The sequence below is a fragment of the Acomys russatus genome, chromosome 17, assembly GCF_903995435.1.
Source record: "Acomys russatus chromosome 17, mAcoRus1.1, whole genome shotgun sequence".
NCBI classification, from domain to species: Eukaryota; Metazoa; Chordata; class Mammalia; order Rodentia; family Muridae; genus Acomys; species Acomys russatus.
This window is the reverse complement of record NC_067153.1, coordinates 44,538,424-44,602,222: the sequence shown is the minus strand read 5'-3', so window position 1 is coordinate 44,602,222 and position 63,799 is coordinate 44,538,424. Positions and strand designations below refer to the sequence as shown.

The 63,799-nt window shown below is 50.3% G+C and overlaps 1 protein-coding gene across 1 annotated transcript; it reads right to left on the bottom strand.

Annotated features, from left to right (window-relative positions):
• Positions 1-9,554: 9,554 nt before the first annotated feature.
• Positions 9,555-56,070, bottom strand: Zc3h7b (zinc finger CCCH-type containing 7B). Its single transcript, XM_051160044.1, has 23 exons — positions 55,793-56,070; positions 35,327-35,385; positions 34,337-34,370; positions 34,021-34,218; positions 32,168-32,326; positions 30,237-30,317; positions 29,418-29,474; positions 26,992-27,034; positions 26,350-26,543; positions 25,732-26,053; positions 24,949-25,007; positions 24,179-24,278; positions 23,708-23,869; positions 22,169-22,374; positions 19,996-20,096; positions 18,982-19,163; positions 16,401-16,486; positions 11,251-11,384; positions 10,977-11,082; positions 10,762-10,870; positions 10,411-10,544; positions 10,142-10,305; positions 9,555-9,849 (listed from the first exon to the last, which is right to left on the bottom strand). The coding sequence occupies exons 2-23, from the start codon at positions 35,377-35,379 to the stop codon at positions 9,570-9,572; spliced, it is 2,964 nt and encodes a 987-aa protein (XP_051016001.1). The 5' UTR covers positions 35,380-35,385; positions 55,793-56,070; the 3' UTR covers positions 9,555-9,569.
• Between the last annotated feature and the right edge of the window lie 7,729 nt (positions 56,071-63,799).

The window sequence follows — 63,799 nt, the reverse complement described above, 5'->3', positions numbered from 1 at the left end:
CATCCCCAAAGTTTAAGTGGCTGTTGGCTACCTGCCATAGGCCCTTCCTTTTCCTACAGTTACATTGGGATCCCCAGGACATTGACTGTGTATGGGTGAATTCAGGGATTTTCAATGCCCTCATCCTTCCAAAAGTGATGCCAGAGAGGTCAGACGTAGGCACAGGTGTCAGGCTGTGGAGTCTAGAGTGAGCCAGAAAGTGATTCTAGGGCTCAGCTCCAAAACCTAACACAGTAACCTCGATCATGCCTGCTTCTGCAGTTCCAACACCCTGGGGAGGATGCTGTGCCTGAACTCCACAGAGGTCCATGGCTGCTTTCCCAAAGTCACATCTTTATTTATTTATTTATTTATTTTTAAAGATTTATCTATTATTTATGCAGCATGTGTGCCTGTACGCCAGAAGAGGGCACCAGATCTCATTATAGATGGTTGTGAACCACCATGTGGTTGCTGGGAATTGAACTCAGGACCTTTGGAAGAGCAGACAGTGTTCTTAATTGCTGAGCCGTCTCTCCAGCCCCCAAAGTCACATCTTATACAGAGTTGGAAATGTTCCCTGTGCCTCTTCTGGCTTCTCCTGCCCCAAGTCTTTAGCATATTCTTAATTTTATTTTATTTTATTTTCCGAGACAAGGTTTCTCTATGTAGTTATCATGGACTCGATTTGTCAACCAGGCTGACCTGGAACTGCCTCTGCCTCCTGAGTGATGGGATTAAAGGCATGTGTCACCACACCCGGCTTACACATTATATAACCTACAACTCCAGAAGTCACTCTGTAACCCTGTAGGCACTGAACTTGTGATCATTCTGCCTTGGCCTTTCAAGTAGCTAGGATTAGGTTTGTGCCACCAGGCCAGGGCCAGGCTTCCTTTTTTGTTTTTCTTCCAGTACTAGGGATGGAACTGAGGGTCTTGTGCATGCTGGGCAAGCTCTCTAACCCCTCATGTAAATTCCTTCACAGTTTCATACACATATACACAATATGCTTTGAGCGCATCCTTCCCTTTCATCCATTATCCACGCCCATCCTCCACTGCCTCTTGATTTTTTGTTGTTGTTGAGTTTTTTTGTTTTGTTTTGTTTTGTTTTTGTTTGTTTGTTTGTTTGTTTTTTTGAGACAGGGTTTCTCTGTGTAGCCTTGGCTATCCTGGACCAGGCAGGCCTCAAACTCAGTGATCTGCCTGCCTCTGCCTCTGCCTCTGCCTCTGCCTCTGCCTCTGCCTCCTGAGTGCTGGGATGAAAGGTGTGCAGCACCATACCCGGCTTGGGTATGTGACGTTGTTTTAATCCCAGCTGTAGGATATGGGGCTGCTTCTCATTGTCCACAGCAGCGATGATTTGCCTCATGCTCTGGCAAGGATATGATTTTTGCCAGCTGAAGATAGTTTATGTTTGAAATTCTGGGGATTCTGCAGAGGGTATATTGATGTCAGAGCCCCAAGAAGGGGGGTGGCTGCTGTTCTCTCTGACGCTGTTGCTGTTTTCTGGAATGCTGCTTAAAGATAACCTGACAGTGAAGATCAAACTTTCCTCAAGCCCCACGGAGCTCGATGCCCGTCATCAGGAGGTACACTAATGAGAGTGGTGCTCTCTTAACCCTCTGTCCTTCTTTCTCTCCCACCTAGTGTTGAGAAATTGGAAGGGAGTGGGGTGGAGAAGGGTGGTAGGAAAAAGAGCCCAGTAAAGAAGCCAAGAGCCCAGCTACAAGTCCCAAAAATGGAACTAAAGTTGTCCAGCTGGGCAGCAAGTGCCTTTACCCCAAGCCAGATCACCAGCTATAGTCTTGAACTTTGATCCTCCTCCTATGGCCTCCTGAGTGATGGGATTACAGGTGTGCATTATCATGTCTGGCTACTCCTTTTGTTTGTTTGTTTTTGTTTTTGTATGCATTGGTGTTTTGCCTGCATGTATCTGTGTGAGGGTGTCAGACCCCCTGGAACTGGAGTCACAGACATTTGTCAGTTGCCATGTGGGTGCTGGGAATTGAACCCTGGTCCTCTGGAAGAGCAGCCAGTGCTCTTTACCACTGAGCTGTCTCTCCAGCCCCACCTGGCTACTTCTATTTATAATTTTTATACATGTATTTGTGTGCGTGTGTGCATGTGTGTGTGTTTGTATGGGCACTCACATGCCATGGTGCACATGTACAAGTCAGAAGACAGAACTGTGGGAGTTGGTCCTCTCCTTGCGCCATGTATATTCCAAGGCTCAAACTGAGGCTGGCTGGTTAGCTGTCAGTGCCTTAGCCTGCTGAGCTCTCTTGTCTGCCCTATTTTTTTTTTTTTTTCCTTTCCAGACAGGGTTTCTCTGTGTAGCCCTGGCTGTCCTGGAACTCACTCTGTAGACCAGGCTGGCCTTGAACTCAGAGATCTGCCTGCCTCTGCCTCCCAAGTGCTGGGACTAAAGGCGTGCGCCATCACCATCTGGCTGGCTACCCTAGTTGTAATTTATGTATAGAAACCTCGGTACATGGATTAAAGCTCAAAACCTTGGAAAAGCTACACTTTAAAATCAGCTTCTTTATTTTCATTTTTGTGTATCTGTGCATGTGGCAGAAGAAGGTGTTGGATCCACTGGAGCTTTAGTTACAGGCAGCTGTGAGCTGCCCCATATAGGTGCTGCAAACTGAACGTGGGTCCTCTGCAAGAGCAGTGTATTAGAGTTTTCTGGAGAAACAGAACTTACAGAACAAAATATATACGGGACTTACTAGGCTTACAGGCTGAGATCTGGGTAGCTCAGCAGTCTCAGGCTGTCTCACGACAGAAAAGCCAAGGATCTGATAGTTGTTGAGTCCTGAGAGACTGGATGTCGTGGCAGTTGGTTGAAGGAAGTTCTAGTACCAATGAAGGGATGCCTCAGCAACAAGGTGGATGAGCTTGCCAGCACAAGCAAGGGTTAGGCGCACACCTTTAATCCCAGCACTCAGGAGGCAGAGGCAGGCGGATCGCTGTGAGTTCGAGGCCAGCCTGGTCTACAGAGTGAGTCCAGGATGGCCAAGGCTACACAGAGAAACCCTGTGTCGAAAAACAAACAAACAAACAAAAAGCAAGGGCAAGCAGGCAACAAGCCACCAGAAGGTGTGGCCCAGATTTAGGATGAGCCTTCCCATTTCAAATGATCCAGTCAATAAAACCTCCCACAGATGTGCCCACCTGCTTGCATTTTAGTTAATTCCAGATGTAGTCAAATTGACAGCCAAGATACCCATCCCTCCAGTTCCTGGAGTCATACTTCAGAGTGTTGTTTCTATCCCTGATCTTCTCCCTCCTCCTCCTCCTCATAATAAATTTAGTTTCTTATGTAACCTTCCAGAGAGGTTTCTTCTGCAAATGTGTACTTGTAAAATTTCAGTTACTTTTTTTTCCCCCCAAGACAGGGTTTCTGTGTGTGTAGCTTTGGCTGTCCTGAACTCGCTTTGTAGACCAGGCTGTCCTTGAACTTACAGAGATCCTCCTGCCTCTGCTTCCTGAGTGGTGGGATCAAAGGCGTGCGCCACCACGCCTGGCTTACATTATTATCTTTTTTAACAGTTGTATGTTTCAGTCAGCAGAGGCTATCTGATAAGCACAAAGGGAACTCTCCTGCTCTTTTTGCCAGCAGGAGCCCTGGCCAGTCCCTTTTGCTCTACCTGAGGTGAGAGTGAAATGGGGGCTGGCGTTCAGGCTTGAGTCTCACTAGGACTGCTGACAGGGGCTAACTCAGGCTGGGCTGGTGCACTAACTGCTGGAAAACTGGCTTAACACAGAGATAGAGGCCAGGCATGGTGGGTGGTGTGTATTCTAAATCTCAGCACTGGGAAGCAGAGACCAGCCTGGTCCATGCAGCGAGTGAGTTCCAAGACAGCCAGGGTTACATAGAAAGACCCTATCTTTCTCCCCACCGCACTTCCATACCAAGATAGTTTCTCTGTGCTGGCTGTTCTGGACTTGTTCTGTACACCAGACTGGCCTCGAACTCACAGAGATCCCCCTCCCTCTGCTTCTGGAGTGCTGGGATCAAAAGTGTGCCTGGTCACCACGCCCAGCTGAGAGACCTTATCTTAAACAGGGAGAGGAAGATGGATTTGCACTATCAAGCTTGTACTGCCTCCTTTGCTGTGTAGATTCAGCAATGGGCCCTCATCAGATGATGCTGACCCAGGTCATGCTTCTTGAACTTGTGCCTTCAGAACTGAACTGTGGGGCAAGTAAGCTTCTAGTCTTTACAAGTTATCTGGTCCTAGGCACCCTGCACACGATAGGAGACAGATCAAGGCACCATGTATGTGGCACCAGACTAGACCTTGTGAACAATTCAAAGCTAAATAGCAGGCGTACTGAAGCCTTATCCTTAGAGAATTATGCTGCTAGCACGAAGTCCATGCTGACACTGTCTCCTTGTTCTCCAGAGGTTCAGCTGGCAATGTCCCCAGTGATCAGGCAGTATGGCTGAGGGTGGCAGCAGTTGGGAGAATTTTACTGAACATGTACCTGGAGATGTTTGGAGAGGCTGTGGGCAGGGGTTTGGATTGCCACATGCTCTGTGTCTCTGGACTTAGAGGTCCAAAGCCCTCTGCAGATGGTCTAGGTCTGTTAGTTTTTTAATCCATGTCCTGACTCCATCTCTGTACTTTACCCCTCGTTTTTTCACTGGCTGTATTTGTTCGAGTTCCCTAGCAAGATGTTTTCTGTGACACCAGCTGGAGGTCCTTCTAAGAACTTGGTTAAGAACTTTGATGGTGCTCTCTTCTCTCTGCATCTTTCATCCTCCTCCTCCTCCTCCTCCTCCTCCCCATTCCCTTCCCCTGCATGGCCACTGAGAGCTGCTTCCAATAAACTTGCCTTTATATACTTAAAAAAAGAAAAGAACAGACCAAAACTTTGATGGTCTTTTGTTCTCTCCTTGTCCAGCAGGGACTGTTTCCAGGCGCCCATGTCAGAAGGGCCAGCTGTTGGGAGTCATCTTTTGGTGCACTGTGTAAAGACTGTAGCATTCAAATGCTGGTTTCTACATGGGGCGGAGGCTTGATGACAAGCCAGACTTTGCTATTCTTCGGCTACATCATATTTTGTCAACAGTCCCTTCAACGCCTTTTGATCAGTTTATTAAAGAGCTGACTGGCCAATAGCAAAGGCAGGAGAGGAAGGCAGGACTTCCAGGCAGAGATAGGAACTCTGGGAAAAATCAGGCACTGGAAGCCAGCCAGACTTCAAGGAAGAAACAGAGCTGGGACTGAGAGAGTGGGGAAAGGTAACAAGCCACGAGGCAGAATATGGATTAGTATAAATGGGGCAATTTAAGGTAAGAGCTAGTTGGGGAATAAGCCTAAGCTAAGGTCAAGCTTTAATAATAAATATAAAAGGTTGCTGTGTCATTACTGGAGTTGGTGGTCCAAGAAAGTCCAGTTATAATTGACACCCAAACAGTTATAGTAGCAGATACAAACTTACTGCTCACTAATCAGGTCCAGTGCTCAGGCTATGCCCTGAGGCCTGGGTGTTTCCCCAGCAGGCTGCACAGGCTCCCCATGGTTGAGGACCATTAGGTATTTTGGCAGAACCCTCAAAGGTCTTCTCTGGAGAAGCATAAGGCTGCCCCAAGGTCCTTGGCAGGCCCTCCACCTGCCCCAAGGAGCAACCAGAGAATGCAGGAGCTGGTGCCGTGGTGTAGTATCATGCAGTGAGAAACAGACCTGTGTTCCATCAGGGTCATCATCACGCGTGACTATCCGATACTCTGAACATACAGTTTCATGGCACATAGAACTGCAGGTGTGAAATAAAATGAAAGGGGAAAATGCAGGAGAGTACGTGCCTACTGATAATGATGTAAAGTCAGACTGCAGACTCAAAGGAAGCTAGTCTCTTCTGTGTGGGGTGGGTATGCAATTGGCTAATGATTCAGTTTTCTTAACTGAGGCCAAGTGAGAGCAGAAGAGAATAAAGAGAATTTAAGATTGGGTTAATTCAACTCCTGAGGCTTACTGAAGTCTTATTTGCTCACTTTTAAATTTCCTGGGTTTAAGGAATGTCCCACTGCAAGCTCATGGGTGTGTCTCCAGCCCAAGCACAGGCTTGTGGTTTTTATGTTTTCTTTCTCCAGGCAGGGTTTCTCTGTGTAGCCCTGGCTGTTCTGAATTCACTCTGTAGACCAGGCTGGCCTGGCACTCAGAGATCTGCCTGCCTCTGCCTCTTGAGTGCTGGAATTAAGTCTTCCTTTTTTTAACACCACCATTTGTTTGTTTGAGTTCCTCCTAAATACCTAGTCCAAATGACTCCTGTCTTCAGGGAAGTTGTAGGTCTGGGACCTTTGTTCCCACTCCACGTTTTCCTGCAGCTTAAAGCTAACTGGCAAATCAGGTACAGTGGGGTAGGTACACGTATAATCTCAGCACTCTGCAGACAGAGACATTGATGATCCATGCAGGTTTGCGTCTAGCCTGGTCTACAAAGTGAATTCTAGGACAGCCAGGGCTATACAGAAAAAACAAACAAACAAACAAAAAAAAACAAAAAAAAAAAAAACCAAAAAACAGACCAGCCAGGGCTTTATAGTAAGACTGGACTGTCTGACAAGCACTCACTGTAGACTGGGCACACTTCAGGAAATTTGGAACCCCCCCCCCAGCCCTGCCCCCACCATGAGATCAGAGAGACGCCCAGTCTTCTTTGAGGGTAGAGGCAAATGTTGGGTGTGGTAACACAGGTCTATAACCCCAGCATTCAAGAAAACAAAAGCAAGGACAAATGCCCAAGGCTGGCACCACCCACTGCTGTATATTAAGACCGTATTAAAGTTAAAAAAAAAAAAAAAAAAAAAAAAAGCCAACAAAACTTTCTGATATAACCTTGAGTCTTCCTCAGCCTCTGAGGATCAAGGTTAAGCCTGGCATGACCCCTTACCTTCCTGGACAGGCTGCACCCAAAACGGGCACAGGATCCAGAATGGCACATGATGGTAAAAGCAAGAGGCACGGGCTCAGTCCCACAGGAAGGCCTGTGAGCAGGCAGACTGGCAGAGGGTGGCCCCTATGACCACTTGTACGAACACAGCTTGTCCTTGGTACTGAGGCGCTGCCTGAGCTGGTCAGCTGGGTCTCCTTGTGTACACAGGGACACTGCCCCTCACCCCTTGGAATGTCTGCCTCAGGCATAGCCAGCTGGGGCCAGCTCTGGCCCAGGAGTCCTAGGCAGCCCTGGCCCCTGGAGGACATGCAGTAGTTGGGGAGGAACAGGAGCGACACCTGGGGGACAAGAGTCAAAGTGCACACACATTTTCTAGAACAAAGGCTAAAAAGAAGCAAGTTTCTCTCTCGTTTTATTTTAAGAAGAAAAAAAATTGTTATTAAAACATCTACATTATTATCAAGATACTAGACCTTATGATATTTAATATTAAAGTGTGGTATTCTTAAAAGTTTAATACAGACATTTTTAAAGGACCATTAGATTGATTACTGCCCAGCTGAGAAATGCAGCACCCCTTCCAGCCCCTGCCCCACTCCATGTCTACTGGCAAGTCTTGTTCTTGATTGAGCCTTCCAGCCAGAGGCCCTAGAGGGGTCACATCTGATTAACTGTAGTAACCATACAAAATGTTTTGTTGTCTCCCACCCCAGGCCATCCTTGTCTCCGTTCTCTTCCTCAGATCTCAGAGACCCCTGACAGATGAACATCAGGAGAACTCAGGCTTACCCTCCTCGGGGGAACAATCAAAACCACTTCCTCTTCCTGAGCTCTGGGACTCCTTTCTAGACATGGGTCTGTGGGAAACTAGCAGAGCAGGGCCCAGGTGTGAGCTACGGCTCCAATTCTGGTTCCCTAAATAGCCAGATGACCCCACAAAAACTTCAAAACTCACAAGGATGTCTGCATTTTTTTTTTTGCCAAATTCTTTTATCTTTAGCCCTCATTAAAAGAGATTCCTTTGATACCACACACATATATAATATTATATAGAGCGATATATTTAATACCTGTGTATATATGCATCACAGGGGCGACATATATACACACTAAAAACAAGGCTGGTGACGACAGACTGCAACACCACAGGTCAGGAGAACAAGTATCATCCACACTCATGGCCATGGCCCCCACCTTGGTCTCACTTGCCCTCCAGCCACGCTGCTGGGGGCAGGGAAAGGGGGCAGGGGAGAGGAAAAGGTGCATGCCATGGTTATTGGGAGAAGGCTGGGCAGTGGCAACATGAGAAATGGGTCCTTTGTGCCCCAGGTGCCTATTAAAATACTCTCGAGCACTAGCAACCTTGGCTGGAGGAAAAATAGGAGTGTCTGTTCATTCTCTCACTCTTCCATAGCCTTAGTTTCTGGTTCCTTCTGGGGAGCCCCACTTTTGTGCCAATGGTGTGGAGCAATTCTGGAATGTCTTGGGGAGCCAGAGGAGGCTATGTCTACCCATGGGGAGCAGGATGACAGGTATATGCAGACTTCAGACCATGAAGAGGCCGTGGTAGGTAGGCGCATGGGCTGGGCGTCAGCAAGGGTCCTAGGCGACTGGCAGGGTTGGGCATAGGGTGGGGCTGGGATAGGTGCTCGTAACAGTATATTTAGGTCTTTTGGAGAAGACTACAAAGGATCCCTAGGAAAGAGAGGCTGTGGCCCATGGAACCCAGGGAACCTCCCTGCTCTTTGTATCACTAGGACCCTCTGAATGCTTTGTACCTTGGACAGAACCTGAACTCACAGTGTCCTGAATTCTATCATTTCTCTATGAAAGCTCTTGGGGATAAAAACTGCTGCGTGCTCCAACAACATCCCCCCTCAGGGTGCTAACAAGAACAGCTCCTGTCTTAGCAGCCCTTCCCCAGGCCCCAGGGATGTTGCATGGGGCTGAGGAACCCAGGGGCTCCAGTTGCTAACAGGTGGGGTCTTTTGACCAATGTTTACATCCCAGATGTGCACCAATCAGAGGGCTAGAGACCCTGGGCAAATCACTCCTCCTGCTGGACCTCAGTTTCCATTTCTGCAAAATAGGGTTTAGGCTTCTGTTGACTCCAAGGCTGAGGTACAGGCTATAATCATGGCTCACAAAGGAGAGGGCTGGTTGTTAGGAACACTTGGACTCTTTAGTCTAACTTCAGATATCATCTGCCTTAGCCCTCACCCCTTTCACAGAGCAGGAAACTGAGGCCCCAGATGTTAAGTGACCAGCACAGTGTTCCCAATTCCATCTCACGGCTATTAAGCTAATCAGGGCCTCCTGCCCTCTGCTGTGTCCTGCTTTGTCCCCAGGGAATGGGAGAAGGGGAAGGTAGAGAGGGAAAAGAATCTTCCTGCTGCAGATTCAAGTGGGGACCCCAGGCTCCCCAGCCCTGAGCTTTGGATCCCCCTTAGGAGCAGACAGAATTTAAAGCTGTAGGCTGAAGCTGGCCATGCCCCTCCCCCCCCAACCAGGAGAGCTAGAATTGGGGAGGGGCTGCAGTACATGACCTGGATACACACACCTGGGGTGTCGGGGGTGGAACGGTTGGACAGGAGTCTGGGGGCTGCCTGATTGGGTGACCCCCTGCTCCCAACCCACCCCCGACCCCAGGACTTTGCTCACAGCTGAGACCTGGCCTTACTCCCCAGTGGTGGTGGTGGTGGTGGTGGTGGTGGCAGCAGTAGCAGTTGCAGCAATGGGGGCTTCTGGGGTGGCACCGGTGGTGCCCCCATCCTCTTGCAGCAGGAAGTTGTATTTGCCGAAGTCATCATCCCGTGGACACAGAAGCATGTCCTTGCGGGCCTTGGCAAGCTTTTGCTTCAGCACCTCACGCCGGTCTAGCCACTCGTTGAGTTCCGCTTGTCCATGGGCACAGCGACACTTGTCCCCATCTGGGCAGGCCTGGCCCTTCTGGAGCCTGTGGGTGGCAGAAGGCTCACTGCATGATCTCTATGCCTTTCCACCTAGGGCCATTCAACCTTCCTAAAATGGGCCTCTCCCCAGTCAGCTCTGTGAAGGAAGGCTAGGGACTGGTGTGAGCCCGCCCCCTCCATCCCGCCCACCACCAGCACTGAACTCATCTCTAAGATACAGCAACTCCCGGAGCTGGAGCTGGTCACAACACTCCTGTCCTCAGGCCCACCTGCTACTTTCCGGGGCCCCACCCCCACCCCCACCCCTGCGTGCTCCCATCACGCTGCCCTCAGCACCTGTCACAGAGTCGGAACTCGCCCATAGGGAAGCGGTAGGCCCAGCCACTGGCGTCACTGTCGGAGGTGAAGACCTTCTCCTTGTGCTTCTCAGACTGGATGTGCTGCTGCCACTGCTTCTTGCTGTTGCTGTTCTTGCCGCAGAGCCAGCAGTGGTAGCCCATCTGGGGGCACAGGCCTGTGGGTGACTGATGCCACCCCTCTCCCCCCACTGCCCCTCCAGGCCACGCTCCCAGCTGGCCCTGGCTCTGCACGCAAGCAGGGCTTACCATGATGTCAGCATAGTCCGTGGGCATCTGGATCTGCTTCTCCCCCTCCCGAGAGCTAATGGGCGTCCCTTCTCCCGGCTTCCCTGGGGTGTGTTTCTTCAGCCACATGTCATAGGTCTGCTGCATATCCAGGACTGGGTGGGGGACAGAGGACAGAGGGCTTGGTGAGGAGGCTTCCCCATCCATCCTACCCATGATCCCTGCTGGACTTGGGGGCTAAACCGTCTTAGGCTCTGCTGCTAGGCCTGAGGGGCTCATCACTCACAGGAAGCCCAGAGTCTGGGGGAGCACCCCAGGAGCTATTCAGGAGGTGTTAGCAATGAGGTGATACAGGACAAGGCTGCCACTCACTCTTGTTCTCCTTCATGAAGGTCCACATGTCCCTCTCCTCCGGGCTATGTGCAAAGGAGCAGTTCCCCACATACTGGCATTTGCGGCCATTCTGGGCATGGATGCAAAGCTGTGGGTGGGCAAAAGAAAGCCTGCTGAGTCCCACAGGGCTGTATTATCAGTGTGTTGGCCAGTTCAAAGCCTTTTGGGGCCTCCCCTCCCCAATAAGTGCTCACGTCATATTGCTGTGGGAAGTTTCGAATGGATGGCAGGGGCCTCACCGACACCCATTTCCTCTTGGCCTTGGACATCACCAGAAGGACCCGCCTCTCCTTGGTCCAGCTGTAGGTCAGAGACGGGAGTCATTGGAGAGAGACAGAGAGGAAGCCTCGGGGGTTTGAGACCTTCTTTCCTCCCTCAGAGCGCAGGTCTCCCAAGTCTTGGCCCCCCTCCCTTACGGTGCTCTGCACTGCCCCATCTTGCCCATGCATCTGCCCCGGGCCTGCTCACCAATGCCGGGCCTTGGCACTGCAGTACTTGAGGTCCTTGTCGGGCTCCACCACCTGCCCATTCCTCCAGCACTGACCACACACAAACTTCATCTGCAAGTCAAAGGTGCTGGGTCCATGTGTCCTTGGGGTGCCCTATTGGAAGATGGGGTGGGTTGGTGAAGCAGCCACGAGGTCTTAGGCCTCTGGGAGTCCTATGACCTCTAAGTCTTAAATCAGCTAGTCGTCTGCACAGTTCTACTGGCAGGCAGTGACCTCTCAGCTGTGTGCCCTATGACTTACTCGGGGAGCCAGATATGGAGAGGGGATCCTGAACCGTCCTTCTGCCCTCTCCATCTGGTCCTCACTTATCCTCACTCTGTTAGGGGCCTGGTTTATGCAACTGCTGTATAGAATAGCTTCTCTTTTTAAAATTTTACCTTATTTTGTTTTATTTTATTATTATTTTTGTTTGTTTTGATTTTTTCAAGACAGAGTTTCTCTGTGTAGCCTTGGCTATCCTGGACTCACTTTGTAGACCAGGCTGACCTCAAACTCATAGCAATCCGCCTGCCTCTGCCTCCTGAGTGCTGGGATTAAAGGCATACGCCACCATACCCAGCTAAAGATTTATTTATTCATTTATTTTTAAAATATTTTATTTAATTTTTAACTTATGTGCATTGGTGTGAGGGTGTCAGATCTTAGAATTACAGACAGTTGTGAGCTGCCATGTGGGTGCTGGGAATTGAACCCGGGTCCTTTGCAAGAGCAGGCAGTACTCTTAACCACTGAGCTATCTCTCCAGCCCTAAAGATTTATTTTTTTATTTTTTTTAAAAAAGATTTATCGGGCTGGAGAGATGGCTCAGCGGTTAAGAGCACCGTCTGCTCTTCCAGAGATCCTGAGTTCAATTCCCAGCAACTACATGGTGGCTCATAACCATCTATCATGAGATCTGGTGCCCTCTTCTGGTGTGCAGGTGTACAAGCAGGCAGAACACTGTATATGTAATAAATAAATCTTAAAAAAAATTTTTTTATTTATTATTATGTATACAGTGCTCTGCCTACATATATACCCGCAGACCAGAAGAGGGCACCAGATCTCATTATAGATGGTTGTGAGCCACCATGCAGTTGCTGGGAATTGAACTCCGGACCTCGGGAGGGCAGGTGGTGCCCTTAACCTCTGAGCCATCTCTCCAGCTCCTGTTGTTGATTTTTCAATACAAGGTTTCTCTGTGTAGCTTTGCCTGTCTTGGAACTCGCTCTGTAAACCAGGCTGGCCTCAAACTCAGAGATTCACTGCCTCTATCTTGTGAGTGCTAGGACTCAAGGCATGTGCCACTACACCTGGCTCAGCAGGTGCTCTTAATGGCCAGGTCATTTGAGTTTCCAGCCCTCATTTGTGATTTTTAAGAATTATTAAGTGAATTTGGTGTGGGGTTAATATTGCATTTCCAACACAGTTCTGGACATATTTCTGCCATTTTGTACTTTCTACATCTTGTAGTTTCAACTATTCAGCCAAAACTTAATTCTTAATCTCATTTATCTCACTAACATTCTCTTTCAGTTTAATAAACAATAAAAATTATACATATACCAAAGAATTTTTTAAAAAATTTCTTTATGACCGATCACTAGCAGATGTTTGATTTATAGCCAGGTGTGGTAGCTGATAATCCTATCACTTAGCAAGGTGAGGCAGGAGGATTGCTACAAGAGACCAGCACGGGCTACAAAGTGCGTCTTAGGAAATCTTGGGCTACATAATGAGAACCTATCTCCAAACAACAAAAATGTTGATTTATATACCCATCTTACCTACCTACATACCTGTGCCGCATAAAAACTACCCAGGTGAAAACGAGCCTAAAGTGCAGAAAGTGCAACAGGCTGTCCTAGGGCACATCATGCTGTTCTCTACCGGGAATGCCCTGCCTCTAGTCTTCCTGTAATTCAGCTCAAGGGCTGGAGAGCTGGCTCAGCAGGCACAGCGCTTGCTGCTTAAGCACGGAGACCACATTGTGGATACCAGCACAGATGTAAAATGTGGGTGTCTGCACTTCGTGAGGCAGACACAGGAATTTTCTGGGACTAGCCTAGCCAGAAAGTGCAAGAGACTTCCCATCCAAAGGAGAAAAGGCAGAGTGATGGAGGATACCTGGTACCTCCTATGGCCTTCAATTATAGGTGTGCTCACTTGCACATGTGTGTGTGCGTATGACACACACACACTCAGCTCAGGCTGCAGTGGCCCTCCTGGAGCTCTCCTGTGACAAAGCTGCCACCCTCAGTGGTTAAACTACCTGTGTAACCAACCAGTTTGGAGGGCTCCATCTGTAGAGAGCAGGAGTTCAAAGGTGAAAAGTTGGCCTTGGCCAGCAAGCCAGCCAGCCTTGGCTACGAGACCCTCCCCCAGGGCGCTGCTCAGCTAGTCTCTTGGGCTCCTTTCCCACACACCATTCTTATCTTTGGCCTTTATTTTGTAGGCAGGAGAGCTGCTCTTCTGTGCCCAGGACAGAGAGGGGGAGTGGGAGGTGACCTTGGCTAACTTGCGGCTGTCTTCCTCCCCATCTGCCCATGGGCGTTGGGTGTGGCACTGCTTGTCTCGGAAGCTCTTGGTTCCTCCTGGCTACCAGGTGCGTGTGTCTCCTGCTAACCCCCTCCCTGCCAACAGTGACTAGCACTGCCCAGTGCAGGGATCCTTCCCATCTGACTTAGAGACAGCTGGGAGCAGTTCCTCACTCTCTCACAGGAAGAGCTTTAGTACTTCAAGGGACAGCATGGGAAGCCAGAGGCGCTGGGCCCAAGCAGCATCTGCCCTGGCAGGCCCTGGCTTCACTGACTTTACTCTCTAGGTGGTAAACAGGCAGAAGTCCCACGCCTGGGCCAGTCGAGCCTGGCACAGGTGTCCTGTTCCTGAGCCAGGCCTGGGTGGGAAGGGGTTGGGGTCTTGGCCCTGGGTGTCCCTGGGAAGACCACTGGTCAGGAGGAGGAGCATGTGGGAGGTGATGGAGGGGACCAGGACTCAGTGCTCTTTTTAGAAGATTACTGACAGGGACCCACCTGAGCCCCTTACAGCATCCCTGCTGGGGTCCCGGCCAGAAGCAAAAAGAATGAGAGGGAAGCAGAGAGACAGGAAGAGAAAGAAAAACGGGCAGCTGAGTATAGTACTGCATGTCTGTAGGCTCCACACTTGAGGCTGAGGCTACTGGGTCCTGAGTTCAAGGCCAACTCAGACTGTGTAGCAAGACCCATCTCAAAGAAATGAAAATGAGAACGAGGGAGAGATGGGGCGGGGGGGGGGGGGGAGAACAAGGCTAGAAAGGGAAGGCCCTGGGAGCAAGTAACCCTAATGGCTCCTCTCCTCAGCTTGGATCCTCCCTCAACTCCTACTCCATCTGGCCCCATAAGGAGTCCAGAAGCCCAGGTTTCCCTCAAGTTGGCCTGGTCTGGCCTGGGAGACAGGGTTGTCCCTCATGAGCATGCTACACAGTAGTTTACTCACTGGCTCCTCTTGTACTTAAGACAGTGTCTCCTTGTCATCTACAGTTAGTGATCTTGAAGCCCAAGGTGGTGTGGGCAGGGTCTAACACACAGTAGGGCCTCAGCATGCAGATGCTGGGGCCTCCTGTAAACCTCACACCCACGGTGGAATGGTGGGCAGGGTTTTATGATGAGTCTAAGGGAGCCTGGGTGGTAGGAATGGCATAGGTGCAGCACACACTCAGTACCATGTCAGAGGCAAATCTCCAACACTACGGCTTATAGAGTCAGACCACAGTGATGAGCAGGAGAGAGGCGACAACATAATCCGTGGCTACCACTCTAAGCCTACAAAGACATTCACATAGACTCAAGCCATCTCCCTGGAGGCTTTTTTTGAGGGGCGAGGTGGCAGGTGAGATAGTTTGACATATAGCTCAAGCTAGCTTCGAACTCATTAAGCAGTGTAGGCTGGCCTTCAATTCCCAATCCTCCTGCCTCACTTTCCAAGTGCTGGGATGATAGGCATGTGCCATCACACCCTGTCGGTCCAGGAAGGCCTTATTAATTACATAGAGGAAAAAAGAACGTTCTAGTGCAGGAACTTTACAGTAGAAGTACCTCAGTCATGCTGTCACGGTCACCACTAATGGGATAACGTGCCTCTTTATGTGTAAGCTCAGCCCATGGCTTTGCCTCTATAGCAGGAGGAAACAGGCACGGTAAACCCACCAGTAGGGATTATCTGTAAAACCAGAGGCTTCAAAAATGTTAGACACAAAAACCTATGAAGGAGCCATTTTAAATTAAAAGGGATGAAAGAGACATGCCAATGGAACCACGTGTCACCTAGAATTTAGAGGACAAGTCACAGAATGTGAATGGTAGTGTTCTATTAATTTTCCAGTGTTAACGTGGGTACTGTGGCTATATAAAAGTACCCTCATTACAAAAAAAAAAAAAGGATTTTTTTTTGTTTTTTTAATATTTATTTATTATTTGTACAGTAAGTATTCTGCCCGCATGTGTGCCTGCATGTCAGAAGAGGGCACCAGATCTCACTATAGATGGTTGTGAGCCACCATGTGGCTGTTGGGAATAGAACTCAGGACCTTTAGAAGAACAGACAATGTTCTTAACCTCTGAGCCATCTCTCCAGCCCAAAAAGGATTGTTTTGTTGTGAATGGGTGTTTTGTCTGTGTGCCATGTGTGTAGTACCCACAGAGGCCAGAAGAGGGTACTAGATTCCCCAGGATTAGAGTTAGAGACATTGTGAGCAACCATGTGGGTGCTGGTAATCAAACGTTGGTCCTTTGGAAGAGCAGCCACTGCTCTTAACTGCTGAACGATCTCTCTAGCCCAAGAGTGCCCTTTAAAAAGTAGTCAAAGGGGAGGAGATAGCTGTCTGCAGCTCACTCCCATATAGTTCAAAACAGAACACTCCAAAAATACTGTGCATATTTATGTATAAATATGTATGTGAAAACATACAGCTGCACATAGGAAAAGACATGTACACATACCCACACCCACACACTGATAATGAAGCAAGTAGTAAAATGTGAACTGTAGGAATACAGCAAAGAGTGCAACTTGCTGGATCATATGTCTCAGTAAAAGGAAACGGACAGTTCTTGTGGTGCCCACCCTCACCCCCGTGCCAATCCCAGGCCTTACCAAGCTGCTGCTAGCCTTCCCTGCATGGGCTTCCATCTGTTGCCAGTATTTCTTGGATTCCTGAACGATGTCTTCGTGGGTCATGCCTGCGGAGCGTGGAAGAAAATATGGGGCTTGGCAAAGGATGAGACACAGTACCCATGGGATGCTGGGATGAGGCCCAAGCTGAGGAGTCCCACTCGGGACTCAGGACACTCGGAATGTCCTTGTCCTCTCTGGGCCTGTTTGTCCCTCTGTAACACAGGAAGAAAGCTCCCTGACTCCCAAGCCAGAGTTCCATCTCTACAGCTCCTGCCTTTCTCCTGCTGGGCAGCCCCAAGGCCACTGGTCTTTAGGGTTCACCAAGGTCTGGGTACATGGGTCTTCACTGCCAGCACCCAAAGGGCAAATGTCCCAGCACAATAACCCCAAAGTACCAATCAGACCCTTACTGCCTTCCAGGTCCAGCTAGCAGTCTTCCTGCAGCCTCCCTGCCTGCAGCTCTTCTCTTTCTACTGCCTCCTGTAACCTGCTGTCTGGTTGGTCTGTGGCTGTTGCTCTGCTGTGGTCACTCTCCATTCATTGCTTACTGAGGCCACAGACCGCACCTGACATTAGATTTTTTTTTTGTTTTGGTTTGGTTTTTGGTTTTTTGAGACAAGGTTTCTCTGTGTAGCCTTGGCTGTCCTGGACTAACTTTGTAGACCAGGCTGGCCTCGAACTTACAACGATTCGCCTGCCTCTGCCTCTCAAGTGCTGGGATTAAAGGCGTGCACCATCACCGCCCGGCTGACATCACATTCTTGAGGGTATCCCCAAATGCAGATCCACAGCCCACATCTCCTGCCACATTTGGCGGCCCACTCAACATCTCTACTTGAAGTTCAAGAGACAGTTTAGAACCCACATCCCACACAGAACCCTGATATCAGCCCCCCAAACATGCTCGTCCTCCACACCCTCTTCTCATGGAACCCTATTCTACTAGGCACCCTGACCTCAGCCTTGACCTTGAGCAAACAAACCTTGTGTTTGATACTTTACATGTGGCCCATCGGTAAGTCCTGCCACCTCTACTACCAGCACCTGGTGTGAGCTACATTGTCCCCAGGGCCTTGTTCCTGTGTCCACCCAGCAGCCAGCACGGCTGGGAAACTGCTGATTAGACTCTGAAACTCCATTTCACCTAAAGCTCCTCCTGGCATCACACAGCAGATGCAGAATAAGGCCAACTGCAGCACACGTCATAACTATTGTTCTGAGATGCACAGGATTTTAAGATGCTGCCAACAGAGGGATAACGTTGCTGCCAGCATCACAGGGCGGGCTTTCAAAAATGATTTTCTCACTGTGTTTGCTTATTTTGTGTATATGTGGCACAGGCAGGTGTGTGGAAGTCAGAGAACAACTCGGAGGAGTTCGTTTTCTTTCTCTACCATGTGGGCTCCGGGGACTGCACTCAGGTCACACCTGGTGGCAAGAACCTTTATCTTCCGAGTCATTCCTTGGCTACACAGTCAGCATTTTAATTTTTTTTTAACTTAAAATAGGAATATGCACTAACAGTACAGGTACAGTGTAGAAATCCAGGGACAAGCAGCAGAGCTCTTCCACTTATTATTATTAATTCATTGCACACTTCAGCCACATTCTAATATCATTAGATGACTGTTCTTTGGCCCATGACTGACTAAAACATCACTATGCGGCAAGGGATGATTTTTTCTACTTAAGGCCAAGAGACTCTCACACCCTGGGAGCCCTGACGACTCCACCACTGCTTTACCCTCAGAAATAATGTGCCTCAAGTCCTTCGCTGCCTGGACCATTCCCTGCCCCTCCCTAGACAGCCCAGTTCTCCCCACCTGGCTGGCAATGTCCTTCTGGGTCCCTCTCCCATTGCTGTGCTTTCACACACCAGGGATGCACAACGAACGTTAAAATACTGTTGACTCTGAGTGGACACTGACTGCCATATGTTCGGTATCTTACCCTGGCACCAAATAATGCTGATAAAATTACCATAGGCAGCAGAGAAGAGTACGCATCCCAGGTCAGATGGGACCTAGGATTTACTTCTTGCTTGTGTACTGCCTGACTTGCTCCACTAAGTCCTCAAGAGCGAGGGCCTTGCTGAGTTCAAGGCTGGATGCCTTGACCCAGAGAGGATGCTCAGGGAAGCAGTGGATGGATGACTGTGTGACTAGCTGCAAATCCACTTGCTGAGCAGGAGGCAGCTCATGGAAAGACACCTTATTGGCCATTACCCAGACAGCAGGTGGAGTTGCTAGGGCAGGGTTAGGGCTCGGGCCTGAGTCTACCAGGCTGAGCCTCTCTCAGTCTTGCTTTCCCATTTTTATCTTGGCGTGGTCCCTAAGCAGGGTCTGAACACGGAGAGACCCAGATTCTGGACCTAACAGCACCCTGTGAGCAGAGATCTGTCTCCTCTGTGACATCCATGGTCACAAACTCCTCCAGGAAGCTCCCAGGAGCCACCTGTTTCTGACCTCACCTGAGATGGCGTTCGTTGGTCTTCAGGCCCTGGCCTGTTTCACTCCCAGCCAATTCCAAGCCTACCTCGCCTGTTCTGCCTGCCCCTCACCTGAGTACTGCTGCAGCAGCCAGACCTTGAGCTCAATGAAACTATGGGCGAAGTGGCAGCTGTCCTCGCGCAGGCAACCATAGCGCACCTCGTGGCGGCACACGTCAAACTGGAAGTGCTCCTGGAACTGACGGATCTTGGAGTACTTGAGAGAGGTGGAGCGGACGATGTGCACCAGGCACCTGGTGGGCATATGGGGCATGCGTGACATTGACAGTCCCCACCACCCTCTGCCCTCCATCTTTGCAGTGGAGCCACCTTTCCAGGGCCAAGCAAGTCTGAGGGGAGAGCCTTCTCCTGAACACTTCCTGTCCTGTTAGCCCGTCTCAGAATGTGGACGGCAGAGGCAGTAAGGCACCCTACACTCAAGACCTCAGTCCCAGCTCTGTTTTACTTGTGACCCATCACAGACCTCTGGGGCCAGCTCAGTTGACAACTATCCACAGTGACTGGTGTCAGAGCCGACCCATGGCCAGGTTGGGAGAAGGGAGGGCCCGTGACTAGAAGGGACAATTCCAGCTCAGTGCCCCGAGCAGGCCTTATACATGGGGTGGGGCTCAGGGTTTGGGGTTTGGGCGGGCATGGGTCACTACTATCGGAGAGGCTGCATTGGCTAGTGCGCCAACCTACAATCGGCCCTAGCTAGGCTAGGATATCGACCCAGGGCTGTGTAACTCTAGGACCTGACTCCGACACTAAGGATGGGGCAGAACAGAGAACTAGAATGGTCCAAGGCGATGGTGTCCTCCTGGCCCAGCACCTCCCATGAAACCATGACAACAGAAGGTGCTGGTACAAGGGAAACTATAACTCCTTCCCCAGAGGGCTGCTGAGACCACTAAATACCCAAGACAATAACCGGAAGACAGTAAGTGTTCAACAAAAGTGGTCCCTGTCCTTCATAGGTGGATGTCTCACCGTTCTTGGTCCCTTTTTGGCCTTTCTTCATCTGACAAGCTGCCCTAAGGGACCTCTCCACCCTTGTCTAGCCCACCGCCCAGCTGCAGGGCTCACTTGTTGTTGTAGAAGCTGTGCTTGGCAGCCAGGTTGGAGCAGACAGACGGAGAGTCCTTGGTGCCTTTGCTGATGATCCGGGGCTTACTGTCGAAGCAGATCTGTCCAGAGAGGAGATGGGCTGGGACCTTCACAAGGCCACCTGGGCAGGGATGGGCTAGAACCCCACATGGCCACCTGGGGAAGGGACAGGCTAGAACCTCACATGGCCACCTGGGGGGGATGGGCCAGAACCCCACATGGCCACCTGGGGGGACAGGCTAGAACCCCACAAGGCCACCTGGGAAAAGCCCTGCCCTAGGTAGAGGGGGTGTGGAAGAGAACCTGGGCTCTGAATACCATGTCTCTGGCCCATAGATGACCCGTGCCTTAGCTTTCCCTTCCTCATCTCTCTGATCACAGAACTCCAGTGCCTGTGGCAGGAGTTACTCCATGCCCCCGGGCCTTCTTTTTCTCAACTGTAAACTGTGGACACTTAACCTGGTTTATCCCACAGGTCTGGTGCTCGGGTCAAAACAGAGATGAGTGAGCTTAAGAGGCCCTGTCTTATGGCATTAGCCACGATTGCCAAGCCAGCACACTTGGCAAGGGAGGGCAGCACAAGTTCATCTACTCTAATTTTTTAAAAACATTTTTATTTAATTTTAATTTACGTGCGTTGGTGTGAGGGTATCAGATCTTGGAGTTATAGACAGTTGTGAGCTGCCATGTGGGTGCTGGGAATTGAACCCAGGTCCTTTGGAAGAACAGGCAGTGCTCTTAACCACTGAGCCATCTCTCCAGCCCAGTTCATCTACTCTAAAGGTCAGCAGATTGGGGTGGGGCTGGGCCCCAGAAAACCCCCAGCCCTTTTTCCTCAAAGACTAACATGACACTCTTCCCACCTTCAAAAAGCTACCGGGCCACATGTACTCTCAAGAATGGGTAAGGCAGAGGCAGGTGAATCTCTATGAGTTCAAGGCCAGCCTCGTTACAGGACAGCCAGAGCTACACAGAGAAACCCTGTCTAAAAATAAAAAAAGCTAGTGATCACAGCAGTGTATACCTTTAATCCCAGTGCTCTGAAGCAAAGACAGGTGAACTCTCTGAATTCAATGCCAACCTAGTCTACATAGCAAATTTCAGGCCAGCCAGTACTAAATAGTGAGACCCTCCCTGTCTTAACACCTTCTCAAAAAACGGGGCTGGAGAGATGGCTCAGAGGTTAAGAGCTCTCTGGAAAAAAGAAAAAAGAAAAAAGAAAAAAGAAAAAAGAAAAAAGAAAAAAAAAGAGCTCTGGCTGCTCTTCCAAAGGTCCTGAGTTCAATTCCCAGCAACCACATGGTGGCTCACAACCATCTGTAATAAGATCTGGTGCCCTCTTCTGGTGAGCAGGTGCACATGCAGGCAGAACATCATATACATAATAAATCTTTAACAAAACAAACAAACAAACAAAACAACCCAACACTGTGGAAGCTCAACGGAGCTGCTAGAATCACAACTAGCCTAGAAAAAAAGGAAAGAAACTTGGAAGGACACTGTGGGATGGCATAGCTGGGCCACAGGCAGGAAGCGGAGCAGGCACAGCCAGGCTAGGACAGAAGATGTGAAAAAGCTGGCCATAGACACCTTACTCTAGACAGCTGAGTTGGGCTAAATTCACCATACTCATGATACAGGGTTGGGGGACAACACTGGACAAAAGTCTAGGTGTGCCTGTGCCCAGGAAGCTTGCCCCTAAGGAGCACCCATAGTGACTGGTACTGAGAGGTAGGCCTGGGTTTTGGGGCTTGGAGCTCAGGTTGACGTGGCCATATGGCCCCAGGCTCTGCTTCACCTCAACGCCCAGCACCTCCAGTGAACTGTGTGCTGCAGCCACCCAGAAAGTATGGATAAGGATCTGAATCCTGGCACATTATGGGTTCCCAGGGAAGAACAGATGGGTGCTTACTGTTTGCTCCTGGCCTCGGTTTTCACCTTTGTAAAATAGAAGCCAGACAGGAGCCGGGCTCCAAAGGATCCCCAGGACCTAACTTCCTGACTCTGCTTGGAGCTAGTGATTCCCAGGCCACACCTCACACACACCCACAGCTTCCAGGGCCCCCAGCTCCCACAGCGGCCAGTGCGGAAGGGCAGCCCCAGCACGCCCGGGACTGTGGAAAACTGGTAAAATGGTTGGGCAGGAGGGTACCTCACAGAGGAAGGTGAAGATGCCCTGGTGCTCCTTGAGGAGCTTGGCAATGGTGAGGCTGCCACGCTTGACACCCCCTAGAGGGTCGAAGAGCAGGTCCCGGTTGAGGGTGCCTTTCCGTTCCTCTGTCCACACGTCGATTTCCTCCTGATGGTAGGCAAAGGTGCAGCTGTCCCCGTACTTACAGTCTTGCTTGTTAATCATGTCTGCAAAGAGCAACCGTATACACGTTCTGCAGCTGGGGAAGGCAGCCCACGGCACCCCACGAACTCACTGCGGGCAACAGGACTCTTACCTACCAGGACAGTGCACTGGTGGCTGCTGATCTCCCAGAGGGATGCTTTCCCAAACACCAGGCCCTGGTATGGAAGGCTCAACACCTTCCAGCGCCACCCCCATTCCTAGCCCGGTCCCCAGGGTCTGTGCAGGTAAAGCAAGACAAACTGTTCAAAGGCCTTTCTTTGTAGAATACACAGATCTGGATAAAGAGGAGTGGTTTTTTAGGATCATTCCCCCAAGAGGGAATAACCGCATGATTAGGATCAGGAACGTGGGCCACAGATCTGGAGACTCAGGTTACATCCTCAGTTGCAGAGGGGTAGGGAAGTGGCTTCCATGGCGGGGGCTGGGGGTGAGGGTACACATGGAGGACAGTGATTGTGCTTGAGGACCGGTTAGGGTCGGGATGTGCATGTGGACATGCACTGGCCTTTATCCCACCAGCTATGGGCAGGGCTTCAGGGAGGAGCCTGATGGTCTGGAAGGCCTGTGTATGAGGTCGCCCGCCATGAGCTGGGTGAGAGAACAGGGGCAGAGAAAGGCAGGCTCTGAGGTGGATGCTTGTTTGCTGTGGGATACAAAAGGGCTGTATGGACATGTTTTTTGGGGTCAGTGTAGGAAAGAGCTGAAGTACAGATGTGTTTAAGCTCATGACTGTTTGGGAAAACTGAAGAAAGCCAATGAAGCCCGCTTGATACTGACCAAATTCCTACGAGCCAGAGTGAGAACAAGGAAAATAATGTAATCATTAACAACAGCTGGTACCTACGAGCCTTTCTTTCTTCTGTGCTCTCTGCGGACTCTTCCCATCCCTTTTGGAATCCTACAGGCTATGAGCCTGGCTGTTGATGGGCTGTGGGACTCTTACACACGATGGTACAGGCCACCACATGGCTCCAGCTGAACAGAATATCCTGAATGACCTCTGTCTTTGGACAAGGTCAAGAGGGGAGATGCATGCATTCATGTGGGACTCAGCTTTGTTTGTTTGTTTTGCTTTGCTTTTGTTTTTTGAGACAAGGTTTCTCTGTGTAGTCTTGGCTATCCTGGACTCTCTTTGTAGACCAGGCTGGCCTCAAACTCACACTGACCCACCTGCCTCTGCCTTCCAAGTGCTGGGATTAAAGGCGTGTGCCACCACACCTGGCTGGGACTCACTCAGCTTTATTTGAGGTCTCTCACCTCGCCTATGGTCACTCTCCTGTAGGCCTGGAAGGAACTAGACGTGGCTGGACACCAGCCCCACTATGGTCCACCCACCTTTGCACAGGTAGTAGGAACCCACAAAGCTGGTTTTGGTGGGCCGGGGCCGGATGCGCTTCCAGATCTGATCCTCAGAGCTCCGGAGTCGGCCGAGGAGAACATCTCTTTTGCACTTGTGTTCAAGGCCCTCACGGTAGGTATAGTCACCAGCCCTGGGGCCTGTGGGCAGGGCACACAGGGATGCAATTCCAGGGAAACCCACATGCCCTCACCTGGGTCTCGCAGCCCTCGTTGTGCCTCCCCAGGGATGCGCTCTCTGGGGAAGAGAGGATTCGGGAAGCCCTCCAAGGAACCCACCACAGCCCATCTCAGTGTCTGTAGCGTGGCGAAGACAGCACTTTGCCGAGGACAGGTCCCAGTCAGGGCCCACCCTTCCTTATCTTCCTTTGTGAATCTCCCATTGATACACTCCTGAGATCCCCAGAGTCTCCAGGGCTGAGGGGTGCCTCCGTATACATATGTGGTTACCTGTTTTGGGGTAGCACAGCTGGCAGGCCTGCTTGAACTCATGGGTAGCTGCCAGAGGGTTCTTGATGAGCAAGGCCGTGTTGGGCATGGAGGGCTCCGGCTATAATGGGAGGATGTTGGCCATATGGGCCCCGAGTGGTACCTGGGACCGCCAGGGCCACATATGCAGTGGGAATAGGTATGGTTTTTGACCCCCTCCTCCAATCTGCCTACCCCATATCAGAACAATAGCCTAGGACCCCAAAACACCAGGACCAGCCCTAGAAGCCCCTGTGCTAACGGGGCATAATGAGTAGAAGCCGTCACGGCTTCTGACTGAATTAAAGGTCACCATTAAAGTAAGAGACATGGCAGTAGGTCTGCTTAAGGGTTCTGCCTATGCTCTCTCTGCAGTGTCACAGACATCAACAGACAGGAGAAAAGACCCAGGGAGAGCCAATGACTTCCTAGGGCCCACACAGCTAGCATGTAAGTTGAAGTCAGCATGTGCGCTGCTCACTCAAGGGCCAGTGCTCTTTTGAACCTGGAGCAGGCTGAGATGAGCCAGAGACATAGCATTGCTTTCGGCTGCTGAGCTGTACCCTGTGTGCTCTCCAGCACAGGGCAATGGAACCAGGCTGGAGATCATCTGGGGCTAGTCCATTCTGAGGGTGCCCCCTTGAACAATGCAGCATTTCACCAAGGCAAAGCTCACCTTACCCCCAATGTGGAGCTCATAACCCCAGGATGAGTAAGAGGTCTGGTCTGAGAGCCCCACTTGAGGTACTCACCGAGGGGGCTGGCTTCTGAGTACTGCTTGGGGGACGATGGTCCTGTGAGCTGGTCTCTTCTAGGAAAGGAGACGGCACGAGAGTCAGGAGCCCTTGCACAGAGGGCACCAGGGGCCTTTCTGGGATGCCCCTGTAATCTCCACCTCAGAGACGCTCTATGGGTCTACCCTCCTACTTTCATGGTCATAACCCTGTAGCAAAAAGGCTCCAACATGTCCACCCTTGCTTATGCCTTCTGAGGCTTCCTGCTGCCCATGGGAGAAAGTCCAAATGTGTCGCTTGGCTCACAGTGAGACCATGCCTCACCCACATTCCCCTAGGAGCCCCTGCTCTGGCTACCGGGCAGACCCTGATCCTCTGCCATACAGATGCTATGCTTGGCTCCTCTTTATCCTTGTCATCCCATGGGTCTGGAGTGTCTTAGACAATCTCTGGCCTCCAAAAGCCAACCTTATCAAGGCCTGGTCAATTTCCAGTGCCCCTGGCCCCAGCCCAGAAAAGGGAGCTTCGCACTCTGTCCTTGCATCAGGATCATCTCCATAGGACTGCAGTCTAGAGGGCTGGGCAGAGCACCAGACGGAACCACTAACATAGCTCTACTGTTTGATCTGGAATGAGACACTCAGCCCAGGGCTCAGGCTCCAGCGGTGCTGAACACAGCAGAGATAAGACAGTATGTGCTACACTGGGCTGTGACAGGGACAAGGACATGTGCTGTGAGGATCAGAGACAGAGCAGCACTGTCAAGGGAGCAGGGGGACAGTGTACCCACCACGTTCTTACCTGTGAAGGGGTCAGGCTTGTCCAGGGAGCCGCACGCTGACCCAAAGCTGTCAAGGGCATCTAGCCGGGCCTCAGAGTACGGTAACAGATCCAGGGGGTCCAGCGTGGGCCCTGGAGAGTCAAGGGCGTCCAGCACAGAAGCAGGCAGCTTCCTGCAGGGGTCCATGACAAGGCCAAAGGAGGCAGGAGGCAGTGGGCTGGACACAGGGACGGAGCCACCCACCACAGGTGGCAACAGTGGGGTCCCACCAGGAAACACAGGGATCAGCTGAGGCAGCTCACTAGGCATACCACTGCCAGGCAGGCCACCCTGGACCAGAGACTGCAAAGTGGGGACAGAGCCAGGGGTCAGAAGAGAACGTGACCATCCGACCCCGTGGGTGTGGCACTCCAGGAACCGCTTACTCCTCCACAGCCTGGCCTTAAGTCCTCCTGAAGAGGAACCTCGGCTCTGCTCAATCCCCCCTGGGGTCTGTTCTGAAGACTCCGGAAGACCCGCCCAAAGCCCTCTATTTCCCTAACTGTGGTGTGAAGGTGGGGTCCCTCCCCACCCCTCTTCATGGGACTGTGGGGTTCTAGGTGAAAGGCACAAGAAGTCGGCAGGGCAGCATGGCTCACCAGAGAGTCCAGGAGGGTGTCCAGCTCTGGACCAAACACATCCCCATCTGAGAAGTCATCCAGGCCCTCGGTGCCAGGAAGCGTACTGCTGCTGCCATCCAGGGGGGCCAGTAGGTCCAGAACATGAGGGAAGAGGGGCATTGTGGGAGTGGAGGGGAGCAGAGCCGGGGAGCCTCGCGGGTCCACGTAGCAGTCTGTGGAGGGGATGCGCTCAGTGGCTGTGGTGGGAGTGCTGCCCAATCACTAAGCCAACACCTCCCCTTTTCCCCTGCTCCTCGGGGACCTAGTTTTTCTGTTTTCTGCCCCACTGGTGGTGGCTCAGAGGTAGTCCAGGAAGAAAGGCAGGCTGGAGCTGGGGGTTCCTGACTGCCCTGACTGTGCTCAAATATCCACTAATGTCCCCTGTCCCTGGGGCGAGCAGAGCCTTCTTCAAGCACTTACTACATTTAACCTGGAAGCCTACGAACAGAGGAGAGGAAGTGAGGGCTCTGAAGCATGGTGCCCAGCAGGGCGCGCATGGGTGAAGGGCAGGGACAAGCTGAGGAAACGTTTGACCTGCTTCTAAAGAGAGGGCAAGTGTACTTCCTGTCCTGCCTCAAGGGAGCCCCTCAGGTGTCCCACTCTCCACAGCTGTGACAGTACCTGTTTCGATGTCATCTATAGATCCCAATCCGTTAGAAGTTCCCTGTGGAGAGGAAGGTCAGGTGAAAGGAGTAGGATGGAAATGGCCTCAGAGCCCAGCACATCTCCACATGGCTAAGCGGACGGCCACTCACTGGGGAATGAACACTTAATCACCCACGGAGGTTGGTTTTTCAGCCAGGGTCTGGACAGCTATGTGCTGGGGGAGCTGTAGGGTAAACTAGCCAAGCAGGTGCACTTGAGGGGAGCAACAGTCCCAGGGATGGAGTACACTCTGAGTCTTGGTTTCCTCACTTGGAAAAGGGTTGAGTCCCATCCACACCATGAGGCAAAGGTTTTGGACTATTTTGGTTTTGAGACAGGGTCTCACTGTGTAGCCCGGGCCATCCTGAAACTCACTATGTAGATGAGGCTGGCCTTGAACTCAGAGATCCACCTGCCTCTGCTTCCCAATTGCTGGGATTAAAGGTTGTGACAGAATTTTTTTTTTTTTTTTTTTTTAACCAAGCCCTCAGTGTGCCCTCCCCCAGGCTCAGCCCCAAGCCTCACAGGATGCCTCCCTCCCTCCAAGGAGAATGTCACCTGAGGTGGGATCCAATCCCCACTGCACGGATGGAAGAGAATTCACAGTTCAGGCAGCAGCCTCCTCAGAGCTTTCTGGAGAGTACAACCTTTGCAGCTGCTTGAGCTGGGGTCAGATTCTGGGAGAACCCTGGGCTCAGGGAAAGGCTGGAGCTTGGTCTCCAAGCCGTCACCCTATCTGTTCCTGTTTCCTTGTTTGTAAAGTAAGGATGCACAGCCACACTGCCTGGAACTGTTACAGTGACAAAGCACCTCAGAGGAGTACCTGGCACACTCTGTACTTGTGTGAATAACACAGGCTGCCAGGAGGTCACTCCTAAAGTTAGCTTCCCAGCCTCTTGGTCCCCAGTGACCTCCTCCGCCTTGTTTCAGGCTTAAGGGGCACAAGCCAATCCCCCACCCTGAATACACACACTCCCTCTTTTCCCTGATGTCTTTACTGTCCTTGTGAGGCTTAGGATGGCCTTGTGTCCTTCATGTGCCTGTGGTGGGTGAAGGCCCAGACACTCACCATTAGCCGCCCTCTCTAAGGTCAGTAAGTAGCAATAACCACAGCACAATCCATCCAGACCTGCCTCTGTGAGATGTCCCCACAGCCCAAATAATGGTAAAGGCAGCCACTGTGGGGGCAGAGTAGGGCTGTGTGACTAAGGCCTGGCCTGTCTCAGTCTGTTCTGTCTGCTCCTTAGCGCCAGGCACTCTTCCAGTCCCAGATCCACAGATCACACAGTGAATACGTGCACACCTGTTCCTAGGGTTCTTTCTGTATCTTGGATAAGCTGCATAGACCAAGGCCACTGTGCTGATCGCTGGAAACCGTTTTTCTCACTGTGTATAGAAAGGAGGGGAGGGCCCCCCACCCGACCCCAGACAGATATGCTGCGCACCTTTAATCCCAGAACTTGGAAGGTAGAGGCAGGTGAATCTAGGTCAGCCTGGTCTTACAGAGTGAGTTCCAAGACAGGCAGTGCTACACAGAGAAACCACGCCCTGGGGGCGGCGGGGGGGGGGGGGGGTGCTTCTAAGGAGAGCGGTGATTTTCTCACCAGTGTTGCCAACTGTCCGTCCAGGCTTCTCTCTGCCTGCCCTTTTGCACAGAACCACTTATCAATAAAGGTCAAAGAAAACCAAAGCCCTGGGGGAAAGGGTAGAGTGGCCACCTCAGAGAAAGGGCGCTCTGAGGGCCTAAGCCCCAACACAGGCAGCTGCAGAGCTCACGCTCCTGAGCCCGAGGAGGAACTAAACCAGTGCTCTAAGGAATGCCCCTTCCTCTCTCGTTTGCCCACCGGCCTCAGCTCAGGTTGCTCCACGGCCCGTGAATCCTGCGCCCTCTCTACTCAGTTGTAGACACACATGTGGAGTGACCTACTGGCCAGAAAAAAACAAAACAAAACAAAACAAACAAAAAAAAAAACCCCAAAAAACAACTCCTGTGCTGGAGAAGACTGCAGGGGATGCAGCAACCGAACCTCGAGTGTGACTGTGCGTCATCTACACTGTACCATCTATCCTGGACACCAGTGGCCTGGCCTGGACACCACCTGGTGCTTGCTTAGCCATTCTCAGGCGTTTCCCGCACCGAGGCAGGCCTGCCTCCTCCACTCTGCTTGTGCTTCTCACAGACCGCCATAACTGTGACCAGGCCTGACCTTGGTGGCCTGAACCAATAAGGAGGCAGGGGTTGGTGAAAAAGATGGTAGGGGCTGGGAGCCTCGTGCCACACATGGTAGTATTCGTGGTCCACTGCCTAGTGTCACCCCAATGGGTGAATTCAGAGCGCTGGAGTATGGATGAAGAGAGACAGGTTTGTGGGGAAACAATTGGGGTCCTGGGCCCCATCCTACCTGATCTATCATGCCAGCCGGGCTGCCATTACTAAGCAGAGAAAACGTTTCCAATTCCTGCCAGAGATTGGGGAGACGTGGACAGATTAAGACTGTGGAAACAGGCAAAGCATCCCACCAGCCAGGACAGCACAGAGACCCCGGCCCCAGCTCTGGAGTCATCAGTGCTCCCTAGCCCAGGACCACCGCTGCCACCTGCCCTTGGGTTACATTGGGAGTTGTTTGTTTGTTTGTTTGTTTGTTTGTTTTTGTTTCCCAATGGTGACCTAGACAGAGGATCTAAACACACACATTCCTGTGACGTGCCAGGCACCGTGCCACGTGTCATCTCATGTAGTCCCTCGTTTTAGTTCTCTCATGAACCTATTAAGGAGGGCGTAATTATCTGTCTTCCAGATGCGGAAACTGGTGGAAACACGCCAACGTGTTCAAGGTTGGGCCAGAGATACTTCAGATATTGGTTCCGCGGCATGCAGCTTCCAGACACAGGGTAGGTGACAATTTGTAGATGTGAAGGCATTCAATAAATGCTAATAGTCAGACAGCCACCGTGAGAACACAAAACTGAAGGACGGCAGTGTCAGTTTGGGCCAGCTTCGCCGCCAGGGCAGCGGAGGGAGCGTGTTTTTAACAGCTGGTGTCTATGGAGAGCTAGGAGCTTTGGCTGTTCTCCTCCAGGGCTTTCAGCCAACGGGGAGGAAGGTCACCTGCTGTCATTCCCTCTGTCCTTACCAGGCTCTGGCTGCCTTACTCAGGGTCCCTCCAGGCCCAGGCCCTCCCTCACCCCTCTTCCTCATGCCTACCCCAGACCCCACTTACCTGGGGCCTCTTATATGCCTTCCGCACCCGCAGCCCGAGCTTCTGAGCCAGCTCCTGACCCAGCTGAGTGACGTTCTCGTCCTGTGGAAGGCAGGGCACGGGCTTACCTACAACTGCTAGGTCGCCTGGTGCACAGAGCTGTGCTCCTGGACATCACCCTGGGACGTGACACTGGCTTTCTAAATCACATACTGGGAACAGAAAGGCTGTTTGTTTTTCCTTTTATTTCGGGAGAGGCAAATGAATACATTTTTTTTTTTTTAATCTTTTTCCATCTTATCTCTAAGACAGGGACTCCCTCTGTTGCTCAGGCTGGCCTTGAGCTCCTGGGTTATGAGTACACCACACTGTACCAGGCTGTTTCTAATTTTTTTTTATTTTTCTAGTGCTGCTAGGGCTCAAACTATGTTGTTTTCCGTTTTAATAATGACAAGGTATTTGTCACCCTAGTTGTTCTAGAACTTTCTTTACAGACCAGGGTAGGCTCCAGTTCACGATCCACCGCTTCTGCCTCCTAAGTTTGGGGATTAAAGACCTTTGCCACCACGACTGGCTAACATTGTCTCTTTATTTTTTATTTATTTGTTTGTTAGTTTGTTTTTTTTCTAGACAGGGTTTCTCTGCATATCCTTGGCTATCCTGGCCTCAAGTTGTAGACCGTGCTGACCTCGAACTCACAGTGATCCCCCTGCCTCTGCCTCCCTGAGTGCTAGGATTACAGGTTCGCACCACCACGCCCAGCCGATGACTCTTTATTTATTTATTTATTTTTAAAAATTTATTTAACTTTATTTTATGTGCATTGGTGTGGGGTGTCAGGTCCCTTGGAATTGGAATTACAGACAGTTGTGAGCTGCCATGTGGGTGCTGGAAATTGAACCCGGGTCCTTCAGAAGAGCAGACAGTGCTCTTAACCACTGAGCCATCTCTCCAGCCCCCGATGACTCTTTATTAACCTCTTTTTCTTTGCAGTGTTGGGGAAGAAGCCCAGCACCTTGCACATCCAGAGCAAGTGCTCTGCCATAGGCCACACCCCTGCCCGTAACTATTTTATTTGTAGATTCAGCAAGTGAGCACGTCAGTGAGTCAGTTCACTGCTCCCTGACTGTGAGAGTTTCCCCTCAGCCCCTCCCCAAGAGGAGCCATGCTATTGCTCTGGTGTTTTCCTTCAGATCTTTTCTAAAAAGGCCAGCCTTGTAAAGAAGAGGACAGGAGATAAAGCAGGAAGGACAGTTCATGGATGTGAGCTGACGTGTGAAAAAAGAAACACTTTGTTCAAGGTCCCATTGGGGGTGAGGATGGTGTCAGAGCTGGACCGCAGGGCGGTGTCAGCCAGCCACCAGAGGGCTGTGACTCCTGATTTGTGCCTATGTGGGTGGCATACAGTAAATACTTGTAAAATATACTTACCATATTTTTCACACCATAAGACGCACTTCCCCCCCAGAAGTGGGGGGGGGGGGGCAGTTAGGGTGCGCCTTATGGTCCGATTGCTGTTTTTACTGTTTTTTGTTTTTTGTTTTTTCTACTCTAAAAACTGGGTGCATCTTATGGTCTTAAAAATACAGTATAAAATGGCAGTGAGGGGCATATGTCACTTTTAGTAAATAAATGTCGGTGGAGGAGCAATGGCATATGTGTAAGTACCAAGCAAACTCAATGTTGGTCATTTCTCATTGTCACTTCCCTACCCTGTGACAACACCAACACCTCCACATCTTGAAAATGGGGATGGGAGCACCAATTTCACAGCGCAAGGCTGCTCAAGTGTGAGGTACGTTACATACCTACCTACACTGCAGTTTAGCCAACGAAGACACACAATCACAGCTCAAACCTCCTATGGCAGAGGAGGAAGCCAAGGCGCAGAAGGATATGGTGGCACAGAGCACGGGAGGGCCAGGACAGATTGCTTAGGAGACAGGACTCACGTGGGGAAGGGCGAGGGAGCACCGACTGCTGCATTCATAGGCCTCTTTGTGGCGCCCCAGCTCGTTGAGGGCACGCGCCTTGCGGAACAGTGCCCGGATACTCTCGCCATCCAGGCCCAACGCCTTCTCGCTGTCCTCCAGCGCCTTCTCATATAGGCCCTACAGGAGACAATGAGGCAGCACACTGGTCAGCACCTCTGACCCTGGGGAACGGGGCTGAGCCCAGGGAGAGAGGGCCGCATCGACGCTGATGGTGACGCTGATGGTGTGTGGTGGTTTGGAGAGGAATGGCCTACAGACTCATGTGTTTCAAGGTTTGGCCATAGGGAGGGGCACTACTAGGAGGTGTGGCCTTGCTGGAGGAAGGGTGTCACTGTGGGGGGTGGGCCTTGAGGTCTCCTATGCTCAATCTCTGCCCAGTGCTGCTGCCTTTGGATCGAGATGTAGAACTCGCAAGGCACAAAGCGCAGTGGCGCACGCCTTTAATCCCAGCAGAGGCAGAGGCAGGTGGATTGCTATGAGTTCCAGGCCAGCCTGCTGGTGTACAGGATAGCCAAGGCTACACAAAGAAACCCTGTCTTAAAAAAAAAAAAGAAACAAAGAAAGAAACGAAAGAAAGAAAGAAAGAAAGAGAGAAAGAAAGAAAAAGACGTAGACCTCTTGATCCTCCAGCACCATGTCTGCCTGCACGCTGCCATGCTTCCCACCATGATGATAATGGACTAAACCTCTGAACCTGTGAGCCAGCCCCAAGTAAATGGTTTCTCTTAAAGGAGTGGCCTTGGTCATGGTGTGTCTTCACAGCAATAAAACCCTGACTAAGACGTGGTGTAAGGATGACGGGCCGTGGTAGGTTCTGGCAGGACACCGAGGAGGGCCACAGGCTCTACAGCAGCGAGCTTACTTGGTGACACATCTGTTGGCTCGTCTGCCCTTGGCTCTGAACATCATGGACTAAGAGTGACAGCAGCACCTCAGAGAGAGGGAGGGTCACCTGGAAATTCTCACTCAGTTCATCTGGGGTGGGGCTATGGCTAATATGTGTTTGTGATGTTGTTGTTTTTGTTGTGGCCTTGAATATGTTGGTAGGTGTGTGCGCCCAGGGGTGTTCATGTAGGAGTCGAAGGCCTCCATTTTAGTTCTTGAGATGATCTCTCATTGGACCTGGCTTTACTGATTGGAGAAACTGGCTGGACACGAGCTCCAACGCATATTATATATATGGAGAAGGGTGTGAGGGGGTGGATGTGTGTCTGTGAATGTAAATGTGTGTGTGTGTGTGAGTGTGTCTATATGTGTGTGCGTGCGTGTGTGTATGTGTATATATATGAGTGTCTGTATGTATATGTGTGTGTGTGTGTGTGTGTGTGTGTGTGTACATATACATTCTGAGAATCAAATATCAAATTCAGGTCCCTTATGTTTGCAAAGCAGTAGGGCAAGCACTTTACTGACAGAGCTACCTCCACAGGTATGCCTATGGTGCACAGACATACATGCAGGTAAAACACCCATGCACATAAAATAAAAGTTAGTATTAAAAAAATTTAAAAAAAAAATTTAAACCAGGTATGGTGGTTCATGCCTTTAATCTGAGCATTTAGGAAGTAGAGGCAAGTGTATGTGTCCCTGTGAGCTGTAGGGCCAACCTGGTCTATACAAAGAGCTCCAGGCTACATAGTGAGACACTGTTTTAAGAAGAAAGAAAGAAAGAAAGAACAAAAAAAAGAAAGAAAGAAAGAAGAAAGAAAGAAGAAGAAGAGCAAGAGACAGGAGACAGGAAGAGGTGGTGTCAAGCCCGGGCTAGGACATGTAAGGGCATGGCGAGGACAGCGGGAGGAAGGCGGGCTCACCATGGTGAAGTAGCAGGCCGCCCTGTTGACATGCAGCCTGCACAGCAGCTCCCGGGGCAGAGCCACCTGGTCAGAGGCGGCGTAGTCAGCCACGTTCAACCCTTCCATGTATTGCACCAGCGCCTGCTTGTAGTCCTTCTCCCGGAACAGGTCGTTGCCCTCGGCAAACAGGTTCTGCACAAGCTTGAGCAGGAAGGCCTGTGCAGGGCAGGTACGAGGGGACTAAGCAGGTCTCCATCCAGCCTGGCTCAGTTACAAGCCTCTACCCTGAACACAACAGCCCTCACCTACATCCACCACCAGGGGCGCCACTCACCTCATACTCTTCCTGCTTTAGGGGTAGTGTTGACCTAGTAGGAAAAAAGAGAGACATGGGCTGCGTGAGCCCATGGCTTGGTCCCACATGGAGGCCCTGGGCTGGCGCAGGAAGGCGTAGGCTTCTCCCACTTAGACCTCGGTGGCTGAGGTAAGGAGAGGACTGCGCAGAACAGTTCTCTATAGCTCCAGTTTTAGTAGATGTGCCGCCTACTCAGTTCTGATGGAAAGACTTGCATCTCCCCCAGGCTCTCCCAGAGGCATATGCCAAGCCAAGACCTGTCCAGCAGCAGCCCCAGCCAGGAGCTGCCCTCAGCCCTCTCCTTAGGGAAGCGAGACTCCAGGTGTCTCTAAGTTACAAGGCAGAGGAGACATGACTGGATCTAGGAGCTCCCCCAGGGCCGGGAAAGGACAAGAGAACGGTCAGACTGTGGCCAAGGCAAAGTCAAGGGTGACTTGTATGGGGACAAGACTGCTGCTAGGAAAGTGACACGTACTCTGAGTCACAGAGAGTCCACCCCAGGTGCCCTCTGTCTGAGAGGCTTTGCCCTTCTCCTGAGCTAACCCAAGCACTCGCTCAAGCCAGCGCCAGGCCCACTGATAGCAGACGACGCCCCAGCTAGACACTGACAAGTCACTCAGGGTGAATGGCTACACATCCTCTCCTGTGGCTAAAACCACAGCTCCCTGTGGAAGACATTATCAGCTCAGGAGAGCCTGCACTGCTGTGAGGCTGGGAGAAGGCCGGGACTTGTTTCCTGGTCCCTCATGGAGGGGAAAACAGATGCTCAGGACGCAGGGAGTAACGGTAGAACGATGGACTAATAAGACCCAGGGCAGCCGGGGCCGGGTACACGTACTTGTGGAGCTCACGGCCTCTGCCTTGTCGGCCCCGTTCCCAGCTCACCCCACCTCCCCACATCCTGGAGAGTGCACTGGAGGAGGGCTCAGCCTGGAGGAAAACCTGTCCGCCCGCCCTGCGCCCACTTACTGAATGAACTGCAGCCCCTTCTCGATGTCCGCCTTCCGTTTCTGCCTCTCCATCAGTGTCTGCACAGAAAACACGGTCCATCAGTCAGACAGCATGTGCCCATGGGGGGCATGAAGGAGTAGCTGCTCTCCCCACCCTACCCCATGGCTACTGGAAGGGCTCTTCCCCTCCCACTCATGCGCGGTAAAGGTTTGAAGGGGCCGTTTGAGAATAACAGACCATCTGAGGGACCATGTGCCACCTTGCAGACCCATGACCCACTGGACTCATCTGGGTGGGGATCTTGTGTGCCCCTTCACCTCACACTGGCCTGGGCATGAGTGGTTTTAAGGAAGCACCTTGTTTCACTGCTGAACTTGGTCATCAGGGCTTCCAGGGACCAGGGGCAAAGGACTACCCTGGAGAAGGAACATGGCCAAGTGTAGACAATAGGCAATGGCAGCAGAGGTGAGGGGCACCTGCCACAGGTCCTGTACTTAGCTTCTTCAGGCTCCTGTTCACTTAGAAGCAAGAGCCCGGAACCGACTCACCCCCACACGTGAAGGGAACCTCAGCTGCGGTGGCTAAGGCTACACTTGAACCCATTGTGTGCATCCTTTCATATCCACCAGCCGTCCCTGTGGGCCACTAATGAGTCCTGGGTGCCTGAAAAGAATGCCAGGCAAACTAGATGGCTGTGAATTCTCCTTGCCTGGGCCAGGGCGTGGAGCGCAGCCCAGGAAGGCCCTCAGGGGTCCATCTGTACCTACGTCCCCACCAGGCAGTGAGGCAGGTTTGGAAATGTCTAAGCTGATGGAGACATAACTGTCACCTCAGGGAGCCCTCCGTATGCAGAGAAACCAATGTGTGTATTTACGGGGCACTGACATGTGCCCACACCAGTCTGTTTGGCTTCAAGGGACTGTGGAGAAGGCTCTGGCTTCAGTCCTGGCTGGGAGCCCAATAGTCACACTTACTATGACCTTGGGCCTCAGTATCCCAAGGGGGGAATGGGACCGATGGCAGATCCAGCCACACTGGCTATGGTGACAGTTTGGGAGATGACGGGTGCAGAGTGCCTGGTACAGATTGATAGTTCAAACATCATAGGAAAGTGCACCAGCCATGATCGGTCCCCGTCCTCAGCTTGTCTGTCTGTAGAATGTACTCCTCATTCCTGTCCCCTTGTCCCCAGCTCAGGGTTCTCTATAGCAGCACAGCCATACTCCATCCTGGCCTCACTGCAAAGGCTTTCCTTCTGCGCCCCCCGTACCCAACCCCCATCCTCGCTCATCTAGTATTGGCCAGGAGCTGGGTAGTGTCCGTGGGTCAGAGCCAGGCTTGTCCTGGAAGTACAACTGAGTGTGGAGGACAAGGCCATGCGTGGTCCCATGCAGGGGACCTGTGGAAGGCAGAAGTATCTGTGGGCCTGACCACAGGCACCACATCCACGATCCACACTGGCCGAGTCCCTAGTGCTTAGACCTTGTCCACCAATTGGCCTCTGTCCCTCCTTACCCCCTAGCTCATACTGTCCCCACATACTGGGCATGCCTTCTTACTGCCCCTTAACCTTCTCAAGTATACCCTGGGAGGGTCTTTCCGATTCGCACATTCCATCCTGTCTGACCCCTGTGTCCAGGAATGTCTGGAGAGTCTCCTTCCTTCAGCCAATCAGGATTCCCTACACTGAGCCAGGCATAGTGTTACATGCCTGTAACTCTAGTACTAGGAGGCCTGACCAACCTCCCTGACTCCATGGCTTCTAGGAGACCCCCCAACAGGAAGAAACACTACCATGTCAGTCCTTAGTTCCCATATCCCAGCAGACCCGTCAATTACAAACGCCGCCCACGGCCATCATAAGCAACTGTTCCAAGGTGGCCGAATCACAAGGCAAGAGGCAAATTCCTGCTTCATAGATAGCAGTAAGCCTGACAGCCCAGCGTTATCCACTGCTTTGACCTTCTGCTGACTGGCCATGTGATGCCCGTTAGTTTTTCTTCCTCTATACTTGGGAAGCAGGTATCACCTACTGAGAGACGCCCAGGAAATCCTGAGTTTCAGGGTCTGGCTTGTGGCAAGCACATAATCAATAGGCTACTGGCAGGTCAGAATCCCTCCGCAGGATGGTCGGCTCACCCAACGTTATATGACACGAGGAAGCTGGCATTTCTGTACCCCAGCCAGCCTCACGACCTAGTTATGGACATGGCCAGTCTGCACCCAGGCCATACCTGAAGCCGGACTCCTGCAGTGAATAGACTAGGGTGAGACACAAAACGACAGCTCCCAGCACTGAGGAGGATTTGAACTGGGCTTTTAGTTTGGTTTGGGTTTATTTATCTATTTTTCTTAAGAATGAATCTCTATGTAGCCCTGGCTAGCAGAGCATTTGTTATATAGACCAGCCTGGCCTCCAGTTTGGGGTGATGCTCCTGTCTCCGCTTCCCTGGTGCTGAAATTATAGGCACGTACCCCAACAGTCAGCTGAATTTGAAGGGGACATGGGAGTAGACTCGTCAAGTGTTGGGCCAGTCTTGATGGGTGTCCCAGGGGGCACATTCATGAATGATGGAGCCATACTTAAGAGATAAAGACACACTCATATGGTTCATAAGATTTGTAGCCATCATGGGGCATGGTGGCGCACACCTGTAATCCCAGCACTCGGGAGGCAGAGGCAGGTGGATCTCTGAGTATAAGGCCAGCCTGGTCTACAGAGTGAATTCTGGAACAGCCAGGGCTATACAGAGAAACCCTATCTCAAAAACAAAACAAAAGGACACCCAGCCAGCAAGTGAAGGTTTTTCTGGAAGACCAGATCTCAGGTCATCAGACCCTTCCTCAAAATGACAGAGGCAGACCCTTTCAGCTTCGAGAGGATATTTGTGGCATCTGCCTCTAGCCCCAAGGCTACAGTGAGTGATGGCTCCTACCACAAGAAAAGGCTCAGCAACAAACACTGGGCCTTCAGCCACTCCTCCCAGTCAGAGTGTCACCAGTGCTGAGAGACACAGTAATTAATGCAAAGCAAAAGTAAAATGTGGTCAGGGCACAGGTCTGTGGGAGGCCCGGGGTGACAGTGGGCAGAGCCCAGGCTACCACAGAGGACTGGAAACAGAAGGAGAGGGAAGTGCCCGCTGTATCCCCTCTTCCTATCCCCACCTGAGCCCAGACACACCCTCAATCCTGGCGTCTCTGAAGCAGAGGCAGGTGGATCACTGTGAGTTTGTCACTGTGAGTTTTGAGGCCAGCCTGGTCTACAGAGTGAATTCTGGGACAGTCAGGACGTCTTAGAGACACTGTCTCAAAAAAAAAAAAAAAGGAGTAGCTCTCAGAATGCTTTGTGTGGCATTTGTGATCACCTGTGTGACTACATAGCTGCCAAGCTTCACTACCTGAGTTTGAACTCCAGATGCCATGGAGAAGAGAGAACTGACTCCTCAAAGTAGCCCTCCAGCCCCCACACAACTGCTGGACCACATGTACTTACTATACACACTCGTACACACACCACACATATACAATAGTAATAAATAAAAACTTCTTGAAAACACAATATATTTCATGCCAGGTATAGGCATACGCCTATAATCCCAGAGCTAGAAGTAGAGGCAGGAGGGTCAGGAGTTCAAGGCCAGACTCAACTACTACATAGTGCGTTAGATTACAATTTGAGATTTTGTCTCATTAAACACACAAAACCAACAACAACAAACAAGCATGGGGTTGAAGACTGGAGACATTGGCTTAGCAGTTGAGGGCACTGGCTGCTCTTCCAGAGGACCCAGGTTCGATTCCCATTGCCCACATGAAGAGGAGGAACTGAAAGAATATATGCTCTAACGTATCTTTTTTTCTTTTGAATAATTTCCTGGGCAACGTCTGGACCTTTTTCTCCCCCACAAGCAAAATCTGAAATACAAAATCAGATGACTGGCTTGGGACCAACCGAGCACAACCTGTTTGCTGCAGTGTTCAAAGTCAGGGTTCTGGGTTCTGATCTCAGCACTGAAATGGGGGTGCATGGGAAGGAGATGGGGGTGCACAGGGAGGAGATGGGGGTGAATGGGGCATTAGCATGGTACAGGAGGGACTGTGTTGGCCTCTTAAAGATCTCAGTGGTCCCGTGCATGGCGGAGTACGTTAATGGTGGCAGAATAAGTGAACGAGCATCAGCTCACTCAACCCAGCTATTTTACAGATAAGAATGACTAAATAAAAGAAATGAACAGTCACAGCAGTGTTGGCACCTGCTAAGTGGCCGCCACATGGCGAGGGCTGTCACAAGCACCTCACTTCATTTCCTTAAAGCTCCGCAGGAGCTTGATGGTAGATACTGTTAACCGCCTCACCCACAGTGACAGAGTTCGTATATGGAGATCCGACCCTGGCAGCCTGGCCTACACACATCACCCTAATCTACCATGCAGCACATGTCTCCCCTGGCTCACAGTAACCCCTGCCCCTGATTCCTTTAGGCACAATACATGGTGCCCCTCCCCCGGCCTGGAATGCAGTTAAAGCAAGAGTTGAGGACACACATCTCCACCCAGCCTCAACTCCCTAACATAGTAACCGGCCGTCTCTCACCCTTCCAGTTCATGTCCTTTGCCTCGTGGCCTCCTAACCTTGGACCTCCTTGCTGCAGAGGTAGCTGAGTTTGGGCTCTGTTTTTTTTTTTTTTACTCGCCTCTTCCTGGACGCCAGCCTGCATCGACCCACTCCTAGGGCCCTTTCTGCTGGTTCTGTTGGTGGGTTCTTCTTTGCCAGGCCTCAAGCCCAGTGTTCCTGAGGTTTCCTGGGAGGGACGGTGCTCCTGTCTTCTCTGCCATCCCCAGATGAGCTCCTGCGTTTCCTGATCTCATGAGTCAGGCTGATGACTCATGAGCCTGCCCTCCTGCCAGGAGCACCCCCTCCTCAGCATTTCAGATTTCCACCTTCTGGATAGTGGCTCCTGGAAGTCCACTGCCAGGCTGTCTATGACCCACACACACACACGTTTTTCCAATTCTTGGGCCCTCTAACCAGAACCCTACTACCCACACCCAGACAATTCCTGTTCACCTTTTAAGACCCATGCCTGCCAGGTGTGGTGGTGCACGCCTTTAATCCCAGCACTCGGGAGGCAGAGGCAGGTGGATCTCTGTGAATCTGAGACCAGCCTGGTCTACAAAGTGAGTCCAGGTCAAGCAAGGCTATACAGAGAAACTCTGTCTTGAAAAACAAACAAACAAAAAAGTGCTACTTCTGTTGGAGGCCAGCCTGGTCTACAGAGCAAGTTCCAGGACAGCCAAGGCTCCAGAGCAAAACCCCGTCTCATTAAACAAACCAATTTCTATGTCTATGAAGTCTTCGCTGATGGCCATCCAGCTGAGCACATCCCACACTGAATGTCGCCTCTCCTCCCCTCCCCTCTGCCCTAGCCAGAGAGCTCTGACTGTTACCTGGTCTCAGTTAGCCCCCGGGTCTTGCCACCTTTAACCTCCTAAGCATCTCTTGATGTGTGGAAAGAACCTCCACAGCTTCTCTCTGGCTCCCAGCTACAGGTATCTCACAGCCTGTCATCATCTCGTAACAATGAGCCCCCGCCCCCTGGGGCTGGAGAGGTGGCTCAGCTGTTAAGAGCACTGGCTGCTCTTCCAGAGGACCCGGGTTCAATTCCCAGCAACCACATGGCAGCTCACAATGGACTGTAATTCCTGTTCCAGGGGATCCAACACCTTCACACAGATATACATGTAGGCAAAATACCAATGTACATAAGGTAAAAATAAACTATTTAAAAAAACAAAAAGAAAAACCAACAGTGAATCTCTTACAATTTGCTCCCATACTAGAGGCCAGGGACATGTCTAATACACAAACACCATTCTCTTTCTCAAAAGTGTTGTGTACACACACACACACACACACACACACACACACACACACATCTAAAAACAATCATAGTGAAACTTGAATAAGCTGTCTAGTCTAGTAATGTCCCAAGGCCAATTCACTCGTTTTAACAATACACATGAGCTATACAAGATGCCGCTGTCAGGAAAGTTGGGTGAAGGGACTCTTTGTACAAGTTTTGCAACTTCTTATGAATAAAAAGTTAAACAAACAAAACTTGCCACGACACCATTACCAAAAGGACAAAGTCCCACATTCTTTAGCTGGTGTCTGCAGGCCAGCAGTTCAAGCTTGGCCTCCCCCTGGTCCCGTGGCAAGGCCTGGAAGATCACACACCAACAATGGCGGACCATCAAGGCTGCCTCCTCTGCATGGGGCACCTTTTCCATACCCAGTGCATCTTCACCTGCCACCGAGCATTTCTCCCAGCTGCACCCAAGCTCGGCGCTCTATGCCCGTTAGCGCCACCATGCTTGACCTAGCTGACTGCAATCTACGTGCGTGTCCCTGGCTCCCCAGTTATAGCTCCTGAAGGCGGAAGCGGCATCTAATTCATCCCAAGCAGCCCAGAGAAAACAGTGCTTAGGAAGGAGCCCGTGGTCAGGAGGGGCCCAGGACTCTGGAGACACGACTGAGGGGCTGACTTCACCCTTCACTATTCATTGGACACACACTTCTCCTAGCACAGAAAGCCTGAGTTGTTACAATGCCCTGTTAAGGAGAAGCAGTTATAGCCCCATTTTGTAGATGAGGAAACTAAGAGACACAGGGTGGGTGACGTAGCCAGCAGGGCTCCCACTGGGAGAGATGAGAGAGTTGGGATTTGGGCCCTGGCAGTTGGCTCTGGGACCCCACTCTATCACTTCCCTCATCAACACAGCACCCCGCACACCCTGTCTTCACCCTGCCCTCATGCGTACGTGGCCTCAGGTTTACCTAAAGACCAGCAGTCACACCAGAATGCGGGCCGGCCACATACCCTGACCTGGCCAGCCAACTCAAGCTTCCGGCATGCCTAAGGCTACCTGGCAGCGGGTGAGGAGCCTCGCTGGCTCTCCAGTCAGAGCAGGAAAGCTTTTACCACACCATCCTCCACCCTAGCCAGCAGCCTGGGTCTGCGCTACTGCTTCCCTACAGCCCTGAAGTATGTCTGTCCACTCCTGGACTTCCTGTTCTATGGATGTCAGGGAGGGTTATGCTTTTATGTCCACAGATAGGCTGCAACACGTTAAGTAGGATCTGTGTGTGACAGGGACTATGAGTGGAGAAAAGAAAACCCTCTCCTGAGAGCTAGCCTTCCCTTCAGCTGCAACCTCAGGCAACAAGACTGCAGCCATGTCCCGGAGCTAAGAGCGCCCCTGCATTCTTTCCTTACGGCATTTCAGAGGCTGCAGAGAGTAAAGAGTTCCTGCTTATCACAGGTTCAGAATCACAGTAGCTACATTAGACACGCTGGTCAACAGTGCTGAATGAATGAACGAAGAAGCCCAGGGCTGGGAAGACAGCGTGGTCAGCAAAGGGCTTGCCTTGCATGCCCAAGAGCCTGAGATTGTGCCGGCACACACTTGTAATGCCAGTGATGGGGAAGTGGGGACAGGCAAGTGCCTGTGACCCCCCGAGCAATGAGACCCTACCTCAAAAAAAAAAAAAAAAAAAGGCTCAGTGGATAAGAGCGCTTGCCACTCTAGCCAAGGTTCCAGATTCGGCTCCCAGAACCTACATGGCAGCTCACAAGGATCTAGAACTCCATTTCTTGGGGTTCTGACACCCTTTTCTGGCCTCTGCAGTGACCAGGCACATGCATGGTATGTACACATACATACATGCAGGCAAACACTCATACACATAAAATAAAAATAATTATCTTTAAAAAGAAGAAAAGAAGAAAGAAAGAAAGAAAGAAAGAAAGAAAGAAAGAAAAACAAAAAAAAAAACAAAAAAAACCCAGACAGCTCCTAAGGAATATCATCCAAGGTTGTCCCCTGGCCTTGACGTGTATGCAGGAACTCTATAAATGTACATGGCACATATATACAAACACGTGTACATACACTACTCACGTGCATTCATACATATATGAACACATACACAAGTCTATCGAAGAAAAAAAAAAAACAGAACCGTTTTTCCAAAATATTTTACTTGATGCATTTAAATACACTGACCTGAAAAGGGACTAGAACAAAAGACTCTGTCCTAAAGAATCGTTTGTGACCGGGCGTGGTGGCGCATGCCTTTAATCCCAGCACTCGGGAGGCAGAGGCAGGTGGATCACTGTGAGTTCGAGGCCAGCCTGGTCTACAAAGTGAGTCCAGGACAGCCAAGGCTACACAGAGAAACCCTGTCTTGAACCCCCCCCCCCAAAAAAGAATCGTTTGTGTCCACAATCATCTCAACAGTATGATATGTCTTCCCAGTGTTCACAGAACAGTAAGGCTTAGACAGGATACGGGCTGGCCCAAGGCCATACTTGCTGAGGAAAAACCAAACTGCTGGCACCACCTCAGGCCCCACCAGGAAAGCAGGTTAAGAAGGGACTGTGAGCTTTCGGCCACGGTAGCCATCTTGCAGGCACTCACCCCAGTGACAGACAGGAAGGGGAAGAGGAGGGGCCCTCGCTCTACATTCTCTAGGCCTCTGAGGAACCACGGAGTTGCTCCTTTGGCCACATACCTGCGAATCTACAAAAAGGGTGATACTGTAGACATCAAGGGAATAGGCACCGTTCGAAAAGGGATGCCTAGTAAGTGTTACCACAGCAAAACCGGAAGCGTCTACAGTGCCACCCAGCATGCCTCATTGTGAACAAGCAGGGTTAAGGGCAAGATTCTCGCCAAGAGAATCAATGTGAGGATTAAGCACATCAGGCACTCTTAGGAGCAGAGACAGCTTCCTGGAGCGATGAAGGAGAATGAAGAGGAGGAGGAAGAAGGAAGCCAAAGAAAAGGGCACCTGGATTCAGCCGAAGTGAAGAGTAACAGGAAGAGGCCTGAGTCGCTGGAGCCCATTCTGTATGAATTGATGGCCTAATGTACAAGGGGCTTGGACAGTAAACTGTTTTTCTTGGAAGAGGAGGAAGAGGAGGAGGAGGAGGAGGAGGAGGAGGAGGAGGAGGAGGGAGTATAAAAACAAAATGTCCACAGGCCTCTCTATTGTAGCCCTGGCCGTGTAGACCAGGCTGGCCTCAAACTCACAGAGATCTGCCTCCCAAGTGCTGGGATTAAAGGAGTGCGCCACCATGCCTGACAAATGATTTTTATTATGTTTAGGTGTATGTGTCATCTTGTGGGTATGGATGAGTTCAGCTGCCTAAGGCCAGAGGCCACAGATCTACCAATGCTGGAGTTACAGAAGTTTTACCAAGACAGATACACAGAGACAGGTTGAAGAGAAAATAAACTAGACACAGGTGAAGACAGAATGAGCCAGAGAATGAGAAGGGGCCAGAAGATTAGAACAAATTGTTGGAGTTAGTTGGAGGCCAAGCAGAGCGATTTGGAGACCGAGAGAAGCCAGATTAAATGTTATTTATTTATGACTTATACAGTATTCTGCCCCCATGTGTATTTGCATGCCAGAAGAGGGCACAAGATCTCATTATAGATGGTTGTGAGCCACCATGTGGTTGCTGGCAGTTGAACTCAGGACCTTTGGAAGAACAGACAGTGCTCTTAACCACTGAGCCATCTCTCCAGCCCTGAGAAGCCAGATTAAATAAATCAGCTGAGAGAGGAATTTGAGCCAGAAGAGTTGAGTTGAACCAGCCAGGCCAGAGCTAAGAAGAAAGGGTGAGCTTATTAAGGAGTAAGTCTCAGAGGCTGAAAACATAGTAGACCAAGGTTACATTGTAGGAAGGCTAAAAGCTTCCAAGACTAGGCCTAGGTCAGCAGATGGAGGTAGTAAGCCTGGGAGATGACAATTACCTCAGATGAATAACTGTTTCTTTTACATAATTCTGAACCACCTGACTGACCTTGGTGCTGAGAACCAAAAGTGGGTCCTCTGGAAACTCGGCTGTGCTCTTGACCACCGAGATGTCTCTCCAGCCCCTGACAACTTTTTTCTTTTTGTTTTGTTTTGTTTTTCGAGATAGGGTCTCTCTGTGTATCCTTGGCTGTCCTGGACTCACTTTGTAAACCAGGCTGGCCTCGAACTCACAGCGATCCGCTTATCTCTGCCTCTGGATTAAAGGCATGTGCCGCTATGCCCACCTCCCTGACAACTTTTTAAAAAATCTATTTGTCTTTATTTTATGTTCATTGGTGTTTTGCCTGCATGTATGTCTGTGTGAAAGTGTCAGATCTTGGAGTTACAGACAGCCAGGTGGGTGCTGGGAATTGAATGCAGGTCCTTTGGAATAGTGGTCAGTGCTCTTAACCGCTGAGCCATCTCTCTAGCTCCCCCCCCACACACACACACACACATGCCCTCAGACATTTAAGCTTTAAAAGGGAATAAAGGGAAAGCAGCAGACGGTCACCCTTGGAAACTGTAAGCAAGCATAAGGAACAAAATAAACAGAAACCAGCCAAGTGGTCATCAGTGGTGGTGGCACACGCCTTTAATCCCAGCACTCGGGAGGCAGAGGCAGGTGGATCTCTGTGTGTTCGAGGCCAGCCTGGTCTACAGAGGGAGTCCAGGACAGGCAAGGCTACACAAACAAACTGCACAAGACAGGGAAGGCAGAGGTAAGAGTGAGGGACAAATAGGAGATGTGGTAGGTGGCAGAGCAGGAGCTAAGTGAAACCCTTCAGAGGACATCAAATTTGAAACAGAGGAAGAGAGGGGACAAGCGTGCACCCAGCAGAAGCCAGAGAACAGCAATGGACCTGAGGCAGGAACAAACTGAGCAGGGTCAAGGAAAACAAAGGTCAAAGGGCAAATAAGGTGCAGGAGAGCCGGACGTAAGCTTGATCAGAGAGCTACATATCCTACTGGACAAACAGGGCTAGGTTGTGCCTGTGCCCAGAAAATTCTAGAAGGCTACCAGCAGGCGTGACAGGGTCTCACTAAAATCTCAAGAAGCCCCCTTTGGCTGCTGTGCGAAAGATGGATGACAAGCAGAATTTGAGAACATAAGGAGGTTTACTATGATAGTCCAGGCTGGATCGAGACAGAGAATGGAGAAGGTTCTGGAACATTCTAAAATTTACTAAGCACTTGGCATCACCTCACACTGTGCGGTCTTTTGGAGTTTCGAAATCCATCCCCGGACCCTCACACCAAAGGGGGCGAATGTTAGGAGATCACGGAAAGGGAGAAAGAGGCTAAAACAGCCACGTACTTGTGTGTGGGCTGCCCCTGTGCCTGCTGCCGTGCCTGTTGGGAACGAGAGGCAGGGTTCCGGGTGCTCCGCTCTGCTCTGTGTCCCACTGCTGCTGGGGCAGTTGCATCATGGGATGGAACAAGAGAATAGCTGCCCCAGGGCAATTTCTGAACCCCCAGGAGAGCTGGTCACAGGCTGGACCTCCCAGGCAGAGAATGGCTGGCTCCAGATACTGATATTCCACAAATTCAAGCTGGCACGATACAGTTGGCTGTCCTCAGAGATAGGATACCCTGATCCCTTTCCAGAGCCACAGTTTTAGGCACAGGAGCCTCAGGAGGTAGAGGAAGAGTCTCCATTTTCTAATGAAAATCAGGGACACATCCTCACTTGGAAGGACTGCCAGGAAATTATTGGCTGTAGCACAAGCGAGATACTGTTACTGACAGGAAATCACATCCTGCTGTGAATAAATTCATAAATGAATAAATAAATGCTGGTGGTTGAAAGTGTTACCTGTCCAAAACTGGGCATGGTGGCAACTCGCCTGTAATCCCAGCACTGAGGGAGGCAGAGACAGGTGGATCTCTGTGAATTCCAGGCCAGCCTGGTCTACAAAGTGAGTCCAGGACAGCCAGGGGTACACAGAGAAACCCTGTCTCGAAAAAACAAAAACAAAAACAAAAAACCCAACCTCCCCGCCCCCCGCCGCCCAAAAAAAGAAAAGAAAATATTACCTGTCCAGAGATGAGCTGGGCTGGGCAGGTGAGGTGTCTCACACTGCAGTGCGGAAGCTGAAGCAGGAGATGTACAAAGAATTTGGGGCCAACCTGGGCTACATAGTAAGTCTAGGCCAGCCTGGGCTACAGTATGTAATCCTGCCTCTAAAAACAAATTGGTTCAGGTGGTGGTGGCGGCGGCAGTGAGAGCCTCGGCAACACACACTTTTAATCCCAGTACTCAGTGAGGAAGAAGCAGGTGGACCACTGTGAGGTCGAGGCCAGCCTGGTCTACAAATCGAGTCGGGCTACATAGCGAAACACTGTCTCGGGTGGGGGGGAAAAAAAAGACAGAGGCAGGAGTATTAGGAATTCAAGTGTGATCTCGGCGCTACACAGTTGAGTTTGAGATCAGTCTGGTTTGTATAAGACACTACAAAAACCCTCTGGGTGCTGGACTCCTATAGGTTTACCTCTGACTCCTGCTGTGCAACAGCTATATGGCTGTAGATGTGTTCCTCAGTCTCTCTGAGCCTCCGGCTCCTCATCTGTAAAATGGGTCTGGTAATACTAACAACCCCTGTTTTGATTCAGGGAATGGTTAAGTGGTTACGCAGGACACAGGAAGTGCCAAGCAAGGTGTAAACTTGTGGTAGCTTCTGCCCTAAGTCCATCTCAACGTCTGACACAAGGCTCGGGAAGTGTCCCTGAAGAAGTCACCTAGAGGGCTCTGAAGAGGTGGGTTCTGGAGGCTGATGCACTGTACTCCCTCCCCAGGGGGCTCTGCGCCTGCTGAGGAACACCTGCAGAAGCCATCACAATGCCTGCACAGCGACAGACTCCTCGGAGAAATAAATAAGGTGGGAGGGAGTTCTGTGGCTGCTGCTGCCAGAGAAAGGAAAACAAGCCTGTTTGCTATGGACCAGTAAAGACCATGATGAGAGCTAACACAGTGGCTTCAGCCTCGGAGTTGCCAGCTGCACGCTGCAGCCAGCCTTGCCCAGCGGGCACCTGACCTTCTGTGGTCTCAGGTCTGCACTGCTGGCCCCACCGGCTTCTCCACCACTGTTTATGGTCCCTACTGTAGACACACTCAGTTGCTTTGCAGTTGGTTTGGTTTGGTTTTTCGAGACAGGGTTTCTCTGTGTAGCCCTGGCTATCCTGGAACTTCCTCTAGACCAGGCTGGTCTTAAACTCAGAGAGATCCACCTGCCTCTGCCTCCCAAGTGCTGGGATTAAAGGCCCAGTGACTGGACATATCTTTTCTTTTCTTCTTCTTCTTTTTTTTTAAGATTTGTTACTTATCAATATTCAGCCTGCATGTGAGCCAACAGGCCAGAAAACATCAGATTTCATTATATGAGCCACCATGTGGTTTTTGCTAAATTGGTAAAAATTTTTAAAGTCCCTCTAGCTTCTTTTCTTTTCTCTTTTTTTAAAGATTTGTTTTATTTAGGGGCTAATTGTTGAAAAGTGTTGGCTGCTTCTCCAGAGGAACTGAGTTTGGTTCCTAGTACCCACATGGCAGCTCACAACCATCTGTAACTCCAGTTCCTGGGGATCCGCAGGCACGCATGTAGGCAAAACACCAAACACACATTAAAATAAATAAATAACCCTTAAAAGACTAATTTTATTCCTATGTATGTATGTATGTATGTGCGTGCGTGCGTATCTGTGTGAAGGCCCTGAAGAGGGCACAGGACCCTAGAGCTGAAGCTACAAGGAGTTGCAAGCCACCTGACATGAGTGCTGGGATTTGAACCCAGGTCCTTTGGAAGAGCAATATATGGTCTTGACCACCTAGCCATCTCTCCCCTCCACTTAAAAAACAAACAAATACGCATGCATGCACACATACCCACGCACGCACGCACGCATGCACGCACGCACACTCCTGTAATCCCAGTACTGTGGGAAGCAGAGGCAGGCAGCAGATCTCTTTTAGTCTCTTTGAGTTCGAGGCCAGCCTGGTCTACAAAGTGAGTCCAGGACAGTCAAGGCTACACAGAGAAACCCTGTCTCAGGAAACACACACACACACACACACACACACACACACACACACACACACACACAAAAAAAAAAAAAAAAACCAACCAACCATACAGACAAACAAAACCCTCCAAAACAGAATCTCCCTCTAGACCGGGTGAAATCTGCCTGCTTCTGCCTCCAAAACGCTGAGATTAAAGAGGTATGCCACAATGCCTGGTACTTTCCCCCTTCCCCCAAGCCATCTGGCTTTTCAAGACAGGGCTAGCCTCAAATTATAGAGATTTACCTGCCTCTGCCTCCCAAGTGCTGGGACTAGAGGTGTGTGCCACCACTGCCTGGCTCCTTTTCTCTATTTTTTTTTTTTAAGTTTTATTTTAAACTATGTGTGTATGTGTCTGTCTGTCTGTCTGTGGATATGTGCACCTGAGTGCTGGTGCCCTTGAAGGCCAGAAAAGGCCATCGGTCCCCTGGAACTGGAGTTACATGTGGTTGTGTGCCACCCAACATGGGCGGTGGGAACTGAAGTTCAGTCCCCCAGAAGGGCAGCAAGTGCTCAAACAACTGAGGCATCTCTCCAGGCCCAGCCTTCTAGCTCTTTCATCTAGCTCTCTTGGGTTCCTATCAGACACCAGCAAACCTTAGGACCCATTAGAACATGTTGCCACATGCCTACAAGCCCAGTACTTTGGAGAGCCCGGGGGGGCGGGCGGGGTCGGTCGCGGTCACTGCCAAACAGATGCCAATTGGGTCTCTACAAGCCAGTTCCAAGGCTACTTAGTGAGACTCCGTCTCAAAGGTCACAAAATAATAATAATAATAATAATAATAATAATAATAATAATAATAATAATAATAATAATAATAATAATAACAGCAGCAGCAATCATAACAAAATAAAATTCCGGCCAGGCTCAGCACTCGGGAGGCAGAGGCAGGTGGATCGCTGTGAGTTCAAGGCCAGCCTGGCCTACAAAGGGAGTCTAGGACAGCCGAGGCTACATAGAGAAGCCCTGTCTCGAAAAATCAAAATAATACAAAATAAAATAAAAATTCCTAATTTAAAAAGAAAATCAAATGCTCTCAAGGCCCATTTCCAGAATTGGAAACTCAAGTGCAGAGAATCAAAGGACCGGCAGCAGCCGAGCCAGACCTCAGGCTGAAACACGGCCACCTGCTACCCACTACCCTGTGGCTGTACCAGGTGACTCATTCCTCGGGCTTTACCTGTCACTGCTTCTGTCTCCGTCCCAATGGTCTCTCTTATCCCACCCTTCAAGCCTTCACCTAGAAATTCTTCAAGGAAGACCTTCCATCCCAGGCAAAATAAGCCTGCCTCCTCCACACTGGGGTATAATTCAATTTGACAACATAATGGCTGAATGTGTCCTCCTGGCTCGTCCACCACGGGTAGAGGCCAGTTCCGGTCCGTGGGAAGCTCGGGTGGATTGTCCTTATCTGTCTTGTGCCCAAACTCTAAGCTCTTCCAGTGTGATAATTGAGGCCCCAAAAGCCCTTAGGGAGCGGAATTACTCAGAATTCCTATACCCTCTCTATAGCCCTTCTGTTGTTTCTGTGGGGGGGGGGGTGGGGTCAGCTCAGTAGAACTCTGAGCTTGGGGCCCCTGCTAACCTTTCCCAGCGAACCCTTACAGCTGAGGCATTTGCCAATTCCGGCTCCCCTGATCTCCATGATGGTGGTGTGAAAGTGACTAGGTGGGCAGGAGCACGACTCAAAAGAGTCAGAGAGTCTCAAGTTCAAATACAGTAAGGTGACCTTGGGGGTAGGTGACCTTGGGATGGCCACACAAATCTTGGGTCCCCCAGAATCTTCTCCAGTAAAGCACTGCCACAGGTCCTCACCCTTCACAAACTACAACTGGACAAAAAAAAAAAAAAAAAGTAAGCCAAAAAGTAATTTTTAGAGTTTTGTGGTGGCATGTTTAATCCCAGCACTCGGGAGGCAGAGGCAGGCGGATCTCTGTGAGTTTGAGACCAGCCTGGACTGCAGAGAGATTCCAGGACACCCGGGGCTACACAGAGAAATCCTGTCTCAAAGAAAAATTAATTAACCATATTTTTAATATTTAAAGAAAAATTAAAAGCTAGACTATGCCAGTCTCCCTGCACAGTAGTAGTAGAAGTTGACCCAAGGTTTCCTCCCTCGCCTTCCACCTTGTCTACTTCCTTCAGGAAACTTTCCTCAACATTTCCTGGTGCCACCTCGTCTTCTCTCAGTGCTCTGTCCACAGAGCTCTTTTCTTTCTTCCTAAGTTCTCGATTTTGGGTTGTTTTTTTTTTTTTTTTTTTTTTTTTTTTTTTTTTTGAGACAGGCTCTCTCTGTATAGCCTTGGCTGTCCTGGACTTGCTTTGTAGACCAGGCTGGCCTCGAACTCACAGCGATCTGCCTGCCTCTGCCTTCTGAGTGCTGGGACTACAGGCTTGAGCCACCGTGCCTAGCACCAAGAGGGGCTTTTAACTTGCTAAGTTGCCCCAGACTCTGGGAAAGGATGAATAGGCAGAGATGGAGAACTACTCAGGAGTCCTAGGCTCTGCTGTGCACATCTCTAGCAAGACACCCAACGCTCCCAGCCCTACGCTCTTCATCTGGAAAGGAAGTGTTGAGAACTGCCCGCCCCACCGCTGTAAGGATGGTTCAGTGGGTAAAGGTGCTTGTCACCAAGGATGACAACAACCTGAGTTTGACCCCTCAGACTCACATTAGCAGAAGGGAGTGGACTCCGCAAGCTGTCTGCAGATCGCCACACTCACCACGACACAGACACGCTCCTTCCCTATAAGTAAATGGGTATAACAGTTCTATTTTCCAAAAGTTTATGTGTATGGATGGTTTTGCTTGCATATGTATTTGTGTAGGGGCTGGAGAGATGGCTCAGAGGTTAAGAGCACTGGCTGCTCGTCCAAAGGTCCTGAGTTCAATCCCCAGCAACCACATGGTGGCTCCAACCATCTATAATGTGATTTGGTGCCCTCTTCTGGTGTGCAAGTGTACATGAAGGCAGAACACTGTGTATCATGTTGTGCTCCTGGTACCTTGAGAGGCCAGAAGAGGGTTCAGATCCCCAAAAACATGAATTGAGGACTGTTGTGAGTCACCATGTGGGTGCTGGGAATTGAACCTTGATACTCTTTTTTTTCTGAACCTTGATACTCTTAGTAACAGTGCTCTTAACCACCAAGCCATCTCTCTAGTCTAAAATTAAAAAAACAATGTTGGGGTTGGAGAGATGGCTCAGCGGTTAAGAGCACTGACTGCTCTTCCACAGGTCCTGAGTTCAATTCCCAGCACCCACATGGTGGGTCACAACCATCTATACTGGCATGATGCCTTCTTCTGACCTATAGGTGTATATGCAGCTAGAAAAGTCATATACATAAAATAAATGAATGATTTTTTTTTGAGACAGGGTTTCTCTGTGTAGCCTTGGCTGTCCTGGACTTGCTTTGTAGATCAGGCTGGCCTTGAACTCACAGCGATCCACCTGCCTCTGCCTCCTGAGTGCTGGGATTAAAGGCATGCGCCACCACACCCGGCGAATAAATATTTTTTTTAAATGTTGGTAGCACACGCCTTTAATCCCAGCACTTGGGAGGAAGAGGCAGGCAGATCAATGTAACAAAATAAAATTCCGGCCAGGCTCAGCACTCGGGAGGCAGAGGCAGGTGGATGGCTGTGAGTTCAAGGCCAGCCTGGTCTACAAAGGGAGTCTAGGACAGCCAGGGCTACACAGAGAAACCCTGTCTTGGGGAAAAAAAGAAAAAAGAAAGAGAAAAAGTCAAAAAAAAAAAAAGAAAGAAAGAAAGAAAGAAAAGGTCTACCTGATATAATTGCTGGGAAGGACAGATGAACCCACATACACGAAAGGCCTTTTGTTATAAACTAAAAAGCACTACACATATACATGATTTTTTCCTTTTTTGTTTTGTTTTGTAGTTTTGTTTTGTTTCAAGACAGGGTTTCTCTGTGTAGCCCCAGCTGTCCTGGTATTTGCTCTATAGACCATGCTGACCTGCCTGGCTTTTAGTTTTGTTTTTGGTGGGGTTTTTGTTTTGTGTTGTTTTGTTTTGTTTTTTGTTGTTGTTTTCTCTCCCTCTTTTCTTTTGGTTTTTCGAGACAGGGTTTCTCTGTGTAGCCCTGGGTGTCCTGGATTCGCTCTGTAGACCAGGCTGGCCTCGAACTCATAGATCTGCCTGCTTCTGCCTCCTAAGTGCTGGGATTAAGTGTGCCTAATGCCTGGCTAAGGTTTTTTTTTCAATTATGTGTATGCATATGTGGGTATGTACACATGACTGCAACTGCAGGTGGAGCAGAAAGGGTTTCAGAGCCTCAGGAGCTAGAGTCACAGGCAGCTGTGACCTGCACGACATGGGTGCTGGGAACTGAACTCAGGTCCTCTGCAAGAGAGCCTAACTGCTGAGCCACCTCCATAGCTGCCACTACCTCCTTTTTTTTTCCAAGTCAGGTGTGGCAGGTGGACCGCTGAGTTTGAGGCCAGCCTGGTCTACAATGCAAGTTTCAGAACAGAGAAATCCTATCTTGAAAAACTAAAAGCAAACAAATGGGGGACAGAGAGAGAGACAGAGATAGGGAGAACTCCGGAGAGAGGGAGAGAGACACACAGAGGGGGGTATGCTGGGGGGCGAATGCTTGTGCACGAGACCTCAAAGTCACAACTGTCTTGCGCCCCACTCTGGAGAGCTAGGAGGTGTATATCAGACCTCCCATCCTTGCACATACATATACACAAAATTCTATAAACAGATTATCATTTTAAGTGTCTCAAACCCACCGATGACTGTACTGTCCCACAGCTAAAGAGTCAAAAGACAAGCTCATCTCACCGAACTCGGCATCCAAGAAAATTTCAGCAAGCCACATTCTGAACTGCTATAGCTCACAGCAACCATGCAACAGACCTTATGGCAATCTAGGAACCCACTAAAGCCGCTCTCTCACCCTCAGATCTCCCTCCTGAAAAAGGAGATTTGGAGGCAGATCACTAGTTAGGAATCCTAGCTTTCTCTAAGCCTGCCTTCCTCATCAGAAAACACAAGGATGGAAAAATGTCTACCTGACTTAACTGCCATGAAGGGCAGGTGAGCCCACATTATGTCCAGCTCAGGACTGGGACACGGACGTACGGGATGGACACACGGGGACACACACACACACACACTTGGGCCTGGCATCATCATTTCTAGCTTGTAGCCAGCTAATACGGGAGAAATAAGTACAAAGGCATTAGGGAGGGTACCGTTGTGTTTGCGGTGGTGGAAGTCTCGGTAGTAGAGAGAGAAAGATCCTGCTGGAATTTCGTGTCCAACATAGTTGCTAAATGTACTATAATTATCACATTTGTGTAAAAATTCAAGGATCTGCATTCTGCTATTTTCACCAAACTGGATGAACTGCGGGCACTCGGGAAAATGGCACGAAGTTGGGGGTTCTTGTGCCCATGCACCATAGTCCTGCCTAACAACGGGGGGGGGGGGACGAAATCCTCCATCGCTTTGCTGGGGGCACCCAGCCCCCTCCCAACTCGACGCCAAAGCCCCAGCCCCTCCAGCCCCCAAGGCTTGCCCATCAGTGATTGGCACCTCAGCCATCCTGTTCTGTCAATAATGTGGGGCGGGGGTTGGGGGGAGCTTTGTCTCTGTGAAGGACCCCCCCCCAGCCCAGGAACTTTACAAACACCTGAACATGAGGGTTTCTAAAAGAGAACGAAGCAGCTGTGACTCGCAGAGGGGACCTTCTGTCCGCGGAGGGGGCTCTGTTTCTCCAGGGCCCACAGCCCTTCCAGGGCGCCCCCCAATAGCCAGAGTCCCTGCACCCAGCAGTCCCTGTGAATTCCCCTGCCTAGCTACTGTCCACCCAGGAGGCCTCTGAGCCCAGAGACGGATGCCACGACCGGAAATGCCCTCCTGCTTAGCAGACCCAGACCGCGCCCCCCTTTCCTGCCGCCCCCTCCCCCAGGGCAGGGCCCGCAGGCCCCGGATCCCCGGACTCGCGTGGCCGCCGTAACCGACTGGGGCGACCCATCAGCCGGCCATTGTCCCCGGCCCTCGCCGCGGCACCTCCACCTCTAGGCACTGCAGATCCAAAGCAAATACAAAAGGGGAAATCCCCACTTCTAGACTCGTACCACCCCCTTGCAGTGGGATCCGCAAAGCATCCGTGCACCCCAAAGCTCTAGACCCAGGGGAGACTACCCCCCCTTCCCCCAGCGCCACCACGAAAGAAAATCCCAAGACATCCCCTGGGGGCTGCAGTGGAGACCCAATCTCCCAGGCGGCAGGTGCCCGGGTACACAATAACTTTGAAACTTTGGGGGCAGGGGTACGGGGATCTGCAGAGATTCCCCCCCCCCAAAAATAATTCATGGTAATGGGGGTGCTGCTGCTCTATTCTTGCGAAGCCGCCTTTCCAGGTGGCCTGGCACGGGCTTCCCGCGCCTCCTCCGCGCGCGGCCCTGTCCGGCCCTGCCCGGGCGCCCCAGCCTCGCGCGCCCCAACCTTGCGCGCCGCCGGAGACGCGGTGGCCCGGCCTCTGCCCCGCGGGGCTCCGCCGCGCCAAAGCACTCACCTCGGCCGGGCTGCGCTCCCCGCGGGCCTGCGCCGAGCCCGATAAATGGTATGCTATGACTAGAGGTATGATTACGTTATTATTATTAGTAATAATAAGAGTAAATGCTATTTAATTACGGGCGGCCGCATCCTGCTCCCGGCGCCGCCGCCCGGGCAGCTCGGTCCATGTGGCTCCAGAGCGCTTTACTTTCATTTCCAACCCCCTCGGCCGGCCGCTCGCGGCAGCACCCGCTGGAAGCTCCGTCTCCCCGCAGCTCTCCCTCCTCGGGTCCTAGAGAGCGCAGCTCCTCCTTGCCTTAGTCGCGCCCGGGGTGGGCGGCGCGGGCTGAGCACCTGGGGGGGGGGCGGTAAGAGGCGAAGGGGGGGAGTCTGCAAGCCCCCCTTCCCAGTGGACGGTTAATGCCTGGAATTCACCTTGATTTTCTTTCAAAAGTGCCCTTCCTTTTCTGGGCTTTTTCTCCTGGCAGTTCTGCGTTTCTGGGCGGATGCTGGCTCAACCTCTGCTTTGCCCACTGCCTCCACCACCACCAGAGCAAAAAGCCACACTTTTCCAGGTGTTTGGATGAAAGAAGGTATCTCCAAGCCCCTGGTTGTGTATTTGGCTGGGGTTTCACGTGTAGAAAGTTAAAGAAAAAGAAGAAGAAGAAAAAAAATCGATGACACTTGTTTAAGGGAGCCTGGCTGATTTTCTTGAAGGAAGGGCCATCATGTTGGGTTTAGGGACCACTGCAGAGGGTTTTGCAGTGCTGCAGGCTCAAACCCTGAATTCAAGGCAAGAAGCAGGCCAGGGTCAGCAGCCAGAAAGGTCAGAAGGATAAAGTGGGGGCAAGCCCCAGCCAACAGGGTTCTTTTAAGTGTTATTTATTTATTTATTTGGTTTTGGTTTTTCGAGACACGGTTTCTCTGTGTAACATTGGCTGCCCCAGACTAACTCTGTAGACCAGGCTGGCCTCGAACTCACAGCAGTCCACCTGCCTCTGCCTCCCTGAATGCTGGGATTACAGGATTACAGGCGTGGACCACCATGCCCGACTATTTGTAAGTGGTTTTTGTTTTGTTGTGTTGTGTTTTTTTTTTTTTTTTTTTTTTAAACTGGGTTTCTCTGTGTAGCCTTGGCTGTCCTGGACTCACTTTTGTAGACCAGGCTGGTCTCGAACTCACAGTGATCCTCTGCTTCCCGAGTGCTGGAATTACACGACCGGCTATTTTATAAGTGTTTTTAAAGTCAGTTTTTTATTTCATGTGTACTAGTGTTTTGGCTCTAGATGTGTATGTGTCCTCAGAGCCTGTCAGAGGCCAAAGCAGGGTATTGGAGCTTCTGAAACTGGAGTCACAGATGGTTGTGAGTCACTGTGTGGGTGCTGGGAACCTAACAAGGGTTCTCTAGAAGAGCAGCCAGTACTCTTTTTATGATGATGATGATGATGATGCCTACATGCCAGAAGAGGGCATCAGATCACATTATAGTTTGTTGCGAGCCACCCTGTGGTTGCTGGGAATTGAACTCAGCACAGTTGGAAGAATAGCGGGTGCTCTTAACCACTGAGCCATCTCTTGAAGATAGATCAGGTATTGGAATATCACTGTGGGGAATAGAGATCCAGGACCTTGAGTAGATAGTAGATATTGATGGTGTTCAGAAATGGGAGGTGGGGAAGTCTCATTAAACCAACTTAGCAGGATTCTTGCTAAAATTTGGACAATTGAGCCAAGCTTAGCGGCCCACGATTTTTATCTCAGTACTGTAGAAGGCAAAGGCATGCCTGATCTCTGGGAGTTCCAGGCCAGTCTGTTATAAATAGCAAGTTCCGGGACAGCTGGGACTACACAGAGAAACACCATTTCAAAAATAATGATAATAGGGGCTGGAGAGATGGCTCAGAGGTTAAGAGCACTGGCTGCTCTTCCAGAGGTCATGAGTTCAATTCCCAGTAACCACATGGTGGCTGTAATGTGATCTGGCAGCAGGTATACATGCAGATAGAGCACACATACATGTAAATTAATTAATTAAAAATAATGATAATAAATAAAAATTTAAAGTAAAATAAAATTCAGAGAATCTAGAGATAAGTACACAAACAAGCCCAAAAGGCTAGGCCTATTTGAAAAGTTCAGGGGAGCCTAGATAGAATTCTATCATAGAAAGCCTCTTTCTTGGGAATCTTTCCCAGAAGAGAATTAAGGTTGCTAAGAGGACCAAGATAAAAGAGAGGCTAAACAAACATCATCTGTAAGCAGCCATGGTGCAGCCTCAGAACTGGTAATAGACGGGCAGGATTTGAATCCAGATCCTTTGATTCCAAACAGTGTTTATGGCCCTCTACTTCCTTCAGGAAACTTTCCTCAGCATTTCCTGGTGCCACCTCATCTTCTCTCAGTGCTCTGCCCACAGAGCTCTTTTCTTTCTTCCTTGATTTTGTTTTGTTTTGTTTTGTTTTGAAACAAGGTCTCTCTGTGTTAGCCTTGGCCATCCTGGACTCACTTTGTAGACCAGCCTGGCCTCGAACTCACAGCGATCCCCCTGCCTCTGCCTCCCGAGTGCTGGGACTAAAGGCAAGTACCACCATACCCGGTGATTAAATAAATAAATATTTAAAAAAAGGAAGGGGCCTGGAGAGATGGCTCAGTGGTTAAGAGTGCCACCTGCTCTTCAGAGGTCCTGAATTCAATTCCCAGCAACCACATGGTGACTCACAAACCCTCTTCTGGCCTGCAGGGGTACATGCAGACAGAACACTATATATAATTAATAAATCTTAAAAAGAAAAAAAAAAAAGTAAACACAGCCCTAGGTTCTTGTCCCTCTTGGGCACCTCCCATAGCATAATTTAAATGTTTAAAATTCTCCCTGGTATAGCCCTAGCTCCCAAGGGTATGTCTGATACCAGTGTTGGTCGAATAGATATATTTGTAAAGATCAAGTCTACCAGTCTCACAGCTGATGTGCAATAAATTAAATATACATGCACATGCGTGCACATAAGATGAAGGGGAGGAAAGATGGCAATGGCTTACAGGCATTGGGTCCTTCAGGAAGCAAAAGGGCAGTACTTACTGTGTAGGACAAACACTGTTTTTTTATTTTTATTTTTGGTTTTTCAAGACAGGTTCTGAGGGGCCGGGCGTGGTGGCGCACGCCTTTAATCCCAGCACTCGGGAGGCAGAGGCAGGCGGATCGATGTGAGTTCGAGGCCAGCCTGGTCTACAAAGTGAGTCCAGGATGGCCAAGGCTACACAGAGAAAGCCTGTCTCGAAAAAACAAAAACAAAAAACAAAAAAAAAAAAGACAGGTTCTGTCTGTGTAGCCCTGGCTGTCCTGGACTCACTTTGTAGACCAGCCTGGCCTTGAACTCACAATGATCCACCTGCCTCTGCCTCCCGAGTGCTAGGATTAAAGGCTTGCGCCACCACCGCCTGGCATAGACTCTGGGTTTCTGGGTAATAAGGTGAGAATCGCTTGGCTAACATTAGGAATACTTAAGAAGTCTTGCATTGTCATGTGTTGACTATCTGACGCACATCCCCCTAAAGCAAACCACGCCATCTTAATTAGCCACCTCACATCTAAAATCAAGATTAAAAAAAAAAAAACAAAACCTGAGCCAGCTAGGCAGTGTGTTGTACACCTGTTATGGAGGCAGGAAGCAAGAGGATCAGGCATTGAAGGCCAGCCTCAACTAGCCCAAAATCTAGCCCACGATAGAGACTGAACGATGTCAGTTCCCCAACCTCCTATGCAGTTTACGTTGACGTATTCCTGACAGTTTACCACGTCAGACCCCACTGTTAATCCCGCTCTCTTCTGGGATAAGGCTACTGAAGCCTCAAATGAGTTAGCTGCCAAGAGGCCTGAAGATTCTGCCATCCCAACCTACTGCTTAAATACCAGATATTGGAATGTCTGTCAATTAAGGAAGATTTGGCAGGATGCTAGCTTCTAAAGTTTTCAATATGACATCAGTTTGTTAATACAGACTGTCAGAAGCCGGGTGTGGTGGGCACAGTGACGCACGCCTTGGATCCCAGCAGTTGGGAGGCAGAAGCAGGCAGGTCGCTGTGAGTCCGAGGCCAGCCTGGTCTACAAAGTGAGTCCAGGACAGCCAGGGATGTTACACAGAGAAACCCTGTATCGAAGACTCCCCAACCACAGATGGGGTGCTTTGGAGATAAGTACCAAAAATCTCACACCAATAGACCAGTGTTTTCAGAGGAGTCCTGATGGTCAGCTGTGAGCTCCTATGTTCTCACATCAAAGCCAAAAGAATATTAACAACCACTGCCTAGTTATCCTGAGCAAAGATATGCATATATTATCAAGTCTCTATTTATTCAATGTGCATTGGTGTTTTGTCTGCATGTCTATCTGTCTGTCTGTCTGATGGTGTCAGATCTCCTGCAACTTGAGTTATAGACAGTTGTGAGTTACCATGTGGGTGTTGGGAATTGAACCCCGATCCTTTGGAAGAACAGCCAATGTTCTTACCCACTGAGCCATCTCTCCAGCCTCAATATATTGTTTCTTACCATCTTAAAAGCCCTACCAGGTAGGGATTGTTTTTACCTACTTCAGGTGAGAACAGACACAAACAGTTAGTGACTAGGTGTAGAGGAATGTTAATTCAGAACATGGTTGCTCTGGCAGGAGCTCACATCCAAAGACCTTCTAGGTCTCTGTGATCTGCTTGGAATACAAACACGCCTTTAATCCAGGAGTCAGAGGCATCTGAGTACAAGGCCAGCCTGGTATAGAGCAAGTATCAGGTAAAAAAAAAAAAAAAAAGCTTAGGTCCAGGCAAGGTAGTATAACCTTTAATCTCAAACAGTGAAGGTAAAGTTAGTTTGTAGAAGGAAGCACCCATGTTTGAAAGTGATGTTTTAGTTGAGTGACAGAAAAAAAAAAAAAAAAAAAGACAAACCAGAGAAGATCTGACAGAATAAGATTCGCCCAACTGTCCCTTTGAGAGGAAGGAGAAGCCACTTAAGGGAGCAGCATAGAGAGTGAGCATAGAGGAGGCAGTTTGACCAGGAGAGTTTTACAGAGAGAAGTTGAATGAGAGAGAACAAGTTAGACACGAGCTTGTGAATACAGAGCAAGCCAGAGAATGAGAAGGAGCCGGAAGATTGGGGCAAGTTTCCGGAGTTAGTTTGAGCAGAGCAATTCAGAGGCCGAGAGAAGCCAGAGTAAGTCAACTGGGAGAGGAGTCTGAGCCAGAACAGCTGAGTTGAGCCAGCCAGCCCAGTGCTCAGTGAGAACAAGAAAGGGTGAGCTCATTCAGCAGTAAGTCTCAGGCTGAAAACATTCTAGGCCTAGGCTAGATTGTAGGGAGGCTGAAGCTTCCAGGGCTAGGCCTAGGTTAGCAGACAGAGGCAGTGAGCTTCTTAGACAACTGAAGCAGGCGAATGAAAGTTTCTTTTAAAAGGAGGTCAAGGTCACACATCTAAGGAAGAGACAGGGGCATGATTCGGTCTCATTTTTAAAAAAATTAATTTATTTATTATGTATACAGTGTTCTGCCTGCATGTACACCTGCAGGCCAGAAGAGGCCATCAGATCACACTACAGATGGTTGTGAGCCACCATGTGGTTGCTGGGAATTGAACTCAGGACCTCTGGAAGAGCAGATGGTGCCCTTATCCGCTGAGCCATCTCTCCAGCCTCTGGATGGGGACATTTTAATTCTGCATCTGTCATTCATTACCCACAAGTGCTTGTCACACGAGTGAGCCACTAGAGGTGGGAATCCAGGGTGCGTGCTCTTTACCTTGAGGAATCGGCAAGGGTATCACTACTCACGTATCCTTTCCGTGTGTATCCTCCGCACCAGGCTTAGTCCCTGCTGCCTCCAGGGACAGCCTGAGCACATGGCAACCTGGGCTGAAGTCATGTTCAAGTTCACTGACTCCTTCAACAAGCAGTTCACTGCAGTCATTGCCAGGTCCCAAGTCCTCACAGCTCTAGCACAGCCCCAGGTCTATGACTCTCCCACACAGAAGTTTCTTAACTCTGGGACCACCACGCGGTGGCTCACAACCATCTATAATGGGCTCTGATGCCCTGCTCTGGCCTGCAGGCACACATGCATGAATATAAATAAAGACATTTTTTTTCTTTTCCTTTTTTCTTTTTCTTTTTGTTTTGTTTTTTCGAGACATGCCTCCCAAGTGCTGGGATTAAAGGCATGCACCACCATGCCCAGCTAAAATTTTGATATTTTAAATAGTGTTGAGGGGACCGGAGAGATGGCTCAGTGGTTAAGAGCACTGTCTGCTCTTCCAGAGGACCTGGGTTCAATTCCCAGCAACCACGTGGCAGTTTGCAACTGTCTGTAGCTCCAAGAGCTGACACTCTCACACAGACATACATGCAGGCTAAACACCAGTGCACATAAAATAAAAATTAAAAAATTATTTAAAAAATATAGTGTTGAGACTGTGAAAGGCTATGGGGACTTTTTTAAAAATTGGGAGGTCAAGGGGTTCAAGACAGGGTTTCTCTGTGTAGCCTTGACTGTCCTGTACTCACTTTGTAGACCAAGCTGGCCTTGAACTCACAGCAATCCACCTTGCCTCTGCCTCCCAAGTGCTGTGATTAAAGGCATGCACCACCACACCCAGCCTACTATGCTCATTTTTGCTGCCACCCTTCCCCGACATGACACACTAGGCTTCAATTTCTAGCACCCATGTGTCAGCTCACACCAATCTGTAACTGTAGCTCCAAGGAATCTGACACCTTCTGGCCTCTTACTGTACTATACAAGCATAGCACATAGATACACATGCAGCCGAAACACCCACGTGGGCCACATGGACCATGCCACCAGGAAATCCGGCGTGGAGCTAATGTATGGTCGAGATGTGTCCAAACCCTGCAAATCTCAATCTTGAGACCAGCAAGAGTAAAAAAAATCACTACCTCCTTGTTATGTGACTGCATGCCCTGTTGCATGTAGCCTTGCTCCCTACCTCCGGAGTTCTTGAGGTAGTCACGTAGTCTAGCACCTGCGATTCCTCTCCATGCAGATAAAGCATCCATTGATCTCAGCCCCAACCAATAATGTGCACTCCTCCTGAAAACCTCTTCCCACTCCCCAAGGTTCATTAGAGGCCTTGTTCACCACGAGTAAAATGCACAAGCTAATTTCACTAAACACCATCTTGGAGCCGCCGCCGCCATCGCCATCAGCACTGCCGCGGGCGCCACTGCCGCTGCCGCAAGAACTCAAACTAAAAGGGCTGTAAGCCTTAAAAGGCTGTGTCAGAGAAGCCTTTCTCCTTCTGGGCTCTCACCACAGGACTGGGATCCTTGAACCTGCCTGCCTGTCTAAGCTTTATTCCTTTGGGTCAGGTGCCTGGACGCTCCAAAGGGCAGAAGTGGACCCGGGCTCTGGACCAACACACACCCATACACACAAAACAAGAATCTTGTAAAAAGAGAGGCTCCTGAGCCTCAAGCATGAGATCAGCTAGTGACAGACAGCTGCAAAATAGATGAAATGCGGGCATTAATCATGGTTTCAGCTGTTCTCAATGTATTATTATGAAAGTGTTCATCCTTAGCACTTGGGAGGCTGAGTCAAGAGATCACAAGTTCTAAGCTAGGTTGGCCAGTGCAGTAAGATTGATCCTGCCTAAAAGTAAATAAGTAAATGCAGAAGTTCCATCGAGAGAAAAAAAAAAATCTCCACACAGGGCAAGAGAGACAGGTGAGAGGTTAAGAGTACACACCACTCTTGGAAAGGATCCAGAGCAGTTATAACTAACATCTTATTCATATAATGGTCAAAAAAGTTAGCATGACAGTGGTGGTACAGGACCGGGTGTGGTGTGGTGGTGCATACCTTTAACCCCAGCACTGAGGAGGGTGGGAAGGCAGAAGGCAGGTGGCTGAGTTTGAAACCAGCTAGGTTTACAGAGCGTGTTCCATAACAGCTAGGGCTACAAAGAGAAACCCTGCCTCCAAACCCCAAAACCAACCAAACAAAAGCTTACTAGTTTTTTG

Coding starts and splice junctions, on each gene's coding strand:
- Zc3h7b (XM_051160044.1), bottom strand. CDS start 35,379: ATGGAGAGGCAGAAACGGAAGGCGGACATCGAGAAGGGGCTGCAGTTC. Junction 26,054..26,349: donor ACACCCTCCTGGACTCTCTG/GTGAGCCATGCT, acceptor CCCACTTTGCAG/TCTCTGGTCCAGGGTGGCCT. Junction 24,279..24,948: donor CTCAGAAGCCAGCCCCCTCG/GTGAGTACCTCA, acceptor CTCCCATTATAG/CCGGAGCCCTCCATGCCCAA.